The sequence below is a fragment of the Neomonachus schauinslandi genome, chromosome 3 (genome assembly GCF_002201575.2).
Source record: "Neomonachus schauinslandi chromosome 3, ASM220157v2, whole genome shotgun sequence".
Classification (NCBI taxonomy): Eukaryota; Metazoa; Chordata; class Mammalia; order Carnivora; family Phocidae; genus Neomonachus; species Neomonachus schauinslandi.
Genome location: NC_058405.1, coordinates 62,391,799 through 62,463,887, shown reverse-complemented (window position 1 = coordinate 62,463,887; position 72,089 = coordinate 62,391,799). Strand labels below are relative to the sequence as shown.

General features: G+C 45.9%; 1 long non-coding RNA gene across 1 annotated transcript; it reads right to left on the bottom strand.

The window, feature by feature from the left end:
* Window positions 1-22,234: 22,234 nt before the first annotated feature.
* LOC123324295 lies at window positions 22,235-66,388 on the bottom strand. Its single transcript, XR_006539740.1, has 3 exons — window positions 66,273-66,388; window positions 61,902-61,977; window positions 22,235-22,304 (listed from the first exon to the last, which is right to left on the bottom strand). It is a non-coding gene; the product is annotated as an uncharacterized LOC123324295 (long non-coding RNA).
* Window positions 66,389-72,089: the final 5,701 nt, after the last annotated feature.

Sequence of the window (72,089 nt, the reverse complement as noted above, 5' to 3'; positions counted from 1 at the left end):
CCCAGGGAGGGGCTGGGAAATAGTCAGGGACCAAAGCAAGGGAGCAGACATTTGTCATGATGTTGTCCAAACGTGCATTTGGGAGTAGGGAATACAACCTCCCAAGAACACATGGTATGATGGGCACCAGCAAAGTATTATATACAATATATATATACAAATATACAAAGTATTCTCTAGATCCTACACATAGACACCCTATCCTGCTCTGACACCTTTGCATTTGCTGTTTCCCATTTTTTGGAATATCTTCTTCCACTTCTTATCTGGCAAACTCACTCACTATTCAGAAGCCAACTCAAATGTCGTCTCTATTGTGAGTTCACACGGTGATGCTTCCCATGGATGCCCTAAATCTAGTTGCACCCCAAGACATTCAGGTCTGGCTCATTGGCCTTGACAGTCCCATAGTATGTGCTCTGGCCCACAGCGATCATGGCCCCTGTGCCTTAGATAAGTGCTCGCGAGTGAGGGCAGCCAGGAGGGTCTCGCCCAGGCCCTGTCTCTCCGAGGTCCCCCTCTGGGCTGACAGGCTGGCATAGTGAGAAGCCAGGGCAGTCAGACCCACACTGTACTCATGCCTTAGTCACCGACCTTCCCGGTCAGAATGCACAATGCTCACCGCCTGATGTGAGGTCCAGGCCAGGCACCCAACCTGTGCCAGACTTTTCTGCTCTGGGCCCCCACGGGGGGCCACTGGCCGGTCTATGGGAGCTGGCAATATTTGCTAAGTCCGCTGCTCTTCCTACCTGCGTCTGGGGTTCATGTGCACCATCACTTTGACTCCAAAACAATGTTCTCCACTTGTGGCTGCTGGCCGTGTCCATCTGCCGGTAGCTTCTCTCAGCCAGCCTGTCATTCAGCCCACACTCACTGTGGGGGGAGAACACAACACAGCGCTAGGTTTTGTGGAGCTGGACAGGAAAGCAGGATGTGGGGCTCAACTCTGCCCACTCACATTTGGAACTATTAACAGCAGGCACAACCAATGGCCGGTAGAGAGACTCACTGCATCAAAGGGACTTGCAGAGGTAGGGGAGAGGCACGAAGCCAGGGCATGAGAAGACTGAGGTACACAACTTTCCGAGTTGAAATATTACATCAGTAGTATGCATATTTTATTAAATATTAAAATATTACAGTAATGTTGAAATATTACATTTTAAAAGTTAAGGTTCCTCTTTCTCTCTGAGTTATGTTCTATGAAATATATGAATATACGGTGTTCCCACCAAAAGCACACTTGTATGATACACATATATGATATATGTATCAGCGGTATTTTAAAGATTTTACTTATTTGAGAGAGAGACAGCATGCACACAAGCAGAGGAAGGAGCAGAGGGAGAGGGAGAGAATCTCCAGCAGACTCTGCACTGAGCACAGAGCTGGACATGGGGCTCAATCCTAGGACCCCGAGATCATGACCTGAGCCGAAACCAAGAGCCAGACGCTCAACTGATTGAGCCACCCAGGCGCCCCAGTATTAGCAATATTTTAGACATGTGATGATTACAGCTACTGCGAAATCCTTATATTTTACAGTCTGGGAGGTCTGGGTCTAAATCCCAGTTCTGCGACACCAATTATTCTGTTATGACCTCAGACAAATCATTCCATCTCTCTGCCTGCGTTGTATCAGCTATAAAATCAGTTTGTGGACAGGGTTGTTCTGAGAGTCAAATCAAAGTGACTGACACCTACCTCACCTTTTATAGACATCAAGGATACTGTTTTTCAAATGCACCCTGTTATATTTCTAGCACTGATTCCCAGGCAAGGGTGAAGTTCATTCCACCTACACCAAAGAAGGTCAAAAAGTAGAAACACATACATTAATCAGCAGAAAGCTTCCAACAAGTAGGAAAAGAGGGTGATCTGACATTCAGGGGAGCTCTTTCCACCCCGAAGGGAAGTAGGAGGAGACAGGAACAGAGGCGAGAACTGGGCATTAGTCAGCCCAAGGAGAGTCCTCACTTCTCTTTGCCCATTACCATTCAAGTGAATCTTGAGAGAGGCAGGGAGGGGAGGTGAAATTCCTAGAAGCTCTCTACAGTTTGAGAAACTACTAGCATATTGAGGTCAGGGCCCTTCTTACTTGGGCACAGGCTGAAAGACTGCGTTGGGATCCAGGGCATCCAGCGTGGTATGGGAGCAGGCAGAGAAGCATGGACAGAGCAAAAGGACAGGAGCAGCCTCCTGGGGCAGGCAGAGAGAACGTGCTATAGAGACCAAAAGATCATGAAGAAGACAGTCAGGAATAGGAGGCCATGGATCCAGGGAACCTCCGGGCAGAGGCCCAGTCCATAGGTGTCCACAGGAGCCTGCAGAAGCCACACATGCAGGCTGCCCAGTACCACGACAGAGCACCCCCAGCTCAGGCAAGGCCAGCAAGGACGCAGGGACACCCTTGAGGACTCCTTACCCTTGCCCATGATGTTACCCGAACTTTCCTTAGACTGTGGCACCATTAGATGAAGAGAAAGAAGAGCAGGAAGAAATCCCAAAGGACCAATATTTTCTCAAAATGAACTATGTTAACATAAAAGAGGCTGTTTGAAATCAGAGGGCCAGAACTGCATTAAATCAGAAAATTAAAGCATGCTTTCCCTCCCTCATCCACCCTTCTGCCATCAAGTGAGAAATGAGACCAAAGAAAATAAGTACACATTACAATCCTTTGTAGATCCAAGTACTAATGAGTAAACTTCAATGCCCACTACTTGCTTAATTGCTAGTATTTTTACTATTATTCTATATTACTATATTTAGCCAATTTAACCTATAAATATTGCAGTTTCCAATGGTTCAGGCTAATAGATATCAACTGCTATTTTATACAACCAGCATGTGGGAAAGGAGGTCCCTTCCGTCTGACCTAAAAGAAAGCGTGTCTGAAGGTGGGATCTCAGGCAGGTCTGGAAGACCAGCAAATCTATGCTTGGTGTATTCTCTGCCCAGAACACTGTTCTATCTGTGCCCGTCCCCACCTCCCACTATTTCTCCACCTGGATCACCCAGTTCAGGACTAAGGAAGTCAAGCAGTGTGCTTATCAGCTTGCAGTAGCTTCAGACAATTAAAAAGAAGCCCTTTTTTTTTTTTTTTTTTTTTTTTTAAATACAGAATAACCTTTCCTAATAACTGTGATGTTTTTAACTGAGAAGTAGCTCAGGGCAGAAAATGTTGAAAAATATAAGGTGAGTCATTACCATCTTCACTCTGAGGCCAGCATCTCAGTGCTTCCCGTTTGATTTTCCACAGGCTTGAGGTCTGTGAAACAGAGTGGACAACATACATATAGGCTATCGCTGGAACACAGTGGCAAATATACAAATATATCTGAACAGACGAGCCTATGCCCTTCCTGGGCTCGCTACCTCTCTTCACCTGGGAACAAGCTGGCTCACGACTCCCTAGCTCCTGAACTGTTGTGACATCTCAGGGTTGGAAGAGGATTTGGACGTCATGCAGCTACATCTCTGCCCACAAACCTCCCCGAGGAATGACACCATCTCAGCTTGAGCACTTCCAACAACAAGGAGCTCACATATCCTCCTTCCGGTTATTTGAGAACGTTCTTCCTTGTATTAAAGCACAAGATGACACCATGCATTGATTAGCAGCATGGTTTTGGGAGCCAGTGAGATAAAAGGTCTAATCCTAGCTCTCCACATTGCTAGCTGTGTGACCATGGGCAAAGGCCTAACTAAGCTTGTGTGCCCGAGTTAATCTTTTCCTAATGAGTAAAGGGGGACACATGTACTACTTACTTCAACCCCACCAGTGAGGGTTGGTTGAAGAACTCCTTGTAGAGTATAGCCAGGTCCTGGTATATAGGATCCACTCAATTACTGCCAAACATGAGTGTGTCACCACTATTATTGGTGTCGTTCTGCCTTCCAGGGTGGCAAAGAACAAATCTAACACTCTCTTCCACTGTAAGTATTTGAAGACAGTTGTCATGGGCTTCTGAGTCTAATATATCAGTTCTTTCCATTGTATCCAGAAATCTTAGAGTTCCGTTCTTTCTCCTCTAATCCGTTAGAGGTTTCTGTGCCCCCAGGGGTTCTTTCCAATCCCAGTCTGCCCACCTTGGTCCTAGACAGGACAGTTCTCCTGTGAATCAGAGGATATTTTCTGTCTGCTTCCCCTCTCTTGAGAGCCCATTGCATTCTTCTTTGAGCTTCTCTCACCCAGTCCATCCCAGTCCTTCCTCCATTATTGGCTAGGGTGAGGCACCTTTTGACTGATGGTGTGTATAGCCATCCAACGGGCACATCTGTGGAGGCAGTGTGGTGTGGACTTCAGTAGACACTCAGGAATTGACGTTAGTGAATGGCCAGCGGAAACCCATGAATGCCTGTGAGTGGGGTTGTTGGGACCATCATCACAGAGTCCCATCAAAATGTCCCTCCTGAGTGTGTCTCTAGATTGCATATAGATCTAGTTTGCATATAGTTTCCTTCTGAAAGAAACTGGGTAGATTCTTGAGCTAACTTCCTCTCTCATCTTTGGACAGTGCTAAGCTCAGATTTCATAAGCAGGCCAAGTCTGTGAACAGCATCTGGGGAAGTTTGGTACATTCTAGAAGAGGCCCCTGACTCCATGAGAAGACCTCAGCCTCTACTTCTGACCTGGAACCACACAGGGGCCTGGGGGCCCCCAGCACATGCTCACCACATAGCCACAGATGACCTCGGACTGCTTCATGATGCAACCCTGTGCTCTGCCAGGTCCAAGCAGAGAAGAAGAGGACTGGATTTCCGCATGCCAGAGGAGTTGTCTAGAGTGGTCACGCATCATCACACAACTCCCTGACGTTAACAGCACCGTTAAAACACAGACCTCTCTCTGTATGTGTATGTGTTCAAAGTAAACAAAGCTGCAAGATTTGGTCCCTGTCTCAACACAATGTATTGTTGACTGGAGCAGTGTTGGTGCCTTTGCATGCATGACTCTGAAATGCTGACTGTGGCCTGATCCATGGACATCCAGGGCTTATATGAGTAAGTCTGTATTGTCCTCCTCTGCCATCTCAGCCCTAAGACAAAGTACAACTTAAGAGAGTTTTACCAAAGCCCATCAGGTGAAGGGGAAACTGCTACAGAATATCTGCCGGTGGTCCAGAAAGGAGACCAGAACTCATAAGAAAATCCTAGGGAAAGATTTTTAGTTAGTCATCCTTTATGGATTGACTTAAAAAAATTATTTGGGGGGAGAGATAGGAACGCTGAGGGTCTTATGAGATGTAGTCCCTGCCCACCCTTCTGACTTTATCTTGCTTCCCCTCCCCATGCTCAGCACACTCAACCGTGTTGGCCTTTGTCCTGTGTCTTTAATTCCCCCACTCTTCCCTGCCCCAGGGCCTTTGCACTTGTCCCTTTCTAGAATGTTCTCCCCTTAACTTAACTGACTTTCCTTGACCAGTTTACACAAAGTCACTCACACTTCCCAGTTTGTCTCTATTCTTCCATCTTGCTGCATTTTTTCACAGCACTTCCTCATTCTGAAAAGAGCTTGTTTATTTGTTTGTTTATTGTCTGTCTTCCCTGACCAGAACACTATCCCCAAGAAAGTGGAAACTGTTTCATGCCCCAGTGCCTTGCACATAGAAGGCACTCGATAAATATTAAATGAATGAATAACACTATCACAGTCTTTCAGCATTCTTAATGAGAAGGAAAAACCTTCCATGAATTCCAAGTATGGAGAGAAGAGGAAATAAAGCAGAAAATGGAAGAATTGTTAACTGCCACATTAGCCTGAGATTGAAACAACTAGAAAAGCGAAAATCTGAATGCCTAATTATAAAATGCGAGCAAAGGCAGTTTTCAAATAGGAACAGGATTATGTCCTCAGGAAGCAGATGGATTGTAAAATGCCAAGGATGGCTACTTCACACCCCCTCAAGACCTGTGCCCAGTTCCTTACTGGAAGGACAGCATGGTTTTTCAGCCCTTCCCAAGAACCTTTCAACCAGCAACACTTCAAATGAAAGCACAAAAGAAGCAGAGAATCCTTGCCATGTACAGCATCTGGGCAGAAATAAGAACATCTGTTCTCAGCATGAACCCTATTAGCTTCATCATTTGGCTTTCAAGGGAAAAAAATGAGCAATTATGATACATGGGCATAATTGGTGGCAAGGTAGAGTTTGCGCTCTGCAGCAGGCTGCATGCTTGGGGCAGACGTGGCTCTGGGGAGGAGTGCCACACTCCAAGGGACAGAAACATGCCAGCAGCCACGGCCGGCTTACCCGGAGTCAGCAGCCCCAGCTTCTAGGGGCAGGGGCCATCTGGGGCCTGGAAGAAAGGGAGCGAGACAAGGGAGGAGAGGGGAGGAAGCGGTGGGAGGAAGGAGGAGACAGAAGCAGAAAGAGAGGAGAGAAGGAGGTCAGAGGGATGGGGGGACGCAAGAGAGCAGGCGCCTAGACCTGAGCCGGACAGAAGGGCCCAGGGTGAGGGAGGGGCACAGAGAGAGAGAAAGGCTCACTCCGCCTGGCAGGCGACAACAGTTGCCGTGTCCCCGCGCTAAACCAAGATGGCCTCTCTTTGTACCACAGCAACACCACTTCCCAGATGGGTGACCTCAGGCACACTGCCTAAGCACTTGATGCCTTGGTCTTCTCAGTCCGTGAGAGGTAAGAGGCATGGCACCTACAGCAGAGGGTCAAAGCGAGGGGAAGAGAGATAACATGCATGAAGGACTCAGAGCAGCACTGGACGCCGAGTGAGCCCTCAGAAAATGTCCCCTGCTATTAGTGTTATCATTACTACCACCACCATCATCATTTGACAAGATGGCGCTGACTCCCAACAGCACAACGAGCTAAGTACTGTTACTACTCCCAAGTCACAGAGCAAGGGTGTGCAGATGAAGGGCTTGGCCTCAGCTCTGTCTCCAGGACCTGAGCTCCTGCCCAACTATGTCTTGATTCATTCTGTAGCAGGCCAGGAGCAGACTCTTTTCCTAGGCCCAGTTAGTACAGATGGCACTACCCGCACCTGAACAGAACAAGATTGAAATGAGATAGACATGAGTTCAAATCCCAGCTCCACACTCAAAAGCAGCGAGCATGGAGAGGCAAATGGCCTCCTGGCTTGGCCAGGGCTCTCTGCTGGAAACCGAGCCCAAGATGCCCCCAGGATGGCAGGGAAGATGAAAGAGGACCTTGTAGAAACTTCAGGGTGTCTGGCACTCGGCACACAGCAGCTCTTCGCACCATTAAAAGCCAACATGCTTCCTGTGGAAGCTGAGCACTGAGGTGATGATAAAGGAAGGTGGGGAGCTAAACATGGAGAGGGCACAGGGAAGCATCTGGCAGATGGCAGCCCCGGAAGCAGGGACCAGACATGGCAGACAGGGGATGGAGGCTGCAGGCAGTGGCGGAGCGGGGCCAGCTCCAGGGAGACCAAGAACCCCGTTCACCTTGGCGCCCCGAGAGCTCTCTGAATGACAGTGTGGATACTCCTGATAGCCAAACAAGGCTTCAGTGCAAAGTTCAATGATGTACAGAGTAATCTACATCAGAGGCCAGAGATTTACAGACTATCTTTGAAAAGGACTTCTTACCAAGTTATAAAAGTTTTATAAAAGGCGTGTAAAAGGGACTATGTTTCTAATATCCAAAAAACCCCACACTATGCAGAAAGATTCATACTCAATGGACTCTAATAAAACTGAGGAGTTGCTGCTTATATTTATGTGAGGTCCCTCATCTTGGGAGATGCCCTCCTGATGTTTCAGCCACGTGAGTGCTAGCATATGAAAAGCTGTTCAATCTTGGGTAAGTTGCCTAATGTCTCTGGGCCATTTTTTCATCTGCAAAGGAAATAGAACAGTAGAACCTTCCTCATAGGTGGTTGTACAACTTAAAAGAGATAACGCATGTCAAGAGGTCAGCATGATGCCTAGCACATGGAGGGAACTCAGTCAATGAGAGCCAAGATGCTGATGCTATTTGCATTATTATTGGGCAGTTGCAATAGACAGCGTGCCACCATAAGGCTCAAGAGTCACACAACCCTGATTTCTGGAAATTATCCAAGGAAAGCAGTCAAAAATATCAACTCCGTTCTCTGTCTCTTGTCCTAAACGCACCGGTTTCCAAGACCTCTCAACTCCACCTTGTAAGAACATCTGTTCTCCACTCTGTCCTGTGCTCATTGGGTTTTCTTCATCTCTCATGGGATCGACCTCAACCAGCTGCAGGGGCCTCCTCAGATGGGCTAAAGGAAGATGCTTTTCCTTTTTCTATAAAGCATCATTTTCCTCTTTTTCAGTTTCATTTCCTGTTTGCATGAAAAGCCAGTGAGGCAGATGGATGAGTGAAGCAACGTGGCGAAGGGAGAGGACCCATCCCGGGCGTTCACTTCCTAGAGCCTGCGGTGGGGCCAGGCCCTGTGCGGACCACCATGGAAGTGCGTGGCCTCAGCCCAAGCCCCCAGAACCTGGAAGCTAGTGATGTGTGGTGCATGTGGTGGGACCCAGGCCCCAGCCGCCAAGAGCCGTGACTTTGAATAAGAGAGGCACAAGGTCTTCTGAATTCCGGTAGACCCTTTTCAGGATCCGGGACCATAGGACTCTTCCTCAGGTCTCAACAATAAACAAAAAGAAAAGAAACAAGCAATCCAAAGTAAATAAATAAATAAATGATGATTTAGGGGAAAGGCACTGGACTTACATGGGTAGACATGGATTTATATCCCAGTTCTTACACTAACTAGCTGAGGGGTCCTGGGCAAGTTACTTGACCTCTCTGAGCTTTAGTTTTCTCATCTGGAAAAAAAAAGGAGGGGTAACATCACAAATCTCATAGAATTTATACTAAGAGTTAAATGAGATAATTCATGTAATCTCATATCTGATACCTAGTATATGCTTAATAAATAGTAGGTGTCATTCATATTTGTGTTCTTGTTTTAAATTTTTCAGTCAAGAAATGCACATGGATAGGACATATTTCAGATCACTTTTGTTGCTTCCCAACTCTTGGCTTATGTAATTACTTGCATGAAAAGAGCCCTTAGCCCTTCCCCATCTTCCCTCCCCCACTCCCAACCCAATGTGCCCATCCTCACCCTTGGTTCCTACAGCTATCTGTACTGAGCCTATAGATGTGTAGGTCCTTGTCTTTTGTTCTTCCCCAGACTGCCCCTCAAGGGCTGGAAGTGTGCTCTTCCTAGCTCCGTAGCATCTCCAGTGTCTACTGCTTCCCACATACTAGGTCCTCAACATGGTGCTCGCTAAGTGGAATTCTTGCCTTAACTCTGGCAACTTGAAACATGAACTATTGATTTCACAGGCTGAGATCTTTGAAGATTTTCAAAGTCTCAGAACCACTACCCAGTCAGAGAAGTTCAAAGAATGAATTTATTGACGGGCTTATTCTGCTCTCAAAAGTCATATACACTTCAGTCAGGAGAGGCCAGGGGAAAGGCTGATCACTGGGGAGCTTTTGCCTCTTCACAGACTGTCTGATATCAGAGGAGAGGAACTTCCCTTGGTCTGCACGCAGATCATATGAACACCATGAGCATAAAACTAGCCCTTCCTGGGCGCCTGGGTGGCTCAGTTGGTTAAGCGACTGCCTTTGCCTCAGGTCATGATCCTGGAGTCCCTGGATCGAGTCCTGCATCGGGCTCCCTGCTTGGCAGGGAGTCTGCTTCTCCCTCTGACCCTCCCCCCTCTCATGTGCTCTCTCTCAAATAAATAAATAAAATCTTTAAAACAAACAAAAAAACTAGCCCTTCCTATGGGCACCCAGTATACTCAGTTCTTGCTCCCTATAGCAAGGGACCATGTGGCATAGGAACAGCAAAGCTGGCCCACCCCACTGGGCCCCATGTGGGAAAGCTTTGTGCCCCATGCTGGGGCCTCAGTCTCCTTTCTCTACTGAGAGGTTTGGAATACTGGTATACCTGGAGGCCAAAACTTGCAAAGCTTAAGCCATTATTTCTAGAGAGGCCTCACTCCCTATGCTCCCTGACTCCTTCTAGATTCTCTCTTTCTTTACGTAACTAGTTATAATTTACTCTCAGGTTTTTAAGATGGACTTTGTGCTCCCTGAATGACAAGTAATACTATCAATGTCAATTAGCGATGATACAAAGTCCTAACACCTAACACACACACAGACACACACACATGCACGCACACACAAACAATAAACAAATAAGAGTTAAGAAAACCCTCTATGTAGTACACTAATTAAGAAAGCCACATTATGTACAGGCTTTTTTGAAAGAAGCCATTTACCGCACTGACCTAAAATTTCATGGCCTCTTCTGGGCTTCCAAATAGGACCATAGAACCCACCTGATAGCACTGCTGTGCCAAACCAGCCAGAAGACAGGGAGAGATGAGAGAGTCATGGGTCAGAACCCATAGAGATAGAAATAGAAAACCCCAGAATGTCCGCTCCTAGATTCTGATGGCATTGGTGACAGGCAGCCCATTGCAGAGAGAGAAGCTGTCCATCACTTGTTGCTAAATGGGGAGGATACAGCTTCCCTTCCTTCTAGGCCGTATAAAATTCTAATTCTTTACATATTTTCCCAAGATTCACATAAAAAATGATCAGGTGGCACTCCAAAGCTGAATACTTGCAGATCTTACAAACAAACTAGAAACTAGCCTCAGGACTGCTCAGAAAATGAGGGCATTTGGGCAAGGCCTGGAGCTGGGGACTTCAGCAGGTGGGGGTCAGAAGCCGGTGCTGGAAATAAACAACTTGCCCCAGGGGCTCGAAACTGGGAGGGACCCAAGTTCCCAGAAAGGGCAGTGCTGCTCCAGCTGAACAGCCCAGGCAGTTTGCTCTCAATTATCCACCCCATGTGTAATTTCAGGAAAACTTCTTTTGTAAATTGCAGATTTTTTGACACTTAACTCAGGCAAAATGAGTTGTCCAACAGTGATTTCATGCCCAAGTAAACCTGTCATCTTCACTCTTAGCCTTTTCCTTCCCTTCTTACAGAGAAAAAGGATCCAGACATTTTCCAAGAGAAAATAAACTCCCAAAACTGAAAGATTGGAGTTTTCAAGTTTGCTTAAAATGCTGAACCTAAGAAGGGGGTTCTCAAGTTGGCAAAACGCTTCCCTCCCACATCCCTACTAAGTCACCACCAACTCCAGAGGCTCTGACTCAAAGAATGTGTAAGCCTGAGCCTCATCTCATAAACATACCATTTCCATGCCCCATGTTCTAGATTCCTTGTTAGCACAGTGCAACTCAGGGTCAGGGCAAATAAGGTAAGGAGACCATTCAAGTTCAACTTCTGAAGCTGTTTTTTTCTCGGCTCAAGTTTAGGTAGAGGCCAAGAGGGCTGTTTTCACTATTGTTTCAAACTAAACTGCTGACAACTAAGAAGTATGAACACTTGGCAGAATTTCAAACTCCAACAATAAGCAAATGGCACGGGGAGATTGTTTTGTGTTGCTTTTCTATGGAAGAATGCCTTTCTAACTTGTGATATTCCCGAAAGCTATGGACTCAGGACTTCAGTGGCCACCCCGGTGGCCCTCGGAGCAGTCTGTTTGGGCAGGTTAACCCCAAGGGTCCAGAGGCACTTGATGTAGGGGACCACTGACAGCCCAAGGGGCATTCTCAGGAACAGGTGTCCTCCTTCCTCTGGAGGCGGAGGGGGGTCCACTACTAGCCTGGCTGCTAACAGGAATTGCAATTAGAACAGATTACCAAAACTGTCATGAGAGCTGAAGATGACTGAAAATCTTGGCTAACTGGAGAGCACCAAGCAGATTCCAGAAGGGTTATCTCCCTTCTCCTCTTTAACCCCCACTTCTGTCCCAGTGTTTAAGATTGATATGGTTTGCCTCTCCCTGAATTCACTCATTCACTCAATACCTCACCCTCTCCCACACCTCCCTCGTCTGTTTCACCCATGATCCAGATCTTTCCCAGTCCCCTCTTCTCTCAAAACCCCTAATTGTGTGTACTATTTCCTCTGGGCTCTGTCATCACTCAATGGAAGCTGAGTTACCTGATAAAATCATTTCTACTAATGTGCCAAGTCTCACAGGGGATATATGCATTCATTGGGTTCTTTCTAGAGAAGCTGTGTTAACCGGGGAAGTGATTTTAAGTATGGAAGACCAATGATTGGAATTTTGAGGGGCATGAATTAATCAGAAGTCCTGATTCAATGACGAGTAGCAGAAAGCCAGCTGAAACGAATTTGAACAAAAGAAGGAGTTAATTGGCTTATGCGACAGGGAAGGGCAGGGGTGGAGTTGGCCTCAAGCCCAGCTGGAGAGGAACCCTGTCAGGACCTGCACTGACTGCCATCGCAGCCCTTGCCATGTGTTGGCCCCGTTTTTATCAGCTTCTCCACTTGGCAGGAGCCACACATGTTTACAGCTTCCATCAAGAGAAAAGACTTCTTGGCATCTTGGGAGAAGGACTCTGATTGGCTCAGCTTCAATCACGTGCCCATTTCTGGCCCAATCACTGAGGCCAGGAGATTTGACCAGTGTTTTCATTTTCTGTTGCCACACCAAGTGGCTTAAAGAAGGTCACATTTATTAACTTATGGTTCTGGGTCTCACAAGTCCAGCAGAGTTTCCCCCAGACTAAAATCCAGGTGTTGGAAGGATACGTTCCTTTCTGTAGGCTCTAGGGGAGAATCCATTTTCCTGCTTATTCAGTTTGTTGCTAGAATGTATTCCCTGTGTTTGTCAGTCTGCAGTCCCTGTTTCCTATTTCTTTCTTCATCTGTGGGCCATCCTCAGCTTCTAGTGCCCACTTGGAAGGGCCCATGTGATTACTCTGGACCCACCTAGATAATCCTGGATAATCTCAACATCCTAAAGTCCACAACCCTAATTCCATCTGCAAAATGCCTCTTGCCATGTAACAGCAATGTATATTAAAGAGCAAGACTCGTATGTAAATCTCAATGAGTATGTAAAACATATTCCCAGGTTCTGAGAATAGAGCAACACCATCTTTTGGAAAGGGGGAGCAGTGTTATTTAACGATCAGAGCCAGGTTTTGGACATATATCTGCACCTATGTAGCCAGAGCATGGGCTGGTGGTGATGGACAGCTCTAATACAACCATGTGGAAGGAAGAATAAGTTCCCTAGGGAAGAACAGGATGCTGTTCGCAGTGGGAGGAAAAAGAGAGAAATGCCCACTATAAGGCAGAATGGGCCTTATTACACATTTATGTCAGCATTCTGAAGTGTTGGTGGGCTTTTTGGTAGAAGTTTTAATATTTCCAATGGCAAGTACCTAAAACATGTTTTCATGAATAAATGAATGGATGAGAGGGGAGGCAAATCAGAGGCAGAGAATTAATCTGTTACCAAGTTTACCCATCCCAAAGTGCTAGAACTTTGTTGGGCTTAACTACGAGAGACACAGAGGAAACAGAAACTACTCATAGGAATTTGGCCCAAAGAATCATGCTCACATATGGCAACAGAAGACAGCCAAGAAGGAAGGGGACTGGGATCTGGCCCAAGACTCATGTGCTCAAGTAGACCAGGGGCTGGAACAGAGGAGGTTTAGCCAAAGAGGCTAAATACAGCATCTATGGGTTGTAGGATCCTGGACTGTTAGTTGAGACATATTGGCTATGGGTCAAATTCCTATAACCAGCCATACAACCTTAGATAAATCTGACCTTGGGTCAGTTTCATCTCCAGTGAAAAAAGAGAGTAGGACTACCAAGGATGTCAGTGAAGTGCTTGCCACCAGTCCCCATCCCACATCTATCCCCGACATCCATAACCAACCACAGCACTCTTTGCACATGAGCCCTGGCCATCCTCAGAATCCTCAAGGCAGCTCTCCAACAGCCACTACTCATTAATCCAAGTCACAACATGTATTAAAACTCCTTGGCCATTCTAGAGTTAGAGAATTTCTAAAGTGCTTTCCAGCTTTGACATTTAATATTCTAAGGTTCTAAAATAGATCAATAGCTTAGGACCAAGGAAGACTAGACTCCCCCTTGCAAACTCCTAAGGCTGGATAAGGAGAAAAATTACCTGGTGGAAAAGGCAGATGGAGCTGTACAGCCTTCATGACTTAATCCCAGTAATCCTCAACAGATTCACTAGGAATTCAAATCGGAAATAAAATAAATCTTCCTCCTCACCAGAAGTCAAGAGTCGCCACCTGAGTGCATTACGGATGCTTCACTGGATGTTTCATGATCCTTGATGAGATTACATAGATAAGCAATCTGAGTTTGGGGCAGGAAGAGATGGTGCAGATAAACTGAGAAATGCTGTAGGTCACTGCCCTAGAGTCTCCGCAATAGGGATTAGCAAAGAGGAAATTTATTAGGGTGTGGTCTCTGGGTTAATACCTGTCAGGAAGGAAGAAAGTAGGATTGACTGGAGGGTAATATTGGACTACAGACTCAGCAAAGGGCTCGGCTGACTGCATGGTGAGCACTGAAGCTGGGCTGGACTTCCAGAGATATCCCCAGTTGGGACAAGAGGGTCAGACCTTTACCTGCCTCCATTTATCTGCCAGTCATCTGATGGAGGCTGCCCCCAGGAAGGGTGCAGTCCTTGGGGGAAGAGGCAGTCTTCATAGAGGGCAGTTCCCAGAGAGGGCTGATAGTGGAGCACACCCAGAGTTGAGGGAATAGTTCAATCTGGAAGGAAGAGCTCAATGGCGCCACCTACCTAAGAAAAGAAGCAAATGGGGTCTCCTACCTAGATTGCCTCTTTAGGTGACCAGCTGTGCCCATGGATACTACTCTGTATTTTTCACTGGCACTGCAGAGACTATCCTCTGCATCTTATACAATCTGTAGTTTCTTCAGGTGTTGACCAATGGCCATTGTTCTGGTTGTGCTCAGTAAGAATTACCAAGAGTGGGAGACATAACTGGTAAGGAAGTTTCACTCTGGTGGACAAGTGTCATGAGTAATTTTAATGTTAATTTTATAGTAAAAATATCAATGGACAAATTATATTATCCATATCCTATAAGTTATGTAAAGATAGTATATTCATTTTCTAGGGCTGCCATAACAAAATGCCACAGACTAGGTTGCTAAAACAACAGAAATTTAATTTCTCACTGTTCTGGAGGATCAAAGACCAAGATCAAGGTGTTGGCAGGTTTGGTTTCTCCTGAGGCCCCTCTCCTTGATTTGCAGAAGGCCACCTTCTCCCTGTGTCTTCACATTACCTTTCTCTGTGCATGCACATCCCTGGTGTCTCCTCACCTTCTTCTAAGGACACCAGTCCTTTAGGATTAGGATCCTACCCTTATAACCTCATTCAACATTAATTACCTCTTTAAGGGTTTCATCTCCACATACAGTCACATTATGGGGGAGGGCTTCAACATATGAATCTGGGGACAAACAATTCAGTCCATACATATAGTCTAGAAAAATCGTTTTAACACACTCTACCCATTAGTCTATGGATGAATGAATGGTAGAATGTAAGATTTATATACGGAGACCATTAAAAATACATTTTGAGATTTTTTTGGTCTCCTTTTGTTTCTGCTTCATTGTAGAGATTTTATTGGTTAGATTAGGATTTGGAAAAACAGAAAAGTTCAAGTTAAAAATAAAAATCACCCAAATTCCTATCTCCCATTTAAAAAATATATATATATGACATACTTCCTTCCAGTCATTTTTCTCAGCTACATATGAATTTCTTTTATGGATTAGATCGTATTATATATACATCTGTATCTACATTTTCACTACATATTATCATTTTATCATTGCGCAATTTTAAAAGAAAGACAATATTTCCACAATTTAATTGTCTGATATTTTATTTTATGAACTACTGCACCAAATATTTGCATGTGAATATTTTCTTGAACGTCTGGCTTCCTAATATATATATATATTTATAATCATTTCCTTTTTTCTTTCTTGCTATGCAAATTTTCAACATTCTTTTAGGCCCATTTCAAGCCCTCCCTCCTTGAGTAAAGTCTTCCCCATCATGTTTGGGGCATAATAACCTGGTCTTCCTTTGGATTTATGTAACATGCTTTCTATATTATTTGTTTAAGCCTATCCTTCTTGTGATATATCTTGAACTACTGTCACACCGTATTTTTGTTTTAAACCTTACTTCCTAAATGATTGCAAGCCTCTTGAGTACAAAGACTGCACCTTACATTATGCTATGGACCATTGCTCCTTACCGATTGATGGGCTGGTTGATTGATTAGTTTGCTGGTTGCTTTGCTGTTTTCTGGAAATAAAGACTCAATCTCCCATTGTCCATGGACATAACTTTTCCCCCTACTTATCCTTTGGAGGGTAATGGTTTGTGGCATTTCCACAGCAGGACTAAATTGGATGCATTGTGTTCCTTTGTGTTATCCTGATTTTCCTGCTCTGTGCGCCTTGACAGCAGGATAGTTCTATTATGCTATATCCTATTGTGTTATTTTAATGGCTTAATTACTGTGTATGGGCTCCTAACTGAGAACTGGGGAGAGGGCACATTCTATAAATAAAATGTGCTATTGGTGACATTAATATGCCGCCGGGTTTAGCTGTGTCTCCATTGCTCAGGGTCACATTAAAATTCAAAGTGTTGCCAAATATATGTTATAGGTAAAGAATCTATTTTAAATTCCTTCAGAGGGTGAATTAAGCTTCAGTCAAAACATGCTCCAGAAAGAGGAAATTTAATGTTCTGATGTGCCCTGTACTGTACGGCAATCTATCCAAACATGCTTTCTCTCTATGTAGTAGAAGGCAGCGCTGTTCAATGCCTAGAGACACCTAGAAGAAGGTATTCTTTATGCTTAATCTGGACAAAAAAACCCTTAGATTATCATTGCTAAACCAAATTTATCAGTATTTCAAATGCATACAAACTGCATCTGACTCCCTAGGATGGGCATAACACATTGCTGTAAATGGCTAACAGGCCAAATGCAAATGACTTTCAATATTTAAAACTGAAGGGGGGAGGAAAGAGGGAAATGGGCGGAAGACGGGGGGGGGGGGGGGAGGAGGAAAGGGGCCTATATATATGCATATATATCCATAATGTCAGAGAAATCTGCCATTTTGTTAGCTTTGCTTTTGAAGCTTTGTTAAATTTAAATTTCAGGTCACATGAACCATAGTAAGTATAGATGGAGAGCGTACAATCGGCAAGGTAGAGGGCATCATTTTTGACATCGGTGCTTTGATACAACCGATATGGTGAAAGAATGTTGTGTCATGTTTAAAAATATTTCAGCTTTTATTTTAAAAAATGAATGGGAAAGCAGGTAACTTCATCCCTTCCAAGGGACCATCCACTCCATCACCCTTGAAACTCAGACCCCCCAACTCCCACTCAAAGGGATGACGGAGGTTCAGGAAGAGGACGAGTAGGGCACACATTACTGGCTTTAAAAGATGATTTTTGTCCTTGACCAGACCATTCTGAGGCATCCAAACCCATCCTTTAGTGCAAGTCACAGTGGAGAGCCATGTCTGGACCCCAGTCTGACTAGAAAAGTTGAAATGATTGCTCTGATAATTCATGGAAAGAACAAAACGTCATTTCACTTACCAACATCCAGCCTGAGAGCCATGTGTGCCGGATTTTTGTTCAGTTGGTGGCTTCAGCCCTTTATCTCCTGCTCCAGGTGCAGACATCTACCAGATGTTCCAGTGTTTTCATGGGGCGGGTCTTCACAAGGATGAGAGGAAGGTGATTCATGGGGCAGGCCTCATGAAGGTGACCATGCAGAGGAGAGAGAAAGCAGTGCCTTAGCAAGGGTGGACAGGGCTGGGACCAGAATGACACCATGTGTCTGCACCTCGGGTCCCTAAAGAAGAGCTGGAAGGAGAATAAATCCACGAGGAAATGGGCCTGTGGTCCTGTCAGGGAAGGGTGAGGAAGGCACCTGCCTTGGGCACAAAATTTAAGGGGTGCCCCAAAACTCAGCAATCAAGACAAAAGCCTTTTTTAGCAATGTTTTTAAAAAATCAAATTCCATGCTAAAACTCCATGATAAACAGATGATCAAAGTTTTAGATAGATCCAACTCTGCATTTATATGACCCTGCCTCATTGGCCTCATTCTAACTCCAGCCCTGGGTCTCCTGGCCCACCTGCAACAAATTTAAAGATGCTCTCTCAGTAAAAAAAAAAAATGAAATAAAATCAAATAAAAAACTCTGAAAGGTCATCTCTGCAGCGCTCACATGGACTGTCCTTGCCTCTGTGCCTGAGGGAAAGGTGCTAATGTGGGGAAAGAGGTAGAAACAGAGACCGAAGACCTCAGTGAGAGTTGGCAGAAGATGAGGGAATTGGTAGGCCTGAGGACCTAAGCACAGTTTAAAATCTGACTTGGGAAACAGAATGGATTAGTGCTAAATGAACACTCTAGAAGCAGGAATGTGCACAGTGGGAGGGACTCTAGTCTTCCAGACTCTTCAAATTTATGAACCTCTTATTGGGCTCAGTCCACATCTCAAATTACCCAGCTCTTTGGGATTTTGCTAACCTCCCATGCCCTAGGCCATATGATTGACAAACCTGTCCTGGGGAAAATGTAATAATAAAAGGAAAGAGAAAGAAGAGAAAACTAGTACAGATGGAAAGTAAATGTAAGTGCCTGCCACCACCAACAATAACTTGGAAATTAGGTAAGTAATATGTAGATCAATATCAATGATATTTAAAGTCAATCAAAATTGAAAATACATCTCAGGAGAGCAAGATTTTATTGTAACTCTAGTACATTAAAAAAAAAAAAGTTTGTGAGTGACAAACATTCTCTCCTTGACCAAACTCTCTCTACTCAGGCTCCTCTGAGTAATTTGCCTGACTTTTGGACTTCCATGTTCCTCTGTGCATTTTCCGGTTTTAGTAAGAATCCTGATAAGTCAGTTTAACCAGAACTCCCCACCCTCAATATCTGATCACCTCAATATCGGATCGGGTTCCTCATCCTCCACCACCCCCAACTGATGTCTGGTCACCTGGCCTGCCTTCAGCAAAAACCCTGTTAGATCAGCTTAGCCAGAACCCCCCCTGGCCCCTGGTGTCAGCAATTTTCCATCCACTGACACCCATCCCGATCCTTGGCTATAAATTCCCACTGGCCCAGGCTGTATTCGGGAGTTGAGTTCAATCTCTCTCCCCCAGTGCCAGACCCCATTTCTGTGGTTCCCACACCCATTGCAAGGGAACCACCACTTGAATAAAGTTTTTAACAAGTGTCATTGAATAATTTTTTCCTTAGCATGGACCTGGGCTGGTCCGTATGGAAGAGACAGTTTTGTTGGAGGCCATCAAAAGAGGGAATGTTGGTTCTTTACATCCTATCACACAGTGAGCAGGTAGAAAGCACTCATGGGTCTAAATGGCAAGTCTGGGCAAGTAAATAAAAAGTTTTGTTTAGTGACTTCTATCTTGGATTTCCATTTTTATAGTAAGAGTATTTTAGTAAAAAAGCGACAAACATGCCAATAATAAGAAGGCTTGGTCAGCAATGGAAGCATAGAAGAAGGAGATTAACCGAGAAAAAAAACCATGGGTGCAGCCAACTGGAAACAGTGTCCTCGTCACTCTTGCTGCATAATAAATAAACTAACCCATAAAACATAAACTAACCCCAAACTGAATGGCCTAAAACAACACCTATGTTATCATGTTCATGGATTCTGCGGGTCAAGAATTTGGACCAAGTACAGCAGGGATACTTGTCTTTGCCCCATGATGTGTGGGACGTCAGCTAGGAAGACCTCCATGGCCGGGAACTGGAATCATCTGGAGGCTCCTTCTCATACACTTTGCCTACGAGGAGGGCCAGGGCCCACTGGCCACATGGCAGCTACCTTTCTCATTGTACTTGAAGAAACTGGCTCTGTCCTTTGAAGCATCCATCGTTCCCTCCAGAAGACTGTTGGCGTGCATCACTGTGGCACTGCTTCTCCGGCCCCGAGAGTCCCATCCATCCACCCAAGGACAGAAGGCTTAGGCCAGCCCCTGGCCCAAGTCAAATTGCCATCACCAGTATCTCCCCGTGGAGCTAGCTGGGGACACCAGCTGACCTACCCCAACCTTAACCCTCAACATCGCTAGACACCATGTGAGTGATTTTTTTTTCCTTCTGAAACCAAGAACAAAGGGAAGGGTATACATCAAAACAGAAGAGATGGAGCCGTGAATCAAAACTGAAAACCATGGAAAAGGGACGGATGCATTGCCTGGAAGAAAAAAGGCAGCAAAGAATAAATGAATATAAGATCTCAGCAATGAGGATAGCTCATGAGGTTTTCTGCAACGCACGCAGCCCATGCTGACCCATCCCCCCCCACACACACCCTGGCTGGGTGGAGCTCTCCCACCCCCAGCTTTGCCTCCGTGGCACCTTCCTGACTTCATACCCGAAGGTCCCAGCAAGGAGTGAAACTCGAGGATGGAACGCCTTGCCCGTGCCATCAGACAGACCCCAGTACAGCCCCTGCAGGGTCTCCAGCCACTGGGTTTACCGCACAGGGACCCTCGCCTTCCTCCACAGGTGGATTATTTATTTAACAAACACTGACACAGGGCTTATTCCGAGCGGGGCAGTGGCCTGAGTGCTTTGTAAGTATTAGCTCAGTTAATTCTCGAAACCAGGCTGGGAGGGAGGCACTCTTGTTATCTGCATCTTACAGATGAGAAAACGAAGATAGCTGAGATAATTTATTGCACAGATGCACCCAGCCAGTAAGCTGTAAGGCCAGGATTCAAACCCAAGCCAGTGGCCAGATGTCCTGCTTGCAGCCCCTGGGCTGTGTGAGAGGCTGGGTAGCTGGGGCCGTGAGGAGCAGGGCAATAAGGAGGCAGATAGGAAGGCGCCCACACACAGGCTCACCTGCGTGGGCATGGCTGGGGCAAGAGCCCACCCGGATGCCCTGGACGACTTCTGGGGCTGTTCTCTGCCCGCTGCAGCCCATGGGTCTGTCCCCCCTCCACCATCTGCCTCTTAGGTGCCTGCTTGTAAGTGCTGGCACAGAGCGCCCAGGGTCACTGAGGCAGTTTGCAGACCTTGCTAGGGGACTGAGAACCCTTTCTGCTGTGTTCTTAAGACTCCAGTCTTCAGAGATGACCATGACCTCTGGGTGTGGGGGTGCGGGTAAGATGGGGATGGGGCAGGAGTAGGGCTGCTAGATAAAATACACAATGCCGAGTTCATTTTGAAATCAGACTAACAACAAATACTTTTTTTTGAGTATAAGTTATGTTCCATGCAATATTTGAGACATTCTTACACTAAAGAAAAATATTCATTATTTATATTCTAATTTAACTGGGCATTTTGTATTTTTATTTTCTAAATCTGGCAATCCTAAGTGTGGGCTTCTGCAAATCTCTAAAATGCTGGGTGGGGACACAACTGGGAGGGCAGACAGGCTCAGCACTGGGGTCCAGGTGGTGGCAAACCCTCTGGGGAGCCAGGGGAGCTGACCCCCGTGCTGAGAGAGGCAGCTTCCCGTGGCCTGGACAGGGGCGGTCCTCTGGCCATGACAGAGCACAGGAGGAAGATCAAAATGAACTCCCAGACGTCCCACCGTGCTGTTCCAGGGGCTTGTATCCCACACTCTGCAAGCAGCTCACCCCACAATTTTTTATTTTGGAAAATGTCAGACCTGCAGCAAAGTTGCAATAATAATACACCAAATATTCATTTTGTCACATCTCCATGTGCATGCGTACAATTGGGAGCATCAGCACATGTGTGTGTGTTCGTTTGTTTGATGAACCATTTGAAAGTTTGTGGCGCATGTTGGGACATTTCATCCCTAAATACTTTCGCATATGTGTCCTAGGAACAAGCGCATTCTTCTACAGAGCCATAGTACCATGACCACACTCAGGAAAGGTGATGTTAATACCGTTCCATTAGCTAATATAAAGTCCACACTCAAATTCCTCCAGTTGTCCCAATAATATGTGTATCTGTATATATATACACAACTATATGTACACAAATCTACATATAATTAATGTCACATTAATATATGTCACAAATACATACTTGTGTATATATATACATATACGTGGTGTATAGAGACACACAATTGGAGGAATTTGCCTATGGACTTTGTATACGTGTATACACATACACACATTATTAATATAGATTACTAACTATATAATTTTATTTATTTAATATAATTTTATTTATTTTTATTTTTGATCCAAGAGCCAATCAAGGATCCCAAATACACTCAACTGTATGTTCCTTGAGTTTCCTTTAATTCAGAACGACCTCTTCCGAGTGCCCATCACGTGCCACACAAAGTGCATGTGGTTTGGTGTATCTTCTCTCATTTCATCCCTGTGGAGTAAAGGATTATCTCCTTTTACAAATAAGGAAACTGTCAAGTTAAGTAACTTACCCAGGGTCACAAGGCTCATAAATGCTGTGGCCAGTATGTGAACCCAACCCTGAATCCAGAAGCCGCCCCCTTTCCTTTACACGGTACCATGCTCTGTCTTCAGGAGCCGATAGGGAAAGAGTGATCCTGAGGTTGGAACCTGAGAACTAGTCCAGGTGGGGAGGGAAAAAAAGTTCCATAGAATGCACAGGATTTTAAGAGAGAGGCTGATCAGGTGAGCTAGGGAGACAGTGTAATGTCAAGTTCAGGAAGTGACATAGATCTGGGTTCAAGTTTGGATTCCTCTGTCTCCCAGCTATGTTCCCTTCACTTCCTAGAACCTCACTCTCCCACCTGTCACATGAGAGGGATGAGAGTGACCTCATCGGATTGCTGTGGGACTCTATTAAATATTCACGTTATGTTCTTAGCACTTAGCTGACGGGGCACACGCCAGGGGCTCCATAAATGGCAGTTACTGCAGTGACAAGGGGAGCCCCTGCCTGAGGGGTGCCGCCCACAGGAGCCACCACAAAGAGCAGCTGGGCCAGCCGCTGGAGTCACCGAGATGAAGAGGGATTCACTGATTTTTTAACATTCACTCTCGGGGTGTCCACCGCGGGAGGAGGGGGGTGACTGTGGGGGGCTGGGGGCTTCAGTCTGCATTGCTGGAAATGGTGAGATGAGCCTCCCTTCCTGATGAGAGCTCCCTTCCAGAGGAGCAGACAGAAAGGAAGCTCGGCCCGGGCTCACGAGAGAGGCAGGCAAGGGGCACAGTTCCTTCTCCGTGTTTCCAGTGTCACCGGTGACCTCCTGAGTGTTTGGAAGCCCAGTATCTTTGGGGCAGGTGGGAGTGGGCTTTGGATGGCTGAAGTGGAAGTGGGTTGTAATGGACTGAATTGTGTCCCCCTCAAAGTTCCTACGTTGGAGCCCTAGCCTCAGGACCTCAGAATGTGACTACATTTGGAGAAGGGGCCTTTGAAGTGGTGATTAAATTAAAATGGGGCCTTCCGGTGGGCCCTAATGCCATCTGATCTGTGTCCTTACAAGAAGAGATCAGCCCACGGGGAAGACCACGTGAGGACATGGGGAGAAGACCGTCATCGGCAAGCTGAGGGGAGGGGGCCTCAGAAGAAACCAAATCTACCAGCGCCTTGATCTTGTACTTCCAGCCTCCAGAACTGTGAGAAAATACATTTCCATCATTTAAGCACCCAGTCTGGGGTACTTTGTTATGGCAGCCCTGGCCAACTGATACACAGGCCCCTGTGTCCCCACAGGCAGGGGTGCCCTACTGAAGGAAAGAGACAGCTAGACAGAGATTGGGCATGCCCTTTGGGAAGGAATACACAGGGCTTCTGTTCTGCGGAGGGGTGGGGGGCCTAGCACCAGGTCCTGGAGCCAAGACTCAAGAATCCAAGGTTTTTAACACTCTCTGCCAATCCCTCCTGGACAGAAGCCAAGGAGAGGCCAGTTTGCAGACTGTCTGTGGGCAAGTCATTAGCCTGGCTCGTGACTCATCTCTGAAACGAGAGCATGGGATTCACTGAGTTTTAAGGTTTCTTTCTCATCTGAAATTCCTGCAGCAGGGAAGGGGCGCAAGCTGGTTGAAAGAGGGAACTGAGCTGATTGTTCTGTTGAAAAGCAGTTCAGTGGTTTGCTCCATAATTTCTGTGGAAATTTCTGGCATAAAAAAATTTCTGCTCCATAATTTCTGGCATGTGCTGCATAAAAGCCAATGAACTGGAGAACCAGAGCCAGGCTCAGCATATGGTGTGCATCGGCCTTTTCTTTCTCCGTGGAAAAAGGTTGCTTGACCAGTCTGGGTGGCAGGGCCAACTGCGGGGTAGCCGTTCTCCGGGACACTGAGCCCATCTAATTGTGTGATATTGGCAGCGTCGGGTGACCTCTTCTTTGTTCCAGAGAGCTGCATGGCCTCAGGGGACGCAGAGAGCCTGGCCTCTCCAGGGACACTGCCAGGCCACACAGGAAGCCAGAATGTTAAAAAGCTGCAAAGAGACCAGGACAGCAGCGGCAGCTCCAGCCACACGCACTTCGGTGCTGAGACTAGCGCCTCAAAGCCCTGGAGGGGGCGGCGATGGAACAGGGTCCCAGCCTCCTGCTCACACCCACTTCCTCATGATGGAGGAGGCGCTCCCTCCACCCAGTGCAGAGCCCTCCCTGGCCCCAAGCCCGCCTGTCCCGTCATGGATGACAGGCTCAGGGTTATGGGGCCAGCAGCTTTTCTGCAATTCTCTGGCCAGCAACTAATCATTGATTTTTATTTAAATAAGCCTATGGTCAGGCTTCAAAACAGGCATGAAACCACACACGTGTAAAGACCATCTTTCTGCACTCTGGTTTACTATGAACCACTTATTTCCCTCACTCCTCTGAGCATCCTTGCGTCGAGGTGGTGTGACCTCAGTAGAATTAGCCTCCACCGAGGGTCAGGAAAACGAGTCACTGAAGAGTACCCTGGTTCATCCAATGATGCAGGGCATGACAGAGCCTAAGCAAGACTCGAATGGCGTCTCCAAACCCCGGAATCAAGGTTCCAACTCCTAGGAGGCACACGTTGAGCCTATTTTCTCCTGGATTTTTTATTATATTATTGCATTTTATCATTTGTAATTTTATCATCCAACACCTTTTATTATATTTTATAAAATACACTGTATTATTTTTTTAATTTTATTTATCCAAAAACATTGTTATCTGTTCCCTATTACCAATAAAATGTAAATGTTCCAATAATTGAGAAATTATTTTCCATTTTTTACTTGTCCATTTGATGCGCATCTGGATGGGTGGCACTGGGCACACTTAAAATAAGGAGAAATAAATAACTCCGAGATGTGACAACATATGTATTTGCTCAAGAGTGAATGGCGCAGATCTGCATTTCATTTTACAGCATTTCATCAGACATATGGTAAACCATGCTAGGTGATTTTTATTTAAAAAGTCAGCCATGCCAAATGCAGAACTTAAAGGCACATACAGACAGTTAGACATCCTGTGCTCCGTGGGAACAAGAGCATTCCCGTTCCTGGGGATGTCATTACTGATATTTGAAGGGCACCTTGAAGTTTTCAGAGGGATTGCCAGTTTCTGGTAGGAGACTTATGAGCATGGTGAAAACCAGAGGTTCTAGCTGCCTCCGTTTCACACCCCGCCGCCCAGAGCTCAAGGCTGCAGGTAAAATGATCCCAGGTTGAGAGCCCCAAATGGCCCTTCCACTCACATCCCCAACCCCACCTTCCCCCCACCTGCATTCCTTTTTTATAATCTGCCTTTGCCTAGGAAACCAAGAGTGGGTGTCCCAGGTGGATAACTGACGATTTTAGCATCTTTCCCAGCTCATTTTCCCTTTGAGTTTCTTGATTAGGTCTCAGATGAGTATATTTGCCTGCGGGGCTGCAGACGTGTCTGCAAAGCAAGGGTAGCAAGAGGGAGGGCCTGCTGGGACCCTCCCTGCGCAGACCAGAGATGACAAGCGCCTTCTCCCCCACTGGAAACGCTCGAGGTCGGGAAATGCAGCATCGTTAGAACAGCATAGTGCCTTATGCGCGTATCTGACTTCTGTGCATGAAACTATGGGTGCTCAGCAAAAAGGAGACATGGAGGCCGGGAAGGGGGAGGCAGGATATTCATTTAGTATAAACCTGTTAGCATTCCCTCCACATTATTGCATGTGTTATTAACCATGTATACAAGAGTATTACTGTGCAGACTTATGTGTGCAAACCACACACACTGCCATCTACATTTGGACGATATGGGGGGCTTTCCGTAGTAATTCTTGTGTACTTGATCTTCACCTCCTATACTGACTTCAGGACTTGATCTCCCTAAAAGATGCAATTCCACATTTTTAAATACAAGAGGTAGATTAATGACACTAATTGACTAGAATGGTTAACTCAAAAATTGGTAAACCGAAGGACCCAGGGTTGGGGTGAATAATGGATGTTAGGTACCCAAGGGTCTGAGCCCCAGACATAAAACAAAGAAGAAAAGGACAGAAGGGTAAGTTGGGGACTTAGCAGAAACTGGATCTGAAGTTATACCTGCTATCCCGGGAAACAAGGAGCTTACTCTGAGTGTCCTTATCTCGGCCAAGAGCTGGGACAGGGCAGAAATAAGAATCCCTGCGGGGCACAGCGGGATCTCAGAACTTAGCATCTAACGCGACTGTTCCGGCACACCCCCATGCGCCTCGTGATCTTCACTGCCATTGTCATCGACATTTACTGAGTGGCTTCTCAAGCCTGAAAGAGGAGACTATGGGCCAGTGTCCAAGGCGAGAGTCATGTGGTTTCAAGGAACTGAACAGCTCAAATCACTAGAGGGTTTATTACAGAAAATCGACAAGCAGCGCAGCCAGGCCTCGGGCCAGTTGGGAGGTCATCCGGCAGAGTGCTCTTGGCTTCCCTGAGGCCACATCATCTCACCGCTGACTGACGACCCCTCTCTGCAGACCAGCTGCAGTACCCACAGACCACTCGCCTTGGCCCGCACAGCCCGTCCGGAAATGGAAGCCCTAGCCACCACATCTAGATGACCTTCCCACTTTGGAGATCACCACCAACTGAATCCCGGCCTGTTGTGTCTCTTAGTTGACATTCCTCCAAGGAAGAGTAAGGGGAGGGAGGGGGCGAACACCCCAGCAGGTCAGGGGAGTGCTTCCACCCTGTGGTCAGGACGGAGCTGCGGCCCATGGGACAAGAGCAGCAGCCTCATCTCCCTGTTCAGACGGGGATGCTAGTGGGAGGGAGTCAGGGGTAACCTGGAAGGGGAGAGTTTGGGCATGGCAGGACAGTAAGAGCAACACAGCTGCTAGAGTCAAGAACGGAGGCCCGCTAGTGAATCGACAGAAGGGGCTAAGACGAAGGAGGTTCTAAGGCACCTCCTGAAATGAACAAATCAACACTCTCTACCCGCTCAATAATAATAGCTAATATTTGCTGACTTTTTCCTAAGCACAAATATCTGTGCCTTTTAATCTTATCCCATGCTCTAAGCACTGTGTAAATGCTGATAGGCATTAATGCATTTAATCCCCACAGTCCTATGAAGTGAGCATTATTACCCCCAATTTATAGTTATGGGAACTGAGTCTCAGAGAGGCTAATGATCTTGCCCAAATTTACAGACTCTGTGAGTGGCAGAGCAGGGACATACACCAGGACCCGATTACCTACCTCCATGAGTTTTAATACTGGTTTCCTTTTATTTGGCCTCGTTTCTTTGAGGGTTTAACTAAGAGGGAATAAAATGAACTTTACAGGGTTTCTACTGTAGTCTCCGAAAAGTTCCTAAAAGAAGATGTTATCATTCATATTTCAGGTTCTCTAAAATTTAGTGTCACAGAGATTTTATAATGTTCGACCTAATCCAGAAGGCCATTTAAAACTGACATCACCAACATCCTTAGCGGTCAGTGACCCGGCCACCTGATAGGTGCAGACACCTGACCAGGCAGAGAGGTTAGGCAAGATTGGAAGGGTCAGGATCCCGTCCTCCACACAACATCCCTTCAGGCGTCAGAATCACTGGGCTCCCTGCCTGCCTTCCTTTCCTCAAGAGACACTGAAGGACTGTAGATCCTTCCATCCTGCCTTCCATTCACTGAATCATTTTCATTTGCCTTCTCTGGATTCTCTCCAAATCCTTTCTTGATCACTTCATCTTACTTAAGAGGTGAGGCCAGAAAGAATGTAGAGCTCTTAAGCGAGGCCTGACGGAGGCTGGTCAGGGTGGGATGGTCAGCTTAAAGTTCCCTCATGCTCAACGCTTGTTTACAAATTCCAAGGCTACGACTGCCTTTTTCTTAATAAGGGCAAAACACAACCGACTTCATGTTTAGTGTGTGTACCACTATGGCCCCAGGCTTTTTTTTTTCCATACTTGTACATTGCCAGCTCCCGCGTGGCCTATTTTTATGGTTTCCTCTTCATTCCCACATAAACTTCCCAGCCCTGTCTCCATTATGTGGCATCCTGTTTTATATCTTTCACCTTCAGCAAATGGCTAGAAACACTTCCAATTTTAATTCTCTGTTTTATGTTTTTCTCTTTCTTTCTTGCCATAGACTCTTTGTATTTTGAAGGATTTTTAGAAATGATTTAGTTCTATCTCATCCTTTGCCTTATTTGGAACTCACGGTTACCCCTTTCATCTTTAAAAAGCAGCAAGGTTGGAGTAACCACAATTTCTTTCAGTAAGGGGTAAACAATGTTTAGGAGAGGGAAACCTGTCATGTGCCAAGCACTGGATTCAGTACTTTAAATACATTTTTATTTTTTTTTAAAGATTTTATTTATTTATTAGAGAGAGAGTGAGAGAAAGAGCAAGCACGAGCAGGGGGGAGGGGTAGAGAGAGAGGGAGAAGCAGGCTCCCCGCTGAGCAGGGACCTCGATGCAGGACTCCATCCCAGGACCCTGGGATCATGACCTGAGCCAAAGGCAGACGCTTAACTGGCTGAGCCGCCCACGCACCTTACATACATTTTTAAATTAATTTCTTGAAATGTCCCGGTGACCTGGGCTTCATCATTAGAATTTCACAGATGAGGAAGCTAAAGATCAGAGAGAGAGATTTAAGTCACTTGTCTAAGGCCACAATATTAACAAGAAGTACACTGGGAATTCAAACCCAGTTCTGGTGGCCTCCTAAGTCCGTGCTTGTTAATCCTTTTCTCCATTTACTGTTTCTCACTATCACAACATTTCTCTTGGTCAGACTTAGGGTTTTTTTTTTTTTTTTATCCGAGTTCTATCATCAACGTGTCATTAGATGTGTCAGGTAAATCATTCTACCTCCTTGTGTTTGTTTTCTCATCTTGAAAAAAAAAAGGATAATAATAATATTCATCTTACCTGCCTCACAAGGATCAATGTAAAAGTACTTCAGAAAATTTATAGCCTAAACAAGTGTGAGTTTGTTATTATAGTCGTTATTACTAATCTTAAGCATGGCTCAATGTGGGGTTCAGAAGACCGCTCCTAAGGATTTGAGGCTCCTAATATGGGCAAAGAAATGGATTTGTTATAAAAGATATACAACTCTCCTAATAAAGTACTGCATCAGTTGGGATGTTTTCATCTGCCAGGACGAAGAGACCCCTGACTCAACTGTCATAAACAACCAGGGAGGTATTCACACAGTAAGAAGTTCCAACGCAGGGCAGCTCCAAGGTCAGTTAACTCACGGGCTCCCTGACATCATCCGTGAGCAAAGTTCCTCCTGTCTTTCAGCCCTGCCTTCCTCCACAGGTTGGCCAGTATTCAAGCTAGCTCATTTCATGGAAGCAAGATGGCAGCCCCTAGCACCACATGTAAGCACCTACATCCCGCAGGAGCTGAAGGTGCCCGCCTCTTTCAGGTGGTCTCATTTTATAAGCAAAAAAAAAAAAAATCTTTGCCAGGTGCTTTCAGCTCCCAGCAGACATTTTTTCACATCTCACTGGGCAAAACCGTACCACATGCTCTTGCCTAAACCAGCAAGTGTTCTGTTAATAAGGACGAAAGGGAGAATAGCTGTTGGTAAGCCACCAGCAATTTCTGCTCTCGATAATGAATTAAATCCATTGGCTAGAATTGACCTTGGTCTCTCCAAGTGTCAGGGGATGTCTAAAAGAGAAGTGGGCACAGTATTCTGCTCTCCTCCCTACCCCCCCCAACTCTCATTTCATTGCAACCAGTTCTAACGTATTCAATTTCATTCCACATTCACAGACTTAAAGATCCTTCTTCTGTCTCCCTGGGTCTCTCACTTTCTCTTTATTTTGGATACAGCTTGTAGTAATCAGTGCCAGAATGCTGAAGGGCTGCTAACGTTTTCTTTTCTAGGCTTTCCCAAGTGAAACAGAGAAAAGAGCTCTAGGACCGGAAGGCTCTTCAAGTGGCCTTCGTTAAACTAAGCTGAAAGTTTCTCTGTGTCTCCTTTCCAAATCACATCACCCTCAGCAAGACAAATATCTACCATGCTGCCATGGTTCTTACCTTCCCAACAGATTTAGTCTCTAATGAACAATAACCCTCCTGTATTCCAGAAAGAGAAGACACTTGTTCTGAAACGAGCAGCGTGGAGTCACTTGGTGTGCGGGCATTTCTGGATTCAGTTCAGTGGTCTATGAATCACAGTGATTGGTGTGTTCTAGGAGAAAAGCTCTAGCCGTCCAGATGAACCTCGAGGTTAATTATATAACAACAGGTAATCACTGTTCAGAAGTAATTATCAGGTTGTACAACCATAGATGCTGAGTCTCAACTCAAGAATATTTTTAGCTTTGGAGTCCACTGGCTTTTCGTGTCTTTCTTTCCCTCTGTTTACCCTAAAATTAACATTAATCAACATTTGGCTCCAAGCACACTGTGCTTCCAACCATGTAATTATAACAAGTCTGACCTTATATATTTCTGTGTGTGTGTGTGTGTATACATTATATATAAAGTTTGACCTTAAATCCCCAGCTTTTTTCTGTGAGTCAAGATCAGCATTTGCAGCAGTGAGTTTATCAGGTGCTGGGGCTCAGGGATCCTTGAAGAGAGCACGCCCCTCCAATCCTATGCGGTCACGGACACAGAGATTGCCATTGCCCACACTTGCAGTAACCGTCTTCCAATGGAGCTGAGGGGAATATATTTAGGTGTTGTGTTATGGGGAAATTATATGGCACAAAAGCAATAATATTTCAATTATTGCCACTTAGAGACCACCAAAATAGTTATAAGCAGGGACAGACGAGCTTGGATATCTAGTCATTTTCTAAACATTTTAAAAACCACACTGAAACCTCAAACTGGATGCCATTCCTCGGTTTTCTGATGCTAATTCTTGTGACTGTGGTTAGAAGTGTCTCAAAACACTGGCAAGAAAATTTTTTTTCCTTTCTCTCTGACCAAGAGAAGAAAATGGAGACGTTGTGTAACCTCTACCGTTGGATGGACATCCCTCTTCCTTGCGCCAAAAGATGAATTCAGTAATGACCTTGGCTCCACAGGCATATAAGGGTTAGGACAATAACAGTGAAGCAGTTTACTAGTAATCAAAAATTGGAACTCTTAGAGCTTGTTTGCAGGGTTGAGCACTATTAAGGAGTGCTAACTCTCAGGGCTCCTTTTTAAAAGTAATTCATTTAATTTGGAAAAAACTAATACAGATCACTAATAATACTATTTGCATATTCCTTTCTCTCTCTCCTGTTTCTATTTTTTCCAGTTCTATTGAGATATAATTGACATATGACATTGTATTAGTTTTAGGTGCACAAGAAAATGATTTAGTATATATGTAAATATTGTGAAATGATCACCACAATAAATCTAGTTCACCCATCACCACACAGTTACAATTTTTCTCTTGTGATGAGAACTTCTAAGATCTCTCTCAGCAACTTTCAAATAGACAATACAGTTAACCATAGTCACATAGTACATAGTCATGTACACGACATCCCCAGGACTTATTATTTTGTACCTAGAAGTTTGTACCTTTTGACCCCGCATTGGGCTCCCTGCTCAGCAGGGAGCCTGCTTCTCCCTCTGTCTGTCACTCCCCCTGCTTGTGCCCTCTCTCTCTCTCAAATAAATAGGTAAAATATTAAAATAAATAAATAAGTAAGTAAGTAAATAAATAAATAAATAAAATTGACAAAACTGAGGCCAAAGAGGTTAAGTGACTTACCCGAGACCAATGCGATGGGGGGACCATGCACCAGTTTGCCTGGGACAGTCCCATTTCCACATGTAGTTACACAATAATCATTAAAGGGACTCCTTGCACTCTTAAAAGTGTCCCCGTTTGAATAACAAAGTAGATCATCACCCTAACCATAGGCCAAGGTCAGAACCCCATCTTCCGGGTCTTGGTCCGAGGCCGTTGGAGCCATACCTCGAACACAGTTCGTGCAACAGTAGGCCATGGACCAGCAAAACAGAGTTCATCCTCCTCTGGCTCATCCATGAAGTACAGCAAGTGACAGACTGAGTGCAACTCATTTTATGAGCTCGGTTTCCTTCATTTTTCTGCACTCAGTAGTCTAATCTCGAATGGCTTTCTCTCCACCTGACTCCCTCTCGGAAGAATGGAGTTAAAATCAAACCACAGAAGGGGACTCGGTCCTGCTCCGAATGGTAGGGCTCTCCTCACCCTCAGCCTGGGCATCTTTGGCTCGTTTTCCTACTGAGTGTTTGCAAATGTGCTCATGACTACGGAATTACATCGTGTATGGGATGACTTGGGGATTATCTCCATTGGGAAGATGATTGTACCCTTCCCCTCAGGAATCATCTACTCCTCCAGAGAGGGAGCTCCCTAGGGCGAGCCGTGTTCTGCCATCTGCGTGGCCTCCCCTAAAGCCGGCCCTATTCCCTTAGTGATCTAACCGCCTGTGGAAAGTTTCCCACTCACTGCTAGGCGACCCCCTCCCTGCAGCTCCTGGGCTGTGCTGATGACAGAGGCAAGCAAGCCTGGGCGTACCTCTCGCTGCACCCAGAGCCTTGCGGAGGCCCTTCCCCAGGAGAAGGGCCAGCAAGGGTCCCCAGAGTCTCTTAGTGTAACCAGAGGAGCACTAAAATGAGAAGATCTGCCCTGCGCCATTTCCCAGCTCGGGTGTTGCAGGGCAAATAGTCATTGCTAAGGATGAAATGCCCTCGGGGGCAGCAGATGTCCACTACCTTGTCTGCCCTCAGCTATGGCCAGGTTCTCCTCACAGGCCAGGGCTGCTCCAGTGGCGGAGCTCACGTGGTTGCGGCCCCTTCAGCCACTTTGCAGGGAGGACAACCTTATCTCCACTTGAATGACACAGGAAGAAAGAGACCCAGGGGCATTGTCACCACCCAAGGCCACACACAGCACGAAAGAGTTAGCACTTGGGTTTGACTCCATCTGGTCTTCCAGGCTCGATCCATTAGAACACAGGGCCTTCTCACAGAGGGCTGGCAACGTGCCTAGGAAAGTCCCTGCAGGCCAGAGCTGCCCTTGGTGATTAATCCACTTCTGCTCCGTCCCCGTCTCCCTTGCCCACATCCCGTTCTTCCGGCTGGCCCCAGGCACCTGACAGCCTGAAGACCAAGGCAGGGCATCACAGACCGATTTTTTCTGTTTCCCGGAGATGCCACAGTTAGATGCTCTGCACAGGCAGTGGAGAACAATGAAGCCAGAACTCTCTGGGCCAGAAATTCTTTGAGCATAGTTATCTCATAGGTCAGTCAGAGATGCCAACCAAACCACTCCAGCACAGGGGTCGCTGATTCGTTAGGTCCTGTCTCCCCGTCCCAAGCTCTAGCCGAGCCAAGCAAGACATGCCCTCACCCAGTTACTTTCCCTCTTCTCGACTTTATCCCTATTATCTCAATTACCATCCCCAAAGAGGCTCCACAAATGAAGAAGGGGTTGGAGCCACAATGGTCAGCATCATACTTAATAATAACAATTATATAATTATCTCTCTCTCATATAATAATATGTAATTACCCAATAATTACTATTAAACAGTGCAGTGGTGACCACTGGGATTCCTGAGCCCTTTAATTATTGTTATCGCTGATAATGAAGCAGAAGCTCATTCTCTAACATTGTCTCTCTCTACCACAGACGCTTCTCTTCTGAGCTTCTGAACATCTATTTCTCACAACACAGGCCTCAGAGCTCCGGTCTGCCCTGCATATTACAAGCAAATCTAAGTATTTACTTTCCCCTTCATTCCCAAGCCCCAGGGAAGTATCTGGAGAAGCTCCTTATCTGTGGTGGTTGATGGGGAAATCTCACATCAAAATAGGTAGAATGAGAATGTGCTCCAGCTTCTTCCCAACTTACTTTGAGATGCACAGAAAGCAAGTAAATCCGGATAATGCTGGGGTAGAATTAAAACCAAGTCCTCAGTTATACTGACTTTATAGTTTCAGATGACTCAGTCTCTCTAATCTGATGTATGCCTTCCTGTGGGAGCAAATACTGAATTTCATCTTTCCTTTGTTGGACTCCAACTTTGACACATCTTTCTGGGAGGTGGGTAGATGGAGGGGATGCCAAAACAGGGTAAGAATTTCTTTTTGAAAAAAATTTTTATGCTAAAATTGACACAAGAAGAGTGAATTATTTGGCTAAAAACAGCACAGCCGACTTCTAAGCTCCATTTTTCTGTTTTCCAGACTGCAAGTAGATCCCCAGAAAATTTATCGAGGGGTCTACGAACTAATACAAGAAAGATGTCCTTTTCCCGGTTGACACTTGACCCTTCTCATTCCTTAGGCATACCTGGTTTTTAAGGCAAGGCAGGAGCTAAAATCAGCCCCATATCTAGAAGCTGAGAGATTATAAATAAATGAGACCAAGAAGACTAAGGCAAATGAAAATAGTGTGAATTCATTTCCTTCAAACTAAATATATCATAAGAGGACTTAAAAAAAACAACAACAACAACAGACAAAGCAAGTGATTTTTCTACTCATCATGGTAAGCCATAAAACAACACGTTTTTCCACCTTCATCTACTAGCTACCACTAAGAGGCTGATCCTTTTAGCAGATAATAATCTAAATGACCCCCCCCAAACCTGAGGGAATAGTATATGCAGGTGACAGAATTTGGAATATAAAACAGCTTTTGAGGTCTCTGCAGCACTCTACTCTTTACTCCCGGAAGAAGGGGTTGTAAGCACAGAACATAATTAATGACAAGAGCCCCAGTGTCCTGTGTGGGCCTCACTCCTACTCCATGCCAGAGGAGGAACGATGGACACTTGTAGCTCTTCTCTTTCATGAATTCCACGCATTCGTGCCACCCCTCTTCTCTGTCACAAAGTCAGCCTGTGCCTCACAGGTTGGGGAGTGACACAGAACCCTTAGTGTCCATCCAGGTGGGGAGTGGGGGTGTGTGTGCCGAAGCAGCCTGTGCCCACAGCTCTGTGCCCCTGGCCATCTGAGCTTGCCCTATCCAAACCCAAGCCTCAGTGTCGTGTCTCTGTCTCAAGGATGAGGGTTGGAATAGCTGAGCTCCAGAGCCAATGAGGACACACTCCTGAGCAAAATCTTTTGCCAGATTTCCACTGTATATAGGAGGGAACCTGAACCTACTGCGGCCCTCTGCGAATGGTCTCCAGTGTCAGCAGACAGCCCTCTCATCCCAGTCATGACACCCATCAACACTAGCCTTCAAGCCTTTTCCTGCTTTAGGGCCACTGCGTGCCCCCAGAACGCTCTTCTTCCCCTCACTCTTTGTCAAGCAAACTCCCACTCATCCTCAGTTTCAGCTTGAAAGTCATTTCCTTAGAGAGAACTTCCGTGAGCCATCCCACCAGAGAATGCCCCAGGCTGTATGTCCTCGTAAACTCTCCTTCCCTGGGGAATCTTTAATTAAAGTTATCAGAAACACACATAAAAAAATTACCAACTTTGCTGCCCATTGTTTTTCCCCCACTTGATTGCAAGCTTCATGAGTAGAGAGAGGTAGCTGTTTTGTCCCTCTTGATTTACCCAGTGTTGGGCATGTGGTAATTTACAAATAATGGTGGGATACATGAGTGAATTCAGTCAATGCAATGACCAGAATATTTAAAGACCCATCCTATGACCACCTATGAGAAAACCATTGAGGAAGAGCTACTGGAACGGGATAAACAAAGTGTTGGCACATGGGGGTTCAGCTCTGGACCACCTAGCTCCCAGTGTGCAGGACAACACAACAGGTCTTTGTGCCACACATCCCGCCACTATCAGGATGACTGGGAACTCGACCCGATGTGGTATCTGAAAGGTAGGTCCATAGACCCTGGATTCTCCGGTACAGAACTCACTTCAAATGTACTGCAAACGTTTAGCACTTTGTTCTCAGAAACCATCACAAAGCCCTTAAAAATGCTACTGCTCTAGCATCCACATTGCATCTTCTGGTATCTCTATACCCAGTGACCGGAAGGGCTGGGGGGAGGGGGGGCGGAAGGAATCCTTTGTGAATCATAAATCCCTATTTTTGGTTTAGAAACTATGAACACAGAGCTCACATGTGTGTCAACCTCAAAAGTTAGGGAGGTGTTCCAACATACCCTCCCTTCCCTCAGTAACCTACTGCAAGTATGTAATTTACTACTTTATTTATAGCATTGTCATAGCTATATTTTTAATCTTTACTAAAGCTTAGGGATAATGAGTTCCATACGTTTGCTACCTGCTGTATAAAGTTGTAATTTTACAAACTTCCTTGAAACTCATGTTCTTTAAAGCTTCAGATCACTTCTGTCTCTGATAATCTGTTGATCAGGCAGGGAAGGTCCTATTTGTTCTTTCCTCCTTTCCAGCCCTCTCCCCCACCCCTCCACCACACTCATCATCGCAGCCCTCTCTCTTTGACTCACCTCTGTCCTGTAGCTTCTTTATGGCCAGTTCCTTTCTTAATTGACTCGCTTTGCAAAGAAACACTGAGAGTAACGTTTCCCTCTCTAACGCTGCTAGACCCTCGCTATGCAAAGCGTTGTCTGGATGGACAGCAGCGGCATTACTTGGAGTATGTTAGAAATGCAGAATTCCAGGCCCAACCCAGGTTCTGAATCAGAACCTGTGTTTTAACAAGAACAGCACACATTGAATTTTAAGGAACTGCTCTAGAGAACATTCATCTCAAGCCCCAAGAGCCCTGGCTCAGGGACTCCTTCCCTCAGGCCCCCCTCCCAGCTCCTGCCTCACCCGCAGACACTTCCCTTACACAGCAGCTGACCCAGCCTCCTCCCAGCTTGGATTCAAAAGAGCTCAGGGAGCCTCAGGCCTCTGAATCCCCAGGAAATGAGGGTGTCAGGTCCCATAGTGAGTATCAGTTGCTTTATGTGTTTAATAGAGTTTTGTGAGCTACCACATGATCTGCTGAGAGGTTCTCAGCCTTTACACAGATATGGTATGTGTATATATAACACATACAGTGTCATGCATGATAATTAAGATCTCATGGTATTTTTTGTGGAACACCCTCCACGTTCTAATCATATGTGATATAGCAAAAACAGCAGTGGCTCTGTAGTTAGCAGACCTGGGTTTTAGTCATCCTCGGCCATGACCAGTGGCAAGACCATGGCCAAAGTTGAGGGAAACTGTCTGAACCCCCGATTCCTCATCTACAAAATGTGGGCAATTCCTGCCTTGCAGCTGTGGGATTATAAATTGGGTATAATCTGTGTTGGCCACAGCTCCTGGCACTCATCAGGTGCATAACAATTTGGAGTCCTGTTACGAGAGTGGTTATCATTATACCCCTGTAATAAATACAGCTTGTGGTTTTGTTCACAAGCTTAGTTATATCTAATTCAGTTCTCAACTGATCTCTACGTCACCTTTTGCACAAAATGGTCCTAGCCAGTATTTGAATCCAGTCCTAAAACCATCTTTATAAGTCACCCTGCACTGGGGTCCAAAGTTTATTCTTTAGCTGTAAACCAATCTGTGTATGTTTTTGGTCACCTTCATCAATCCCTCAGGCTCTTAGGGAGAAGCTGCTCACCCATCTAACCAAACCCTGTAACTCCCAAGCCTTCTAGTTCCTACTTCACTCTAGGACAGTGGTTCTCACCAGAGAGGGTAGGGAACAAAATTCTCAACAGGGGACAGTTGGCAATGTCTGGGGACATTTTTGGTTGTCACGATTGGGGGTGGGAGGATGCCACTGGCATCTCTCTAGTAGGTAGAAGCCAGAGCTGCTGCTAAGCCCCCTACAATGCACAGGACAGCCCCCCGCAACAGAGAAGCTTCCGGCCTCTGGTGTTCATGGTACTGAGGGGCAGAAACCCCGCCCTAGATTAAAGCTGGTAGGGTAGGAACCTCAATAGCCTCTTTACCACAAACCAGTATCTTCCACTCTTCTCACTGTCTTCCATTTCCCATTCACAGGGGTCCTCCAAATAGCCTTAACCCTCCATGCCCCATGGGGAGATTTGTTTTGTTTTGTTTTACTTTTAAGTTTTCTTTTTTTTAAACTTATTTTTACTTATTCTTTTAATTCAATTAATTAACATATAAAGTATTATTTGTTTCTGAGATAGAGGTCTGATTCATCAGTCTTATATAATACCCAGTGCTCATTACATCACATGCCCTCCTTAATGTCCATCACCCAGTTACCCCATCCCACCACCTCCCTCCCCTCCAGCAACCCTCAGTTTGTTTCCTATGACTAAGAGTCTCTTATGGTTTGTCTCCCTCTCTGGTTTCATCTTGTTTTATTTTTTTCCCTCTCTTCCCCTACGATCCTCTGTTTTGTTTCTTAAATTCCAAATTATCAGTGAGATCATATGATAATGGTCTTTCTCTGATTGACTTATTTGCTTAGCATAATACCCTCTAGTTCCGTCCACATTGTTGCAAATGGCAAGATTTTATTTTTGATGGCTGCATAATATTCCATTGTGTATATATACCACATCCTCTATCCATTCATCTGTCAATGGACATCTGTGCTCTTTCCATAGTTTGGCTATTGTGGACATTGCTGCTATAAACATTGGGGTGCAAGGGCTGCTTCGGATTACTACATTTGTATCTTTGGGGTTAATACCCAGTAGTGCAATTGCTGGGTCAGAGGGTAGCTCTATTTTCAACTTTTTGAGAACCCTCCATACTGTTTTCCGGAGTGGCTGTACCAACTTGCATTCCCATCAACAGTGTAAGAGGGTTCCCCTTTCTCCGCATCCTCGCCAACATCTGTTGTTTCCTGACTTGTTAATTTTAGCCATTCTGACTGGTGTGAGGTGGTATCTCAGTGTGGTTTTGATCTGTATTTCCCTGATGCCGAGTGATGTGGAGCATTTTTTCATGTGTCTGTTGGCCATTTGGATGTCTTCTTTGGAGAAATGTCTGTTCATGTCTTCTGCCCATTTTTTGATTGGATTATTTGTCCTTTGGGGGTTGAGTTTGATAATTTCTTTATAGATTTTGGATACTAGCCCTTTATCTGATAAGTCATTTGCAAATATCGTCTCACCCCATAGGGAGTTTCAAGCCTCTCGGAAATGGCCTGGTTGTTCATTTCCTGAGGACTGCAGTGTTGTAGAATTTACCCTATGGCTGGAAGAACTTGGTGGCTATGGGGAGAGCCACACAGGCAGGTTTGCACTAACATAGCAGACAGGCTGCCATTTTAGAGAAAGAAAGATGTACAAGGATTCTGGCCACGAGCCCTAGTGTATCTCGGATTCTCTGTCTTTCCTCTAAGTTGTTCTCAGGGGTGTGAGCCCCTGACTTTACCCTCTGGGTCGCTTATTCTTCAGCCAACCTGCACACCCAGCACTAGAAGGCAAGCTCTTTCTTACTTCTCACATTGATGGCTCTCTCCTCTCTATCACTGTCTCTCTCTGATCCCAAGTTTCAAGCCTCTGTTTTTAGGACCCCCGTGTGTCTTTTGCTGGACATGGGTTGGTTCAAGCTCATTCCATTTGGATGCATCAAGTGACACTACACACATTCCACTCTTCTGGGACATCTGTCATCAACTTCATAGCAACTTAAAATTTTACACTGCTATCACAAACATCAGATAATCTGGGGGGCAGTAGCTCTTTCCTCATGCATACCTAACCTTTAGCTAAAAAGATGACACCAATCTATTATTCCCAAAGGGTGAACTGAAGAGTACATAGCAAGGACAATTATGAAACACTTCTGCATAATTAAAAGGAATAAAAGAACGCTTGAAATAATGTGCATAAAAATTAAGGAAATGCATGGAGTCTAGGACTGCTGGAGAGGTGGTTTTACCAAGCAAGAAGGCACTGTTGTGGACCATGGAGACCCGACACCAACTTTTTACTCTTTCTTCTTGCTGGATATTGAAAGTCCATGGAGTCCTGGGATATACAGAGCATGTCAAGTCTCTCTCTTTCTAAGTGCTTCCGGGATATGGTGGAGGGCACAACCTGACACACCCAGCACACAGAGCCTCCCACACACATGCCCACTCCTTTTAATAGCTGAGTTCTCAGTGCTGCTTTCTGTTTTCTGGTTTCATTTCCATTTTCCCCCCCTTTTTTTGTAGGGCTCATAAACACCTGAGCAAGAGCCTGGTCTCAGATCGTTAAGGGAGGGCTATCTAGTCTTGATCTACCGCTGGGGTCAGTAGACTTCAGTTGAGATTCTTACCTTCATGGTAGTGTTGGCAACCCTCTAAACTAGGAAGGCAGATACTGCTATTCATTTCTTCTTTGTTCCTGCAGACTACGCTTTCTCCACATAGTTCACGTGTCTCCCAGAAAGCTGACCCCATTGCCAGCCCCAAGAGTGGGCATTGATTGGTCTAGCATAGACCAGGTAACCCCACACCTCTTGCCAGTGACTGGTTCTGTTGCTCAGGTTTCAGCCGACAGCTCATGACATTCCCTTGGTAATAGTCATTAGTGCCAGGGTGGGATGAGACCTGAATTGGCCCAATCAGACTGAAGTGAAGGAAGAGAGCCTCTCCCTTGCCCAAACCCAGAGAGGTGAGGCAGGAAACACAGAGCCCCATTTCTTGCTGGTAGCCATCATTCAACCGCAAGGAGAACAAATTTAAAAATGAAAACCAATGTTAGGGACACAGGGCAGAAAGACACAAATAACTGGATCCTTGATGACACAGAGCCATTGGATCAAACAGTCCTGAGGTACACTCTACCTTCTTGCTTGGAGAGATGATACACCTCCTGATTGTTTGCCTCAGGTTTTCTCTTAGAGCCCAGAGCATCTTAACTGATCATTTCTCCACCTCAGCAGAACTTGAGGCTCTATAAAGGATGCACCACCCTTCTCTTTCTAGGAGGTTCAGAAATCCATGGACATCATCTCTCTTGCCTTAGACTACTTCCCGAAACATCCCCCTAGCCCACCACAGCAATCAAGAGACCTCCTTCCTAGAATTTTGACATTGTCGTTCGCCAACTCAAGACCCTCAACAAAGCCTCCTGGACCCCTGCCACACCACTGCCTTCTTTTTCTTTCTCTCATCCTTTCCTGTGGCTGTCAGCCAGACCTCTGTCCCTCCCCGTTCCTGTCAGAGCTTTGTGGCCTTTCTTGTACAGTTTACCCAAGATGGCCTCAGAGACAAGTGTTTATGACGTCCATGACAAGTACTTACTAATCTCTCAGAAGCCATCAGGTGTATGGAATCCTGCAGTGTATCTGGACGATCAAACTATTTCATTTTTTAATTCTGCTTAGTTGATATCAGTGTGTTAGAATAGAATTTAGATCCGTGCTTTGCCTGAAAAGAAAGAGCTGATAGGGCTTGCCATTGACAATGCATCAGTTCCACCTCAAGGAAATCAACAGGGAGAAGCTAATGAAACGGAACAGTTCTCATATTAACCAGTTAGCTATTCAGCTTAGGACAGATGTGGAAAATAAGCCCATATGAGACAAATTCATTAAAGTGAAATTATCCGTTCAACACCTTGATATCTGAGCAGACTGATGTTTCAAAATTATTATAATTATGATCATGGGGATAAAGAGAGCCAAACTTTCAAAGGAAAAATTGAAAAAAAATTAAAAATTCTAGTACTACCCTGTGAGATGCAAATAACGAGCTGGCCACAGATCCCCAGGATATCAGCAATTGCTCTAAATCCTTCTTGATGAGGAATCTGTGACTCTGAACTCAACATTAATTCAAATGCAAATAATATCTCTTCCCCCTGAGAATCATTATTCCCGATTCGGCAGGCAGTTTAATGGGAAATCTGCAGGTGCACTGCAGAATGAACCAGAGAAGTTGCCCCAGCTCCGGGACTCCTGAAGCTGTGGGATCTGAGAGTCAGAGCCCAGGGATCTGAATTCTCTCACCGGCTCTGAGCTCAGGTCTCTGGGTAAAGCAAATGAAACTCACTAGTGTGTCGATGAGGTGCCTGCAGCCTGGAACGCACTGCAAACCTCTTCTGCTTCTCTCAAGCACAAACCCCACCCTTCAGTAGCTGTTAACCACCTTGGCCCTTCGCATGGAGGTGCTTCGTAAATGCTACCTGCAGAAGAGAGTCAGTCTCCAGCATTGTCACTGTTAGGAGACCACATAGGAGAAAGAACTAAAAGCCTCTGAAGGGGCACCTGGGTGGCTCAGTTGGTTAAGCAGTTGCCTTCGGCTCAGGTCATGATCTCAGGGTCCTGGGATGGAGCCCTGCTTGGGGCTCACCAATCAGTGGGGCGTCTGCTTGTCTCTCTCCCTCTGTCTCTTCCCCCTGCTTGGGCTCTCTGGGCTCTCTCTCTCTCAAATAAATAAAATCTTTTTTAAAAAATTATAAAAGCCTCTGAAATTGGATGGCTTGGGTTTGAATGTATGATGCTAGGAAATTTACATGGCCATCCTCAGTTTCTCCATCAGCAAAATGAGGATATTAATAGATCTACCTTGTAGGACCATAGTATGGTTTAAGAGCTGTAACACTTTTTTGTAGGCAACATAGGGAAATAGTTAAGAGCATGGACTCTGGAGCCAGACTTGACTAGGTTTCAATTTAAGCTCTACCCCTTGCTTATAGATAACTTTGGCAAGTTAACTGATTTTTTCTTTACATCAGTTGGCTCAGATATAAATGGGGATGATAATATTAATAGCCTCCCATAGTTCTTGTTTTAAAATAATTTAATTTAAATTAATTTAATGTCCGGCTTACATAACAAGTACTGTGTGTTCACTGAGTCCAGTATTTGGCCCACAGTGAGAGCTCGATACATGTTACCTGCTGATATTACTGATAACCTTCGTGTGACTGATAGTAACACTGCAGATGAGCGGAAGAGTGAATCATATTTCTCAGGATAGAACAGGAGAGGACAAGATACTTTTAGCTAGAAGAAATTGCCTTCTCAGCAAGGCCTTCTTAGAAGGCTTCCCATCACAGCAGAAAGGCGATGAGATACTTCAATGTATCGTGGTGACACAGGATGGCCAACTAGAAATACATCAGCCACGCAGATGCCATTCTCAATGAGAAGTTCGAAAGCATATTTCTGAGGTAAGCAGAAGGGAGACAGGTTCAGCCAGGTGGGAAGCTATCACGTGTGGCGACCACAGGTCTGAGTGACTACAGATACATGAAGTACGCAATACTTTACAAAACCAAGTCCTAGATCATGTTCCAGAGTCACACACAGACACAGCGTGTCCAGTGGATAAGCTGTACTTGTCCAAGAAATGTAAATAACAACAGTCCTTGGCTTTCAATCTCGTAGGGTCATGAAGACCTGCCTGGTGTCAATGCTCATTTTTCTTTTAAGCCACAGCTGAAAAAGTGATACCTGTTTATTCAAAGAACAGAGTTGCAGGAGATGTACTGACTCAACAAATGGGTAATAGGATATACCTGGCTTGTTTTATGTGCTGAATCTATCCCTAAAAACTGTGTATAGGAAAAAAAAAAAATGGAGAAGTAAATCATGATGAATATTTGGTTAAAATAACCCTGCAGCAAATCTGAAAAATCTATTAGATACAAATAATTACCCCTCGTTTTCGTTTTCTGGGGGGTTTTTCTTTAAATTTTTATTATAATTTGGTAGGCACACATTGAGTTTTCTTAAGCCAGGACTTCTTGGTTTTTTTTTTTTAATTAGAGTCTTTTGCCTGACTATTACTTCTTTTATTCTCGATTGTGTTAGCAAGAACTGAAAGGTATTACAAGGTAAGTGAGAGTTTGGATACAGTTCTCACACAGAACTTTCTCTCAGTTACTTCATGGCAACTAAGTTTTAAGGTACTTACATGGGAAATATTAATCATTGCATCCTGCCATGTCTTGCAGATTTGTCATTGTCAAAGGTTACAATCGCATTATAACAGTCTTACAATGTGATTAGAATCCTGTATGAGCTAAAGCCATTTCATGTTCAAGGACAAAGCAAAATATCATATTTATATATTTATATGAAAAAAAGAAAAAGGATTTGTTGCCTTCACCTTTCGTGTTGGGGGAAATGGCTAGAAAAATGCTCACAATAATTTCTTCCTTTGCTTCTAGGTCAATTCGGTCTCAAGGCTTTTCTATCTCATTATCAATTTCAAAAAGTAAAAAAATAAATTAAATGAAAATAGATCACACCTCCTTATTCATCAGAGACACATCCCTTAATCTTCTCTTTAGCCACCTGACAACATATATTGAGCGATCCTTCCTGCCTTCGGTTTCAAAGGTAAGGGGGATGTCAGAGTCATGCTTCTACTATGCATTGATGCTTCTTGTCTTCTTGTGGATAGAGCATTATTTTGAACAGGGTTTCAGCTCTAAGTCTTTTTATCCCCAGATGGTTCTGTCATGGTACCTGAGTCACCCACCAGGAAAGCTCCCCAATCAGGAGACAGCCATCTCTGTCCCTTCTGTCTCTACCAGCACAGGATCCAAAGCCTTCCCTCTCCATGATCATGGAAGCACAGTTCATCCCAGGAAAAAAAAAACAAAACAGCAGGCTGGGAATAGTTCAGCCCTGTCACACAATGAGAGACCGGGCTGGAAAAGCCCAGCTGGTGTCCTGAAACCCCTTTTTCTCCTGTTTTTAGGCACTGATCTCCCCCACCTGAGGGTCACCAGAGCCACCACACCTCAAATTCCTTCTCATCTTCTCCAACCTTGGGACAGTCCCCAGTCTGAAGGAAGCCGTCTGGTTAGGACGCTGCAGCTCGTTTCTGTGAATTTACGATTTACTCTTTGGAACCAGAAAGAGCTGCTCTCACTGCTCATGTGTATAGCCTTTATTCCAATATCCAAGTAGGATAATATCACATTCTGAAACTCTTGGTCCTATTTTTGTTTTATAAATGTTTCAAAAGCCATGGAATGAAGGCAGCAGAAGAGATGTTTAATTTTGCGGTCAAAATGCCCTCCTATCATCATAGGTATCCAGGTTTATTTGCGGGGTTTGAGTCTTGCTGAGAATTCTGAAACCATAAAGACTGCCTCATTGCACACTATCCCTTCTCAATCTCCCCTGCTATCCTGTGTCTACCAATATCGTGTTGACTGGAAACTGCCTGGGTCAGGGATTCTCAGGCTTGAGGGCAGATCAGAATCGCCAGGGGATTTCCAGGTTCCACCCTCTAGCAGCTTGATTTGGGAGATACATATCAGGTGTTCAGAAATCTGAATGTTCATCTGGCAGACCAGTTGATTGTGAAGCAGGAAGTCCAAGACCACATTTACACACTGGCCAAGGTCAAAGCCACCACTTTTTTCATCCTCAAGAGGATCCCGCCTTTTTCAGCATTCACAGGATGGAGTCTTTTATTTCTTTCATTCCAAGTACTCGAGGTTAGATGTTGTCTCCAGGCCCCTAAAATATCTAAATGTCTTGTTGCAGCCAACAGTACAATGTTTTGGATTGCTAGGACTGTTCTTCAATTCAGAAACCCTTTTCCGATCCAAATGGTGTGCCAGGCTCTGAGGACACAGGATGAAAGAAACAGTTCCTGCCCTCAGAAGCTCATGAGCATGTGGGTAAGATGTTCTATTAAATTAGCAATTACGAACATGGCAGAAGAGCCACGATTATAAAGACAGGCACAGGTTGCCATGTGGTCACTACCTGAGATGGGAAATCAGGACGCCTTCTTGGAGCAGGTGACATCAAAACAGAGTTTTGGAGGGACACCTGGGTGGCTCAGGTCATGATCCCTGGGGCCTGGGATGGAGCCCCACATTGGGATCCTGCTCAGAGGGGAGTCTGCTTCTCCCTCTCCCTCTGCCTGCCGCTCCCCCCTGCTGTGTGCTCTCTCTCTCTCCTCTGTCTCTCTGTCTCTCTCTCTGTCTCTCTCTCTCTCTATCCCTGACAAATAAATAAAATCTTAAAAATAAAATAGGGTTTTGGATAAGAAAACGTTAACTTAGACAAGAAGGTAGAGAAAGAAAGCACAGTGCCCGGCAGGCACATAACATGGGTCCAGCATCTGCAAGGAGTTAAATACAGCCAGGGTAGAGGGGTGTGGAAGAGGCAGGACCAGCAAAGGGGCCACTGGGGTCAAGCAGACACAAACCATGCCTAGCAGTTTGGACACAATTCACTGGGTGATGAGGAGCCATTGGAAGTTTCGGTGGTGGATAGAAGATGGGTCAAATGGGGGAAAGACTGCTGTTTAGATTATTTCCTCACTTAGCCAGGCTCAAATACCAAAGCTTAATAACACCAAGTCAGTGGCTTTGGCACCATGTTCCTTTTTTTAAGTAAGAAAAAGTTTAAAGTTTCTATTACACATGGAAATCTGTTGACCATTTTAATCGGATGGCCATGGCCATGGTGCTGTGACTTAATGACAGGGTCCTCTGCCAGTAGAAACAAAGAAGGTGCTGTTGCTGGCATGATTCAACTCTGCTTTATTTCGTTATTTCACAGATCCTCTTCGTTTTGTTAAGTTCAACTTCGTACAAGCTAGGATCTTCCTGATGGATTCTTCAAGTCATTCTAGGACAATGTATTTTTAGCTCCAAAGTGCGGTTGGCTGCTCACCCCTTACCAGGCTAAATACCTCCCAACGAAACCCCAGGCTGCCTTCCTGATGCAGCCCTCCATGCCTGCCGCGCTCCAGGAGCCCAAGTTAGACTGTAGGCCTGCCATGTGGCTGCCTCAATCCATGCATACACTCACACGCTTTCCCCAGCCTTCCAGTAAGAATGGCCTTCTTCCGGCCTCATCTCCCATTCTCCAGTTTTTCTGATTCTCTAGGCTCAAGTGGCCGAGCTTGAACCTTCTCTGCTGGAAGAACTGTCTCCTCTCTGAGCATCCAGATAGGTGTCCTCTGTTGGACTGTCTTCTAGAGTTTGGCTTGCGTTAGAGTCACCTGGGCACAAATCTGTGGCGTGAACTCCTTCAAGGACGCACACTGATCTCTGTCAATTTTGTCTCCCATATTTCTAGGTTTACACTGAACAGGGCTGCTTTTCTGTATTCCAGAAAGTGTGCTCTAATAACCACAGACCACAGGGATGCTCCAACTCATAAGAAGAGTGGGCACCAGAGCTACCACTGAGAGCTACAGTGGGTGCTTATTATGGACCAGGCACTGAGTCGAGATTTTTCATATATATATATTTATATGTGTGTATACACACACACACACACACACACGCACACAGATATAAATGTATGCATGTATATATGTTATGTGTATATGTGTGTGTTTACATATGTGTGTATATTGTGTATATAGAGTTGAGAATATCTATATAGGTACACAGTCCACTAATCCCATTTGGCAGTATGGGTGGCTCAGTTGGTTAAGCGACTGCCTTCGGCTCAGGTCATGATCCTGGAGTCCCGGGATCGAGTCCCGCATCGGGCTCCCCGCTCAGCGGGGTGTCTACTTCTCCCTCTGACCCTCCCCCCTCTCATGTGCTCTCTCTCTCTCAAATAAATAAAATCTTTAAAAAAAAAAAAAAAGTATTATCATCTCTAAAAGAGAGTCACAGAGACGTCCGGTGAAGACTGCAGAGCCCAGGAGGCCGTGCGAGCCCATCTCTTGCCAACAGGGAAGCCCGCGCATGCGCACACACGAAGCACCGCCCCGCATCGCCCCCACCCCGCTCCCCAGGATGACTCGGATTAAGCAGGCATGAAGCCTTTATCTCCTCTTGAGCCTTCACTGCCAGCCCTAATGGAAAGCCGGAATGGGTGTGGGCGGCACGGGGAAGAAATAACTTTAGAATCTTATGGAGTCCCTGCTTTGTGGCAGAAAAAAGAAAGACGAGTCCGTGACAGAGGTAGCGCAAGAAAGGTAGAATCTGGGAGACACAGCCGGTAGCAAGGTAGTCGGAAGCTCGGCTCGGTACCTGCAGTGTTAACGCTAATGGGCGGTCTCCTATACTGGCCTAAAAGCTCCGTGAGGGAAGAAACCATTACCCTGGGGTTCACCGCTGTATTCCTTGGGTTTAGCACAGCTTCTAATCATAATAGTAACAGTCACCAGTATTTGTTGAGCACCTACACGCACTGACCCGGCATTGTTCCAGACACATGCTCCATATTACCTTAGCTCATCTTCGCAAAAACTTATAAAGTAAGGTAATATCAATCCCATTTAACAGGTGAAGAAACTGAGCCCCTGAGAAGCTGCATAACTTAACCTGCGCCACATGTAGAAGACAAGTCAGGGCCGGATGTCAACACAGATGTTATGACCCTGGAAATGCCTTTAACCTTCATGGTGTACCTTCCCATGGTATACGAATCAGCCACCTAAAAAGTATCCACTGACTAAATCATGACTAAAGAAGGGGTGATCAACAGGGCCAGGGCTGGAGAAGGGTAAAGAAGTATTAGAATGGAAAAGGACCTTTGGATTTGGCAGGTAAAAGGGTGCTGGTGGCCTTCGAGACAGCATGGTGGGAGCCCTCTCTCTGTCCCTAGGCAGGCTGGAGCACCCAAGATGAGGGTCTCTTCTGGGTTGGTGTTTAGGTCCTCAGTTGCTAGCACATGCCTGGCACCTGGTCTGCGCTCAGGCATGCTTGCTATGGCAGGTGGCCCCGCATCCCTGACCCTCGCTCCCTCTCATGTGTCCCACTGCCCCCATTTATGAGCAAAGGACATAACGAGAGTTGAAGCTACTGGGAGTGACAGAAAGTTACATTCTTGGCCCCACAGGGATGTCAAAGAGAGGAAATGTTAAAGACAAAAACCCAAAACTCTCGGTTTATAACTTTGAACTGGGGCTGGGGGGAGAGGTGAGGCTGGAGGGGGACCAGCTTTCATTGGCTGCAGCTACCACATAAAAATAAGTAAAACATGAGAACTGCAAACCACATGAAGGGAGAGAGGACCAACCTCAGTGAGCCTCTTAACACTGAAGAAGCTTCTTGTTAGAACTGAAGCCTCCCAAATGAAAAACAAGCACCGTTTTTCTTGATGGTTTAAATCACTTCAAAAGAGACTCACAAGCCCAAAGAGATAAAGCCCGGCTTCGATGAGTACTCCACCCCACTTCCTTGCCGGCTTCTTCCACCACACTTGGCAGGAACTAGACCCCACTGAGCAGCAGGCCTGGGGCGGAAGGGAGCAGGAGAGAGGGAAGACCCTGGCCGCTCTCTGCACGTTACTATGATTTGCATATTGTAGGACCTGGACCCAGATGGTGAGCAGGGAGGTGTCACCATGCCCCATATCTGTGTGGCCAGCCAGCTGGACCACTGGACTCAGCCACACTCAGCTCCAGGATCTCAGTGAGGAGCACCACCATCTATTACCCCAGAAAGAAATTTTATATTGGGCCTAATGGATTTTCTGTGTGTTCCTTCCTGACCATGGAGAGACCTCCCATGAAGACCAGATATATCCACAAGAAGGTCACACCTCTTGCAGGGAAAATGTGATCCCAGCACAACCTTGGTTCCTGGTGGCAGAGAGTTAAAGGAAAGCACCAGAAACCAGGCAAGCTAGCGGGGAGCAGACTAGCCGGAGCTCAGTATGTTGGCACTAATGGAAGCAAGCCGTGTATAGGCAGCACAAATCAAGAGAGCATTTCAAAGTCACTTACACTTGGCATTCAAGAGCATTTTGGTGCTTATATTTAATTGTGGGTGTGTTTGGTATTTCTGTAATTCACAACACATGAGGCCACAGTGTGAGAACCTGAAGCAGTAGGAGGCAAAGAGCCATCCAGTTTTCCCATCCAACTCCTGCTCTATTAGCGCTTGCCTAGGACTCGACACTGGGGGGTAATGGCCCACATTCCCAGCTGATGAAAAGCAGCCCAGGCATCTGCTTTAAGGGAGCAGTCTTGGCTGAGCTCAGAGGTCTCCTGCTTTCTACCAGGAGGGAAAGGAGCAAGGAACCAATGGACTGGCTCAAAAGCCCGTTTCCTTGGAGTGAGCCAGTATAGAGGAGAAGCTATGGCTGAGACCAAGAGAGGGTTGGAAGCCCCCTAGATAACCCATGTGAAGTGGGTCTGCTGGCGGGGGAAAGGCCGGAGGCCTCCCTTGCTTTCTGTATACGTAGCACTCTGCCCGGAAGAGGCAGTACATCCGGGCAGCCCTGAAACGCTGGCCAATGACAGGGCCTCGCCCCTGGAGGTGAGCTCAGTGCGCTCCTAAGGATGGTCACTTCAAGTGGGAGGGAGGGATGGTATACGCAGAATTGAAATGTATGACACGTACAAAGCATGTAGCTCACTTCTGGGAACTTCAGGGTAGATTGGGTAAGCTGCAACAACATAAATGAAATGCATGTGTTTGTGTACAGAGAGGTAGGGAGATTAGAGAGAAAAGTAAAAAGGGAACAAAAGTAAAATAGCGGATGTTAGTTTCCGCAAACACATGAAGGTACATAAGTAAGCTAAATGGATTCCTTAAGGCAGTGGTTTCCCAAAATCAGCTCCCTATTAATGGCAGAATGAGACAAACTGTGGCTCATCCATAGTGAATTACAGAGGAAAAGGGAGGACAATGTTCATATGCATCTTATGTATAGTAAAAATACACGTGTGACATATATTTGTCCGTTTAACAAGCACAAATGTGCTTTCCCAGTAAAGATGGTCATCATGGCCTTTATATTTTGAAATGATGGTAGAAGTAGATGAGAACTGTTTTTTAACCAACTTCCTTGGCCAAAATCAAAAAGTGGACAACCTTGCAACCAATCATATATTTTTTTTCCAACTTCACTTATCTCTGAAATGAAATGTTCAGGACCTGCTAACCTACGACATGGAAGTACCATATAATTTCTTTTTAAATTTCAAGACTCTTGGACTACCGCAGATTTTTATTACTTTTTTTCTTTTGACAGTGACCATCACATAGGTTACAAGAAAAGCTGACATTCAGAAGGGCATACTGTGTGCCAGCAATCACACCAGACTCTTTCTGGTAATTCAAGTCATTAAACTCACACTACATAATTGTCTGGTAGAAATTATTTAACCGAAACAGAAGCTTGATCTCTGGAACAAAACCGCATGATGGTGAGGTCAGGATTCAAACTGAGGCCTGTCTGACTTGGAAGCCCACGGTATTTCCTACCCCATGTCCTTGGTTATTACTGAGAGGCACACATCACTGGGCCTGAAAGAGACCTTGGGTAGCCTCTCCTCTAGCCTCTGATTTCACAAAAGAGGAGACGAAGTGGAGGTTTGGTGACCTTCCTGCCCCAGGCTTGCTCAGTGAACTTGGCAATGGATCTGAGCTGCAGCTCCGTGGCTCAAACCCCCCCACCCCCAGCTCGCTCTGAGGCCCCCATGCTTTCACAAGCACCACTGTGCCCTCCTCCCAAGCCCCAAGGCCCTCACCCACAGGGGGCAGGGACAGCTACCCTCAGCGCCACCCAGACCCAGGCTAAGAATAGCGGACACCTTCCAGGGCCCACCAGCTCTGGATGCAACTCCAGGCCTGCCCTGGAGGCCCACCCTGCACAACACAGCGGCTGAGAGCCAATCGGCTCCTCTGGGCAACAGGCAATGGCCTCCACCCAGCTCAGGCCATGCCCCGAGGGATGGGAGCCACAGGGACAAAAGGGCATTGTGTGTGGGAGAGGGAGGGAGCCTGGGGAGGAATGCACTGGGCAGTTTCTTCCTCTCACAGAGCAGGCCTCAGCCAGCTGTCTAGCGGTCAAAAAAGGAACCTCCGTCAAGGGGCTGTACGCCCACCATATAGGACAGGAGAACCACGCTGATTGATGGAGTTATTAGATTTCCCCGAAGGATAAAGAGCTTCATTTAGCCGGCATTGTGTCACTTGATACAATGCCCCTGAGTACAGAGATGCTGCCTTATCACACATTCTCTTTGATTCCCTTCAAATAGGGACATTTAAAAAGAGTCCGATAACATTTTTCTGAAAGGAACCCCACCTCCTTTTTTTTTTTCCCAAAGAAGAGGATGAGAATCATTTGTCTCCAAAAGGGGGCCCTCCTAAAGAAGCTGCCGGAGGAGCAGAAACCATTTTAATAGCATCTTCTCTTTGCTGAATTGTGTCTTCATTTTACACTGCGGCTTTATTCTCTGCCCCTTTGACACAGCCAGCTGCCTTTCACATTCCAGCTCAGAAACAGGCTGGCTTCAGGCTGTAACAGGCACCAGCTTCCAAAGCCCTTTCTCCGGATGACTCACGTTAGCCTGTGTGAGCCTGCGAGCCCATAGCTGTAATTCCTAGACCTTTGTTTCCTTTGCGAAGCACATTTGTGTATGCGCAACGCCAAGTGCAAAAACAATGTCTACCTACAGACCCGGCCTTACAATGGAGTAAAATAATTAATTACACAGTGGAATGTCTGGTTCATATCTCGTTCAGGTTCATCCTGTTATCAACTCAGCAGACAGAGGAAGTGACATCATGCGCCCCAGCTCCCCTTTGAAGCTGGAGGTGCATACCAAGACATTGTATGTCGCACTGCCTTCTGGGCAGGAAGCATCACGCTTGGACTTTCTGTTAAACTGTTTTAGGAAAAAAAAAAAAAAATAGGTTGGGCCATCAGTTTCTTAATTGGAATTTTGAAGCCCATTGCTCGAATGGTGAAAAAGGCCTCTTGTGAATTCCGCTCTTGGCCAGGAAGGTTACAAAAGCGGGGAGATACGTTCTCCCAAGTGTCTTGAAATTTAAATCCTTTTGTACAAAGCACAAATATGCAGGGGGGCAAATGCTCAATTGAGCAGGTTTTCACGGAACCAGTGAAGCAAATCTGTCTCTAACACTAGCCACCCGTGTGTCTCTCTTTGCCCGAGTGTTCCACCGCCCCCACCGCCCCCCCCGCCAACCCGGTCTGTTGGCTGGCGGCTTCTCCACTCCTGTGTAAACGTGTTTTATAAGCTGGTTATCTTGGGTTTTTGTCCGTGAGTGACGGCTCTGGGAACTCTCAGTGTGGATCTGAACAGCATGCAAAATCATTTTACTTTTAAGACAAAAGACATTAGCTTCCCGTAGCTTTCCTAGCCATCTCTATTTCTCTTCCCTTCCCATCCTGCCTTCCCTCCTCCCCTTCCCCTCCCCATGGCACTAAATAAAATGCTTAGAAAATGAAGGGCACAGCTGCCCTTTCTTCCCATTAAAACAATCAAGAATGATGGTGAATTTAATATATTTGATTAGAGAAACTCCAATTTGGTGCACTTGAATCAGCTGCCTTTGTCTTCAGCTCCGACGGCCCGATTTCAGTGGAATGTCCTCTGCCGTCCACTGCCAGCTCACTGGAGCTGGGGAGAAAATTCAGCCTCTGAAAGCATTTGCTTGGCACGCTCAGCGACAGGCTATTTATGCTGTGGAAAATGCCAGGCCCGTTTCTTCCTAATCAGTGGGAGCACCACTTCATTAAATCGTGGTCACTTACTGGTGACCCTCAGGGTTGTAACCCCTGGGGGCCTGTGGTCCTCTTTAGCAATGTTAATTTTTCATGGATTTTATTGCTTTGGGGTTGATATTTGCCATTAAAATTCCAGCCTGAATCCTGTACAAACAGCCCAGGAGGTTCTGGTGCTCTACTTGCATAGAAGAAATTCAGCGAATCATCATCAAATTTACATGTGGAGTCCCTTTCATCCAAAGAACAAGTATAAGCCTAATAAGAAATAAGAAAATGTGTCATAATTTCCCCACAAGGTATTATTAAGAGAGCCTGAAATACTGCCCAAGCAGACCCAGCCTTGCAAGGTGCTCAAAAAGGAATCGATCTCATAGGGAGTTTCCACGTTTGGAGAATGCTGCTTATTTGCACTTAAGGTTTATTGAGACTTTTATGAAGGGCTCTCATTAAGGATTCTAAATAAATGTATGCTCAACAAATAAGTACAACAGTGAGTTAAGGGTGAGAATTTAAATTACTCTCAAAAACGTATTAAAACTCGATGGAGTTCACAGAGGTTTCCTGGATAGAGACTGTCCTTGGGATGGTCCAGGTCACGGGGACTGTTAAGTTCATTCTCTACACTTTTATGAAGAAAAAGTCCCACATCTCCTGGTATCCACCCCAAATCGATCGCCTCGCTGAGAGCTCAATGACTTCTCCACCCAGACTCCATGGTAAGAAACCAAAGCTGGGGACCAGAGCCAAGCTAGCAATAGCATCCAGGTTTCTGGGTTCCAACAACCGTGCCTGCTCCGTGAGTCAGCCTGTCAACAACACTGACAAGGTACGCACAGAGCTCCGCTAGGCCCAGGGAGAGTGGCACAGGAAGGACGACACCCTGTCCTCGCCAGCCCTGGGCAGGCGTCATGCCAAGTCCTCGGGGGTGGGTGGGTGGGGTGTCAGAGGTGAATGTTTCGCTCCCAGACCAATGTGTGCACCACAGCGTTGCAGACACTGCAAGCCCGAGTCCTCTGAGGAGGCCTGGGCACGCCTTGGCTCCCCACTCCGAGGCCCTCTGGTTATGGGCAAGAAGAACGAGCAGGGCCTTCCAGCCACGCCAGTTTCCCAAGAGCGGCACTGGCAGCCAGGCTCAGAGCCACACAGGGAAGGCAGGCCCCCTAGAAGAAGGTTCTGAGCTGGTTGGTGTGAGTGAGCCTCACACTCCTCCACAGGAGCCTGGCATTTTCTAAAACAGAGCCTGGCAGCTAAGACCCACATGGGAGTCGCCAAAATGAGTAAGATAACTTTGGTTGCAAAAACACAACCAGGGGCTGGCTGCCTTGTACCTCCCTTTTCAGTGTAAAAGTCAAGTTTTAAGATTCCTATTGTATAAAAATTAATACGAAAAGAATTTTATATCCTATTATGGCATTGTGTTATAATAATGGAATGCTCTCCCCGCCCAATCTGGCTTTCTGTCCCCCAGATCGTGCCAACAATTATTCAGTTCCTCAGCGTGTGAGTGTCACGGTGGGGACAGCCTCCGGAGACTGAGAGAAAGGGACAGTGAGTGCTTCAAGCTGGGAAGAAGGGCATCACCGGCCCCCAGTGCCCGGCTGTGCCTCTACACTCACACCCAGACACACCCAGACACACGCGAGTCACGCCTCCTCCTCTCCTCCTCGGGTCGTCCTACCCTTCTTTTCTCTGAATACTCCCGGGGACCTGCCTGGGAAGTTTGATACAACAACAACCGCAGCTGTATGAGCACATTGTCTTTGATGCAACTCACAATGGGTTCCAGAAAAGGAAAACAAATACAACAGTGGGCTGCATTCTGTTTGGAAACTGAGAGTCCGGGGGCAAAGGGTTTTCCTTGACCGGCCAGAACTGGGGGGCTTGTTTCTGGCCCCCTGCTTCGCTTGGTCACTAGAGCTCGTTCCCCTGAGCATGAAGATTCCACTAGGACTCTGCTGAGTGTACCGCTTGGGAAAGAAGCTGTGAACGAGCGAGGGAAAAGCGGATTTGTTTGTCAGTCATCAAGCATCTGAAGGACTCTGAAGGTGGAAATGGCAACAGGTTCTTGCCCGTCATCCCGCAGAAGGGAGCTGGAAGAGAGAAACTTGAGCTGCAGCATGAAGGATTCGGGTTAAACATGAGGAGACTTTTCCAGACTGAGGAATGTTCGGCCCTGAAGAGATCACTGACAGAGGATATGGAAACATTGCTGAAGAGTGAATGTGTCTGGCCTTCTACGTGTGGGGAGGAGGAGAACCCTGAAGTTCGAGGGAGCCCCTGGCTGCTTACGTGGTGATAACAGCGTTTTGTATTGTTTGGAAACTCCTCGTTGTGAGGCTCCCAGCATGACATCTTTTCCTCAGCTCAACTCCCTCAGAGTCGCCCTGTGTGGAGGGAGAGCACTGTGCTTTCATTTCCTTTTGACCAATTCCAGTCTCTCCAGGCTCCTTCTAATCTGCGCTTAGGAAATGCCTCCCTGGGGTCACCTCTTCCTTTCCTGCCTGTGGCACAGAACCACGAATTCCGAAGCTGGAACAATGGCCATTGAAGGTGTGTCTGGTGGAGTTCGTGTTGTTCTCTTCCTTTTTCTTGATAGAATTCATTCAGTTACATGTATGTTTGCAAGCAGCCAGGCCAGTCGTCCTCCACACGAGGGTGATGTCAGCAAACCCAGGAAGCTTTCAGAGCCAAGAAAGCCTCAGACCCAGGAGGAAGCAGTCTGGGATCTCCATGGCCACAGGGTTCTGTGTGCACAGGATGTGAGCAGGGTGCGCAGAGGGGGTGAGAGCAGGAGGGGCTGCCCTGAGGCTAAAGGCCACCAGCCAGCCACAGCCCGCAGGGATATCAGCTTCGTGAAAGCGAAGTTGGTTACCAAAAAATGGCTACCCGTTTTCTTTTTCTTTTTTTTTTTTTAAAGATTTTATTTATTTATTTGAGACAGAGAGAATGAGAGAGAGAGAGCACATGAGAGGGGGGAGGGTCAGAGGCAGAAGCAGGCTCCCTGCCGAGCAGGGAGCCCGATGCGGGACTCGATCCAGGGACTCCAGGATCATGACCTGAGCCGAAGGCAGTCGCTTAACCAACTGAGCCACCCAGGCGCCCTGGCTACCCGTTTTCCAAGGTACTTTGGGGACACAGGCTAAACGATACCAGTCATCACTGCCTGGCCTGGAGTGAAGCCAAATACAAGGAAGGCAAACCGTCTTTCCTTGGATTGTACTCCTGGCCTGAACCACCTATGTGTGGGCAAGCTCCTGTACCCAGCTTTCTCAATATTCACCCACAGACTCCCAAACCCAGGCCTGGAACAATCTACTCCACTGAACTTGAACCTCAAAACCATCCTAGATGTCTCCCAATGTCCTCCCTCTGCAACGTGCCTCCTTTCTTCTCCATCGCCAATTACCACCACCAAAGTATCTACAACTGCTCCGACGCAGACAGACCAACCTGAGCATGCTCCCATGTACTCCTTCCCTTATGGGTGACGTTCTACAACAATCCGATTAAATTTACAAATAGAAAAGTTATTCCGATGAGTGTAAATATTTAAGTTTTCATATGTATCTGCATAGCTTTTGTATTATTGACACAGAGTTATAGATAATAAAGGGAGGAATGATTTACATTAGTATATTTATCCAAATTAGTAACTGGTAGTATTGAATTAGGTACTGTACAAATGGAATAGTTGAGCACAGAAACAGTGTCTTACTCAATGAAGTATTTTTATCACCTGGTAAAATTCCTGTTTCACAGTAGTTGATAAATGCTAGCTGCTGAATCCATGCACAAATCATTTCTTCCAGGCCTCCAACATCAGAAATCCATCAGAGAATTCCAAGAAGGTGAGTAGAAATAAGGGGCAGTGTGTTAGTGTCTCTGGTAAGAAGATCACTTTGTCGGTAGATGAATAAATAGGATTGGGTCCCAAAGATCTGGAGCAAGCCCAGGCAAAAAATTCATTGTGAATTTACCTGTATTGCCAGATGTATATGATAAGAAAGACTCGCCCAGCCACTGCCCAGGATAAGGAGACCCAGGACAGCTAAAATAAAAAGGATACACACCAACACAGAGTAACTTGATGAGTAAGCAGCTCACAGAATGTGACTTTCTCCTCCACCCTTTTTCTCAGAATTGTACCCCTTTCAGATAAAGGGGATTCTTCTGGGACTAAGGCTATAGGCCGAGCTTCTGTGCCATTCTGCGGGGGAGGCACGCATGTGTGTGCCCCATACAACCATACAGGTGTCTATGGGTACCTCCCTGCTCCACCCCCTAGAGCACCTGTAGAGAGAACTGGCCTAACGCTCCTTAATAGAAGTATCACTGCTATAGTTAGTATCATCCCAGCACCCAGCACTCTATGGTGCATCTAGTAATTGAACTGAATGATAACCGTAGAGAAATGCTTAGTAATAACAATCCCATAAGACAGATGGGAAAGACAAATGTGGATGGATACAGAAAAAATAACAGAACAGTTGCCTTAAATTGATAGACCTTTACCAGTGTTAGTAAGAAATTGATGGTGTGGTGTTAGATGCTCCGTTTCAGGCATACTTAATCTATCTTAAATACATGTAGACCTTGCTTCTAGCAACTTTCTTTCAAAACCAAAGGCATATAATTGGAACAACTGAAATACACGCAGAAATTTAAAATCACATTGAAATGTATAAATTATTTTAAAAAGATGGTTAAAAATGCCTATGGCCATGAGGACAGTGCCCCAAACCCTTTCTCATTTGAAAGGCAATAACCATGTCTTTGCCAGTTGATGCTTCTATGTTCCCCGGGGGGGTGACAAGACTGGAAAAGCAGCCAGGCTACACACTGGCTTCAGTCGACATGGCAAGACAGCATTTGTAAGGGACAGAACATGAGGAAACGAGACAGGATGAGGAAAGGGTACAAATAGGATTGTGTCTCAGTGGAGCGTCTGAGGTTTTACCACCATTGCATCGCCCGAATCCCCAGCAAGCTGATAACGATGAGCCCTTAATGCGTTCGCCGCCTCTGACTTGTGTCGGCCCAGCATGCAATCGTCTAAATGATACCACAACAATGCTAGAGCACACATTAAGCACTTATTGTAATAGCCAGACTGCTGAGCGGGAGCCATGGAAGGGGACGGAGCAGGAAAGACGGAAGTTGTCTTTGACAGCACATGCACATTCCTAGCAAGTCACGGTGTGGGCTGCTGGGCTACGGAGTGACCACAGCAGGGAAATCAATGTACCAAAAGGCTGCTGTGGGGATCTCTCTATTTTCAGGTTAAAAAACATATTAGACCAAGAGTAACATATTAGACCAACATAAACAATAGACTTTGGTGATAATGAGATACCAAGATAGGGTCAACGATTGTAGCCAATAAGCTACTCTGGCACGGGATGTTGATAGTGGGGGAGGAGATATAGGGGAAATCTCTGTACCTTCTACTCAATTTGGCTGTAGGACCGAAAACTACTCTGAAAAATAAAGTCTATTTATACATTAAGAAAGTTCAAAAAGAAGGAGAGATGTATTATGATCCCTGCAGTAAACACAGTGATCTTACTTATCGATCAGCCTCATCCAGTGAACAGCGAAAATCACAAGGTGTCAAAATGCAGACGGTTTTCTAGGTCAGAAATCTGGTACAGGTCTCAGCAGACAAAAGTCAAGGTGTCAGTGGGCTTCATTCCTTTCTGGGGGCTCTGGACGAGAATCCATTTCCTACTCATTCAGGTCAGTTGTAGGACCGAGGTCCCCATTTTCTTCATGGCTGTAAACTGAGAAAGGTGTCCAGCTTCTAGAAGTCACCCTATTCCTTGACTCATGGCCCCATTCCTCCATCTTCAGAGCCAGCAATAGTGGATTGAGTGGTCATGCCATATCTTTCTTTTTTTTTTTTTCTTAAAGATTTTATTTATTTATATGAGAGAGAGAATGAGATAGAGAGCATGAGAGGGGGGAGGGTCAGAGAGAGAGGCAGACTCCCTGCTGAGCAGGGAGCCCGACGTGGGACTCGATCCCGGGACTCCAGGATCATGACCTGAGCCAAAGGCAGTCGCTTAACCAACTGAGCCACCCAGGTGCCCACGCCATATCTTTCTGAGCCATAATCCGGCCTCCTCTTTTACTTATCAGAACTCATGTGATTAGATTGGGCCCATCTGGATCATCTCCCCAACTCAAGGTCCATACTTTAGTCACAACGGCACAGTCTCTTCACCATGTCCGATAGCACATTCCCTGGTGCCAAGGATTCAGGCAGGGACAGCTTTGGGAGACCATTATTCTGCCTACCACACTCTCCTTACATTATTAATATATGGCCCTGCAGCCATAATGCTTCTGGAACTACCTTCACTAAGTCCTCTTGAACACTTAAATGCTCAATGGACCTCATCCCTCTGCGAGCATTCTGTAGTGTTTGATGTTGCTGTGACCTATTTCTGGAAGCACTTGGCTTCTACTTGCTGCAATATTGCCTGATGTTCTCCTCCTACCCCTTGGGCCATTCATTATCGAACCCTTCATTCATTTCTCTGCTTCACATCTCAGGACATTTTCCTGCTCTCCTCAGCCTTGGTTCTGAATCATAACTGCCTTCTGAGCAGCTTTGCTTGGATGATTGATGCACTCCTTTTCATCCCAAACCTGACCACGTCCTCTTTCTGCATTATGTACCCCATGATGACAGCACCAAACCCCACTCTTCCATAACTGATTCTTAAGAGTCATTCTTTCCTCCTTCTGCCTCTGCCTCACACCCTCAACACAGTCCATCATCATGCCGTCTGTCCTAACTCCTGAGTATCTCTTGAATCCACCCCATCCTCTCTATTGCTGCTGTTACTGGGAATGTTCAGGCTCCCCAAAATAGTCCCTAGATTATTGCCCAGCCTCCTGTCCTTGTGCCCTGTCCTACCCACTCCTAGCCATTCTTTACTTTATCACTAGACACAGATCAGATCTTGTCATCACTCTGTTTAAAAGCATCGGTTGCTGCCCACTGATGAACAGCATCCAATCTAGCCCACGGTAGACACAGGCATGCAGGCACACACACACTCCAAGCCTCAAACTGAGTGCTAGGCTTATCACCTTTATTGCCCTTCTCCCACTTGTTGTTCATATCCCCCAGAGTGGTCTACAGACGAGCAGCATCAGCATTCACCTGGAAGCACGTTAGAAATATAGAACCTTGGGCGCCTGGGTGGCTCAGTTGGTTGAGCGACTGCCTTCGGCTCAGGTCATGATCCTGGAGTCCCTGGATTGAGTCCCGCATCAGGCTCCCTGCTCGGCAGGGAGCCTGCTTCTCCCTCTGACCCTCCCCACTCTCATGTGCTCTCTCTCTCATTCTCTCTCTGTCAAATAAATAAATAAAATCTTAAAAAAAAAAAAAGAAAGAAAGAAATATAGAACCTTGGGATGCGTAGGTGGCTCGGTTGGTTAAGCATCTGCCTTTGGCTCAGGTCATGATCCCAGGGTCCTGGAATCGAGTCCCACATCGGGCTCCTTGCTCAGTGGGGAGCCTGCTTCTCCCTCTGCCCCTTGCTTGTGCTCACTCTCTCTCTGACAAATAAATAAAATCTTAAAAAAAAAAAAAAAAAAAGAAATACAGAACCTTAGGCCCCACCTCAAATCTACTTAATCGGAATCTGTATTTTAGTGAGATCCCTTTTCAAATTCTAGGCACATTAAAGTTTGAGAGACATTGCTCTAGAGCTGTGTTCTCCAGAATGGTAACCTTTTGAGTATGAAAATATCTTCTAGAAATTCTCTTTATTTTCATGTGTAATCTCTTCCATCTTAATCTGGATGTTTGCATGTTTTATGAATCACTGACCATTTCGGCAAATCATCCCTACCTGTCACGTCCCTGTGCTTTTGCTTTCCTCTGCCTGGAATAATTTTCCCTCTTTCCACTGACTGAAATTAGCTTCTTTACTCTCCAGTTATCACCTCCTCCAGGAAACCTTCCCCATCTCCTCAAATATGTTGTTGCCCCCACCCCCACTCTTATAGACATTCTTATTGAATTATTTTTGCTTGCATGTTCATCTCCCACATTAGCTTGTGAGCTGCACAAGGATGAAAACCATGCCGTCTCTATCCCTGTGTCCCCAGTGTACAGCAGTCATACATCTTAGTTAAGTAAATGAATATCTAACTTGAAAACTGCTATATTTTAAATACTATTTTTCATGTCTCTGTTTAAAACAAGAGAGTTGTCTTCTAATTTCTTTCCTCAGATCGCATGTTCTGGCTGATTTCTAGTTGGCATCACATCAACTGGACAGATAGTTGAAAGTAGACAGGACTTCATCCTCACTCACCTATGACCAATCCAGAGCATGTCAGATCTGCACCCCATGTTCTTTCAGCTCTGTGTTTATTTCATGTGGATTTATACTACAAGAAAGAGACAAAGACAGATGCCTGGAATCAAATGTTTAGCATCTTTCACCTTGTACAGACTTTGATCTTCATAAACAAGACCAGGACAACCTTGTAACCCATATGAGCAAAGCCCTCATTTCAAAGAAAAATATCTTGTTTTTCTGTCTGCTCCAGGATAACATTAGCTGACTCTGACCCTAACTAGTAAGCTACTAAAGGGAATTAAGCTCATTAGTGGTGTAGTCTGATACCTTAAAACAAAACGGCAGCTAAAATTTTTCAGATAGGAATATTTCTCTAACTCACTTATAATGAAATTGGTATGTATAAAAAGGTCAAAGAGGCACATCGTTGGACTAAATCCATTTCTTCATATGCAAACATGTGCCCTATCTGCCACACAGAGTTACTGTGAAGGTCTAATGAGATACTAAATGTAAAAAAGTAGATGTTTTGCAACTCTATATAAATGTTATGTGTGGCATTTTCACTAACAGCACTAATTTTTTTCAAATGACTTTTCAGATTTCACTTCTTCAGGCAAGTGTTTGCAAACCTTCTACACTTTTTCTTTAAAAATATTTTATCTATTTATTCCAGAGAGAGAGAGCACAAGCATGAGCAGGGGGAGGATAAGAAGGAGAAGCAGACTCCCCGCTGAGCAGGGAGCCCGACGCAGTGTCGATCCCAAGACCCTGAGATCATGACCCAAGCCTAAGGCAGATGCTCAACCGACTGATCCACCCAGGCGTCCCCCTTCTACACTTCCTTAAATATCTCTTTTTCTTGTCTTCTTGTTGTTCTTCTCACCCTCTTCTTGAATTTGAGGGGACATATACATCCCCGAAAATAGTAATTCAATAATGTCCACAGTGCAACTGCTTATAGAATACACCTTTGCACTTCACTTATTCAATCTAATTGGGATTTAAATAAATTTTACACTTTTTCCTCCCTGACATTTCATGTACCTGGCACTGTAAAAAATTAAACTTAAAGCCAAAAAGGTGACATGATTTCCTGTGGTCTTAATATCCTTTGCCTGCTACAGCATATGGTCTGCTTCGGATAATACTGGTGTACACTTGTTCGTGTGGCAAGGATAGGTAGGTGGAAGCTAGGAAAAGGACAGGAAATAATCAGAAAGATGAAGACAGAGAGTACTGGTTCTCACTGAGGCCCCACCAGTATCCATTCCATGGTTATCTTCTTTCGAGTACTCAATACAGTGAAATGTATGTCGGATCCACTCAGGATTGAATTCAGCAAACTCTATTCCCTACCAACGCCATGCTGCACCAGCTTCCATTAACTAAAACCGTTAACTAAAATACATAAATATTTGATGCTTGTGTATCTGATTAACTAAAAAATAACAAAATAACACCAAAATTCGTAACAGACAGAAAAATGATGCCTACTAGAGGTAACATATGTGAGTGAATAGGACAATAGAGAGGGATGCATTTAGACTTTGAAAATCAAGAAAGCCTTCTCAGAGTAGGTGGCCTTTGAGCAGGTTCCTAAAGATGCTGAGGCTCAGGTAGGCAGAGAGGGGGTGGGATTCCCACAAGAAGGAAAGCAGATGAGGGCAGGCACAGGTATGGCAAGGAGCAATCATCTGCACAGGGGAATGAATTACAGCACGCTCTGTTATACACCATAAACAGGCTTTGCTAGGCATGGAAAGTAAGTAACTGCTGTTTATTTCTGCTTCTCTCTTTGTATTTGGTAGGGTGAACTGATATATAATTTACATACAGTAAAATTTTCCTTAATGTACTTATTTTAACATCTAGCATAAGGGCGGATGCCTAGCAGAAAGCCTTGCACGAGGCAGATCTTCCACACAGTAGAAAGGGGACCAATGGTAGGCTGTTGACAAGGTATTATTTGACTTTATAAACCATTTTCTTTTTCCATAGGACTTCTTTTCATAAACCACTGAGTTCACGTGCTAGATAATACTGTTGTCCATCTTGATAGCTGTCTGACATTGAGAGGTCCCTGATTTCACCAACTTTCCACTTATTCATTTAGAAATTATTGCATACATGTCAACTCTTTCTCCAGGATCTCGGGGCATCTGGTTTGAAAATAGCAATAGGGAATCTGAATATAAGGTGTGACAGGACATTTGATACTATTTCTCACTTTTTGATGAAGAGACATTTTCTAATTGAAAACTAGATTGTGAGAGGGAGAGATTGGGCTTCTCAGGGGGGTATCTTATAATGACTGAGGAGAAAATCCAGCAGTCACTTCATTGCTGGAACCCCATTTTCACATTCATTCTCCCCACTTAGGCTCACACATGCAAAGCAGGTATTATTTGCCTAATTTGATAGATAAGGAAAAGGACTTGAGAGCTGAGTGATTGTTCAAGGTCATGGGCACAACAGACACAGGAAGAAAACTCAAGTTCTAGTTTAAGGCTCTAAAGAGAGCAACCTTACAAGACACTTTTTCATGAAGCTAAAAGAGTTGAAATTACCGTTCAGACACTGCCTTTGATAAATGTACCCGTCAAGGCTCGGTTTTAGGAAACAGAAAGTACTCTAGCTATTTTAAAGAGAAGGGGGTTAATACAGGGAATTCTGTGCTTACATTGGTGGAAGGGCTGGAGGGACAGGGTGCAGGTTGGACCTCCAGGAATGACTCCCTGGACTACACAGCCAACCTGGCCCCCAAGGGGAGCTGCCCTCTCCACCCCAAACAGAAGGTGGAGAGTTGGCAGGCTGCCACAGGAACAGCTGAGTTCCAGAACAGAGCTGTGGGGTCTGGAAACTATCAGCATGCTGCTACAATTGCCTTTCTACTCACAGGCTGCGGGTGACTATAGGATAGAATTTTGCTATAGAAAAACAGGGCATCTCTAAGACCCGGGTGGCCAGAAACAGTAGCCAAAGCTGCAGAAATCTGACCTTTTGTCAAATTTCCCCTTTTCATATCTTGCATGGGTGCATCTAATTGGGAAACTCTGCTTTGCTTCCATAACCCTAACTTCAAGGGATTCTGGGAGATACATAGTTGGACTAGATGCCAGGTACTCATCTACTATACCCATGACAGGTAAATTCTGACACACTGACAGGTTCTCCCAGGACAGATGAGAACCAGGATTCTCGGGTTGTGCTTTAGAGGCAGACATCACAGGGCATCCATGTGCAGGTGCAACACATGGTCACACAGGCTTGCACCCTTCAGGTTGTGCACTATTCATAAAGACCGTAAGCCAAATGATCACCCCAGAGCTGTTTGTGCCAGCCTTCTCCAGGGTTGTCCCCATGAGAGCAGGATTTGGTTGCAGCTTCCTTTGACATGGAGAGAAAGCCATGTGTATGACTAGATTAGAAAGTTACTTAGAAATGGAGGGTCATCCAGGGTACTGAGGCCACGGCTGAGGGTGGAAGGTCAAATAAAGGACAAGATGGACTTGAAGGGCTGATCACCATAGGACCAGCCCAGAGAAGTAGGTCAAATATCTTCATCATACTCTCTTAATTGGACTTTAGCATAAACACACCAGAGAATGGAACTATAAGTTATCATCTAAGACAGTCAAAATCAATTATGGTATACTGAGAAGCCTTTGAACTGATCTTCCATTCTGTAAAATAAAAAATAAAAATATATTCTTTTTCTCTACCCATGCATTAAACACACACACACACACAAACACACAAACACACACACACTGCCAGGCTCTTTTTCATTTTATTATATCCATTATTCCTCATTTGTCTTTCTGCCCAGCTAAACCCAGAATATTTTATTGGGTTTTCACTCTCCAACTTCAATAAAGACATTAAGAAACTAGAATATAGGAGCGCCTGGGTGGTTCAGTCAGTTAAACATCTGCCTTCAGCTCAGGTCATGATCCCAGGGTCCTGGAATTGAGCCCAGCGTCAGGCTCCCTCTGCCCCTCCCCCTGCTTGTGCTCTCTCACTCTTTCTCTGTCAAATAAAGAAATAAAATTCTTCAAAAAAAAAAAAGAGAGAAAGAAACTAGAATATATCCAGAAGAGAGCAATTAAAACAGGGGACAAGTCCAGACCCAATGGCATGAGACCATTAGCCTTGGAAGAGAAGCTTACATATCCAGGGGTCCAGCATTACGGAGGATGAGTACAATTTGTTCTATGTGGCTCCAGAAGGAGGAACCTGGATAAATGGCTCAAGGTTATAGAAAGGGAGATTTAGATTCAGTGTAATCATGAGATCCGGCAACAAATGTAACAAGCTACCTACCTACGTGTCTCCTAGAGTATGACATCCCACTCCTAATCACATTTACTATTTGCTCACCTGTTCTGTTGCACAGACTGATTAGATTATTGCCATTTTCCCCAACTGGCCTTGAAGCAACTCCTGGCCACAGATCGCATACTTCCATCTCTGTATCCTCAGCTCTTCCCACAGTGCGTGGCACGTAAGAGGCACTCAGGACAATCTGGACGAAAGAATGAAGAGATGCACAGGGCCCATGGACCCAAATGGCAGCAGCAGAGGACTGGCCCTCCTGCCCAACCCTGTCCCCCAGACAGCGGACTCAGAGCATCAGAGCTGGTGATGCTGAGGGGAACTGCTACCTAAGCCTTGGTTCTGCAGAAATTAAGTCCAGCAGATAAACAGGGACAAAAGAGAAGCTCATGCGGAAGCTGAGCCTGGTCTGAGCACAGGTTCCAGGTGGAAGCTGGTGGAGGGGAGAGCGATTAGACAAGTCTGGGCACAGATGCTCTGAGGCTTTCTCAGCACCCATCCACAGCTGCAGAAGAGGCTATTTATTTTGGACAGGGGGTAGCAGCAGAATAGCTCCTGCATATAGAGAGCCCTTTGTTTCCAGATCTTCAAACATTCTCTGCGCATGATCTCACTCAGCCTACCTCTTCCCTGGGAAGAAGCAAGCAGGCGGACACTACCGAAGGCACACCAACCAGCCTGTCTGGACAGGAGGGTGCCAAATGGCTCCTCCCCGGCAAGCAACCACCTTAACAGCCAAGAAAGGACTCTTTCAACCCCAGTGACATCATGGGATGACTTGAAGCCATATTGGTTCCTAGTCCTTGATACTTGTGACTCACTGGTTAATATTGAAATCTGTATCGCTAATGACAAATTAGTGACCTGTGACTCAGGGCTGGACTGAATCAGTGGGGATGGAGGAGCCTGAGTGACAGTTGTGTGTGTGTGTGTGTGTGTGTGTGTGTGTGTGTGTGGTCCAGCATAAGGTGTTGACATGAGCCCTGTCTTCTAACACCCACCACACCTCCACCCCCCTCACTAGCTCCCAGAAGGCCCAGGACTGTCATTCCAGTTTGACTGCTACTAAAGTACATCAGCTGCTAGTCAGCACTCGCCTGTCACCTTATTTATAACAGCCCTGGAATAAAGCTGCCTGTCCCTGCCCTGCTTCCACCCCCTGCCACTCCAGCTCACGGTGTGTGACTCTCTCTTTAATGCCTTCCAGGCTTAGCTTGTCAGGTCAATGGGCACAGCTGTCCCACCTCTCATTCCTGCCTGCTTTATACCCCAAGGTCCCGCTTGCAACCTTCCGTTCTCCCAGGAGCAAATCTAGCAGCCCCAGGCTGTAGGTTCATGAGTGCGGATGAGGAAGGTTTCTCTGTTGATTCACAGGAAGAGTATTCATACCTTTGGCTTCCTGTTTTTGATGAACCAAGTAAAAGAAAGTGGTTTTTTAAATATAATTGGCCCCAAATAGTAGCTTCTAAAGAAGCACATAGACACTGCATGTTGATTAAGGACCTGTCACTGACGTCACCGAAGATGGCAACCCACCTTCAAGTCGAGGTGCCAGGGACCACCCATGACACGTGACTAACGCTGGAGCAGCCATGCTTCTTGGAACAAAAGATGTGACCGTTTTTAGGAGAGGAAGTGAAGAAGGGTGTCTTCAACCGAAACCCCAACAGACAAAATGTGTGCAAAGTGAGTGAGTGGGACGTCAAATGAACCGTGAGGGACTAAAGGGCTCTCACTCCTGTTCTAGCATATGGGCGCTTTCTCCCAACACCCACCTACCAAACTGCCTGAGTTGATCCAAAGACATGGGGGGAGGCAGCTAGCTGGCATCCGAAGTGGTCAGAGGATGGAAATGCAAATTGTAATCCCCAATCACCTCAGGCTGAAAGAACTACCATCTACGTAGCATCAATTGCTTTAGGGGGCAAGGAAATAAAAACCAAGGCAGTCTGCACCCCCGGTTGTGAGCACATTGGGGTAAACTGACTGGGGGCCGTCGCTGGAAGTGACAAGACCGTGCCCAGCCACCAGCAAGGCTAAGGGAACCAACATCCCAGCAACCTGCATCCATTCAGGCTCTGACTACGAGATGTAAGGTAGCATCTGGACAAGCGTGCCTTGCTATGTGTGCTTGCAGTGTTCCTCCTCATAGAGCTCTGGCTGCCCTCAGAAATGGCATGAATATTCAATTTAGTGAGCCCACACACAGTAGGTGCTCAGCAAATAACAGGCCTCTTCTCTCCAGACTTTATCATATAGCTCTTCAGAACATGGACTTTGGCCACTACCATCTGGCTCTGCTATTTATTAACTGCGCAGCCTTGTGCAAACTACTTTAACAGCCTAGACCTCTTTCCTTACCTGCCTTGTATGGTTGTTGGGATGAATTGACTTAATTTACATAAGACAAAGCCCAGCCCCTAGTAAGTGCTCAATAAATGGCAATAAATATTTTTATTCCGTGACTCTCCAACTGGGACCATGCTACATCAGGGCATCATCAGTCTTCATATTTTGTAGTAGGTCTGTGTATGTGCACTTGCCCATACACACGGGCCTAGGAAGTTCATGGGGCAAGAGCTCCTTCTTACTCATTTCTGTATTGGCACCATGGAGCATGGGGATTGGCACTTAGCAGCCGCTGAAGAAATGACTATTGCTTAGCACATTTGGCACCCAGAGTGCCGTGCCCAAAGCCAATGTCTGTCTGTCAGCACACCGCTGTCTGTCATCAACACTTTTGGTTCCAACCATAGGCTGTCTGCTCTTAGTCTCAAGCTCATGAACCTGGGAGAGCCACCTTCAACTGCAAAGCTTGGGCCCCATATTTTGAAAAGCTTGGGACCCTGCCACCGAAATTCCAAATCAGAGCTCTGGGGGTGGCTCCCTGGAATCTGCCGTTTCACTCAGGCCCCAGGGGATGCGGAAGCCCATGGAAGATGGGGGAAATGGCCATTGGGTGGGCCTGCAGGCAGCAAGCAGAGCTCAGCGGGCCACAGGCAACCTCGGAAACAGGCAAAGTTTCCTTTCCAACCTCTACAGAAAGAAAGCTGTGATTCTCTCCCCTGCAAGAATAAAGGTGACACCAGCTGATCTCATGGTTGACACCTGCATGAAGAGATAATCATGCAGTGAGCAATGTCTTCCAACACAAGAGAATGCAGCACTTCCTTTCTCAAATTCTGTGGGTTCTAGCAAACCCCATGATCCTCCAAGATCCAGCCCAGGGGCCTAGACCCCTTTCCAGTCTTCAAGGAGGAGGAAGAATTCAGCATGTTCTGGGCCCCTACTATGTGGCAGTCTCTGTGCTGGGAAGCACACCCAAGAAGGATGATTTAGCATCAGTTGAATTTAGTCAGACTTAAACTTCATATTCCCACAGGGTACAATTTATTCTTTTTCTTTCTGAAGAACACAGGAGGTTAAACTAAAAACCTACCAGTTAGTAGCTGCATTACAGGTTACGTTTCCATTAGAGCAAGGGGGATTTAGAGCTGTCAGCTAGGGCTGCGTTCGTGTAAAATGCATCATTAAAGCAACCAAAGCCCCGTGTTCCACACAGAGGAATCACCACAGCAACAGTGAGCAGATGCGCTCAGAGATGGACAATGAGAATTGCCAAGGCACTCATTAAGCTCTTAGTGGAGTTGTATCTAAAATGTCCTGACCTACAGCACTGCATGGGGGAGAGCCACCGACTTGGCAGGTCAGGTGGCAGGGGACGGACAACGTGTGCTTTTGTGGGGGGGTGGGCCTCTGGGGAAAGACGACAGAAGTGCCCACTCAGCCGAGGCAGATGTCCAGCAAAGCACGTGGAGGAGAGGCGCCTCAGATTTAGGAGATGCCACGTGGACCATGGACAAAACACCTACATAAAACCCGTCAACTGACCTTTTTTTTTTTTTTTAAAGATTTTATTTATTTGACAGAGAGAGACACAGTGAGAGAGGGAACACAAGCAAGGGGGAGTGGGAGAGGGAGAAGCAGGCCTCCCACGGAGCAGAGACCCCGATATAGGACTCGATCCCAGGACCCTGGGACCATGACCTGAGCTGAAGGCAGGTGCTCAACAACTGAGCCACCCAGGCGCCCCCGTCACCTGACCTTTAACTCAGGGCATCAGTAGCCCTTTGCTCTACATTCCAGATGGCTCGAGCAAGAGCAGAAGCCCGAGCTTGAGGCCACACTGCCCAGAGCTGCCTATCTAGGGGTGCTCATGGCCCTAGGCACCATCCACCTGCAGAGGGGGCTTGTCACAGCCAGAATGCCTGGGCTCCACCTCCTCCCCCAGTGCAAGCCTGACAGAAGGTCACATGAAACAGTGGCTATTTGGAAGGCTCTAGCTGAATCCTTGAGACAAGGATGGGAGGGCCATGCCAACCTCCCTGAGCTCCCCTCGTCCCCCACCCCTGCACGCACCCACTGTGCTCTAGTCACACTGGACTTCGGACAATTCCAGTACACACAGAGTGGCTCCCCACAACAGACTCTGCATTTGCTCTTCACCCCGCCTGGAACAATCTTCCCGTTTCTGCCATTCCTCGAAAAGGCCCTCCCTCAGCTCCTTTTAAAAATTCTTTCCTATTCTGGGACACCGTAGGCATATAATCTTTGTGACATGCCACACCATGCAATGGTGTAGTGACTCCCACAAGAGAACTTTCTATCTGACCACAGTAATAGTCCAGGGTGGTTCCATGTTGGGGAGAAAGGGGTCAGGAGCATGGGGAGTGCTGCTCATCACAGTCCTTCAGACACCGGGGCTCAGGGAGGTGCTGTTGTCTCCTCCATGTGGTTTCCAAAGTCTCCCTAGAGGTCATCACCTCCCTCAGTCAGAGGAAAGAGTCTGGGGGGGTGGTGTATGAAAATTTTAATAAGTAGCACACACCATTTCCACTCACAGTTCAATGGCTGGCATTCAGTCATACGCCTGGACTTACTGGTAAAGGAGAGTGAGAATCTGGTCCAGCTGCATATGAGGAAGGAAGGAAGATGGTTTGGGGAGCAGCTGCCCAGCCTCTGTCATGTCTGCCCTCCCTTCTGCCCTCATGTTTCATAGAAAAAGTCTCCCTCTTCCTATCCAGGGCCAAACCTTCTACCTCTGCTTTGCATCTCATATCTTTCCACTTCTTTTAGTTTCTTTCTTGCTAATTTTCCTTTTCCACATCTGTATTTTCAACCTTTTCCTCTCTACTTGGGTTCTTTCCTCAACTTACCCCTTTCACTTGCTAAGGCCACCAACAAATCTCATACTCTCACATCCACTTTGGGAGCCAAGTCTTTATCTTTCTCGAATACCCTGGGAGCTGACACTATGGATCTCTCCCCTCTCTTTTAATTCCTCTTCCTCATCTTTAGTGATAATGGCATGATACCTTCCTCCTGACCCACACTTTCATGGGTTTTTCTCCCTAGTCTACTTTGAGTCTCCCCTTCTTTCTTTTACTTCTTATGTTTTGCCCCCCAGTTTCTGCCTTTTGCTTCTTTTACCATCCCATGTTGATTTCACCTACAGCCATAGTATCAACTCTTATTTATACTCCCGTGACTTCCAAATCCATATTTCTAAGTAAGAACTCCCTGCTACACTCCAGCCATTATACCCAGCCACCTACATGTGTTCCATGGAGGACATAAGACATATTTTGATGAAGGATTTAAATATCAAAGGGAAAATATAGGTAGGAAAACCATAAAGTAAGAGATAGCCCACATAATCCACATAGGGATTGCTTTACAAGTTGAGTTATCCCTACATTCACATCGGCCAGTTCAAAGAAGCAATATGACAGTTGTCGGATTCACCACATCCATTAGATAAAAGCAAACCACATATCCAAGAGAAACGCATCCTCTCTTCTC